The sequence below is a fragment of the Anoplopoma fimbria genome, chromosome 15 (assembly GCF_027596085.1).
Source record: "Anoplopoma fimbria isolate UVic2021 breed Golden Eagle Sablefish chromosome 15, Afim_UVic_2022, whole genome shotgun sequence".
NCBI lineage: Eukaryota > Metazoa > Chordata > Actinopteri > Perciformes > Anoplopomatidae > Anoplopoma > Anoplopoma fimbria.
Genome location: NC_072463.1, coordinates 7,496,501 through 7,567,633, shown reverse-complemented (window position 1 = coordinate 7,567,633; position 71,133 = coordinate 7,496,501). Strand labels below are relative to the sequence as shown.

The 71,133-nt window shown below is 40.9% G+C and overlaps 5 protein-coding genes across 6 annotated transcripts in view; 2 read left to right on the top strand and 3 right to left on the bottom strand.

Annotated features, from left to right (window-relative positions):
• cdan1 (codanin 1) overlaps position 1 on the bottom strand; it is a 12,020-nt gene extending 12,019 nt beyond the window's left edge. Inside the window, exon 1 of the mRNA XM_054613582.1 lies at position 1. This exon is cut by the window's left edge and continues 87 nt beyond it. The gene's annotated coding sequence lies outside the window, so the exon portion shown is untranslated.
• A 4,070-nt stretch (positions 2-4,071) lies between these two features.
• ttbk2a (tau tubulin kinase 2a) lies at positions 4,072-22,135 on the bottom strand. Its single transcript, XM_054614326.1, has 16 exons — positions 21,979-22,135; positions 16,545-16,707; positions 14,500-14,647; positions 12,915-12,988; positions 11,692-11,832; positions 11,249-11,353; positions 10,548-10,613; positions 10,331-10,423; positions 10,093-10,218; positions 9,704-9,861; positions 9,356-9,563; positions 9,045-9,262; positions 8,391-8,943; positions 7,224-7,562; positions 5,436-6,421; positions 4,072-4,821 (listed from the first exon to the last, which is right to left on the bottom strand). The coding sequence occupies exons 2-16, from the start codon at positions 16,611-16,613 to the stop codon at positions 4,374-4,376; spliced, it is 3,732 nt and encodes a 1,243-aa protein (XP_054470301.1). The 5' UTR covers positions 16,614-16,707; positions 21,979-22,135; the 3' UTR covers positions 4,072-4,373.
• A 4,040-nt stretch (positions 22,136-26,175) lies between these two features.
• tmem62 (transmembrane protein 62) lies at positions 26,176-35,621 on the top strand. The gene is made up of 13 exons (XM_054613541.1): positions 26,176-26,455; positions 26,711-26,822; positions 27,144-27,281; positions 27,759-27,804; positions 28,254-28,395; positions 28,762-28,886; positions 29,171-29,293; positions 30,033-30,188; positions 30,726-30,885; positions 31,099-31,297; positions 31,444-31,539; positions 31,768-31,886; positions 32,899-35,621. Exons 1-13 carry the CDS (start codon positions 26,228-26,230, stop codon positions 33,217-33,219), a joined length of 1,965 nt encoding a protein of 654 aa, XP_054469516.1. The 5' UTR covers positions 26,176-26,227; the 3' UTR covers positions 33,220-35,621.
• A 746-nt stretch (positions 35,622-36,367) lies between these two features.
• On the bottom strand, positions 36,368-39,718 carry ptgr2 (prostaglandin reductase 2). Of its 2 annotated transcripts, none has more exons than XM_054614129.1 (9): positions 39,543-39,718; positions 39,341-39,429; positions 39,125-39,243; positions 38,411-38,602; positions 38,073-38,243; positions 37,538-37,747; positions 37,133-37,342; positions 36,960-36,999; positions 36,368-36,864 (listed from the first exon to the last, which is right to left on the bottom strand). In XM_054614129.1, the coding sequence occupies exons 2-9, from the start codon at positions 39,375-39,377 to the stop codon at positions 36,800-36,802; spliced, it is 1,044 nt and encodes a 347-aa protein (XP_054470104.1). In that variant the 5' UTR covers positions 39,378-39,429; positions 39,543-39,718; the 3' UTR covers positions 36,368-36,799. The 2 variants fall into 2 exon arrangements, with proteins under 2 accessions (XP_054470104.1, XP_054470105.1); XM_054614130.1 differs by having other exon boundaries at positions 39,548-39,718.
• Positions 39,719-43,535: 3,817 nt separating this feature from the next.
• Positions 43,536-68,479, top strand: mideasb (mitotic deacetylase associated SANT domain protein b). The gene is given in 14 exon segments (XM_054613943.1): positions 43,536-43,706; positions 46,131-47,963; positions 49,741-50,013; positions 50,577-50,916; positions 51,187-51,253; positions 53,802-53,944; positions 54,629-54,732; positions 57,773-57,848; positions 59,090-59,178; positions 59,856-59,999; positions 61,245-61,367; positions 63,166-63,368; positions 65,091-65,267; positions 65,269-68,479. Coding segments are annotated over 13 exon segments (3,378 nt in total). The 5' UTR covers positions 43,536-43,706; positions 46,131-46,382; the 3' UTR covers positions 65,327-68,479.
• Positions 68,480-71,133: the final 2,654 nt, after the last annotated feature.

Here is a 71,133-nt window from a genome sequence, read left to right as displayed (position 1 = left end):
ATGAGGGACTGAGGGGAGGGGGGCGGGGCTAGCGCGTACGCATGCGCGAAATGCGTATGACGTATGACGTAGGCCAACCACGTCCGCAGCTAACGGGAGCTGATAGACGCTGTCATGTGTCTGTTTTTGTTTTTTGCCACTATTTTAAAATGGGTCAATCTATCACTGTTTTAAATATTATATTAAGCATTCTGGCAGATAACACAAATGTATTCTTGAAAAATGATTTACAGTAGAAACCTGCAATTAAAATTATTGAATTTTAACAGATTATTGTTATTTGCCTTCAAAAGCAGTGATTTTTTCCCTATTAAAGGTTTTCTTTGGGTGGTTTTTCCTGTCCCCTGAGGCAAATTTGTGTAAATGGGCCATATAAATAAAATTGACTTGACAAAAAAATTGAAATTAATCAAATGGTTAAAATCGTCCCTTAAATTTTAGACTATTTTTGTTGTTGTTTTGCTTTTCTGCCATGTTTTGTGGTATTTTGGTAGTATCTTTTGTATTCATTTTGAAACTTAATTTGATATTTAATTCCCCTACCTTTTGTTCAATCTGAGATGTCTACAGATGATTAACAAAACAGTCCAGTGAATTAATAAAAAAATAGACAATTGACTATTATTACCTTTATGTCCTGGTCCAGTGGCCAACATTTCAGGATCAAAAACAGAAACCTTTCACAACATTTTCTATCTGCATGCGGAATGAGTATTTTATTTATAACCAGTTTATAAAAATAAAATACAAAATAATTTTAAAACAAAAAAGAAAAAGAAACACTGTACAAGGCATTGATATGATACAAATGATAGAATAAACATAAATAATTACAGTTATATACAATGCAAAACTCCCACTTGTTACATTCTTTCCTTGAAACTGTACAGTTACATTTCAAAACCGTGACATACATTACAACACAAAATATCAACCATTAAAAAATCCTGACAATTAAAGTCAAAATGATGGATGGGCAAATTAGCAAATGTAACAATAAATACATTTCTGTCAAGTATGTATAAATTACTAACAAATCATCCAATGTTATGCCATGAGAACCAAAGCTTTCATTAGTTTCCATCCCACCTTTCAAAATAAAATAAAACAGCTGGGTTTGTTCTGTTGGCCTTTAGGTATCTGTAACTACAAATACCCGGCAAGCTACTATAGATATGACACTTTTCTAGGAGCAGGCCACTTAAAAAGTGACAAAGAAAATCTCCTCTGGAGGTTAACACTACTACAACTTCACACCATGTATGTGCAATAATGATTTAAAAAAAACAACATAGAAATCTGATTATCTTTTAGAACCAGCAGCACTGTTTAGTGTCTGTTCCTCCCTTTCACTGAAGCCTGTTAGCGTATAAGTTATGGTTTTACAATAGTTATTGTATTTAAATAATTACTTCATATTTTACAGGTATATATTAAAAGTCTGCACAACAGCGTTCTGAACTTTAAAAGCTTGAAATATCTTGAAATAGTGAGTTAAAAGAGGGGAGGATTCGAAGATTGATTGCTGGCAACATGTAGAAATTGCACGCCCCTATTTGAGAGCATACCGTTATCACACTTACAAACACACCTTGAATGCTGCACACTGAAAATGTTCCATTTCAACCTGTTGTTCGAATAATGGCCTCCACTCATTCTCACAGAAAAAACAGGCAGATCTCCGGCACAAGAGTCCGACAGCACTGGTTTCAGTGGTGATTTATATATTGACCACGCCAACACATGCCATTTACACACACAAGAGATGAGATACAGGAAGGCTTGGCTTGGCCCGAATAGTGGAATGATGTCCAACACAGACAAGGCTCAGTCATCCCTCGCTATGCACAGAGGGGCAGAGAGGAGACATTAAGGCGACTGACTGACTGAACGCTGTCTGCCTTCAGGATGAGTCATCATAGCTGCTCTGCGAGGCTAGCGTTGGTATCTGCAGGATCTGCATGAATCAGCACACTTTATGTATTTACAAAGCAACGTGCCCATTCGATCACCATACGCTTCCATTTTCATCACATCTCAAATTTTCACTTCTGCAAAATCTATCAAAATATTTGGCAATGTGCAGCCATGTCTTGTCCAAAGCTATAACTGCTATTAATCTTTCAACTGGTGTGTTTCCTACAATACAAGTGCTTTAAACATAGCAAAGACTTTTCCTCCTTTATAATTTTTTCTGGTTAATTATTTTGTGCATCATGTCAGTTAGATGCACTGATAAAAAATACAGTCTATCATATTCCAGCGACACACAATCAGTCCAGGGTCAGTGCAGAAAGCGCAGACAACTAGTCATACATCAGATGGGAAGAGGAATACTGAAATAATATTTAGGTGGGTAATAGAAAATATGTAGATTTTAAAAAGGTAATGAAGTCACTCCTGGGTTAAAATCTTCACAAGATATTTGACGTGTGACGGGAGGTGGTATGCAGCTTTTTACTCACTAGTTGATTCTGTGTTTTTTTCTGTTGTGCATGCAAATAGTAGCATTGGAAGGAAGCTGGAGTTATAATACAGTATCTTACAAGCAGAGGAGTGGGGGGAGGAGGTGGTGGAGGAGAGTTTCAGTGAGGAATCCTAACTAAATCAAACACAAACAATACTCTGATTCCTTTCCCTTGCGCACAAACATACTGCAAGTCATTATATAAAAGACATTCTGCAGGCGCAGGAGGACGAATAAGCAAAAAAATTCTTGCACATGGAAGCATGGACATAATTTTGGTGTGAGAAATATATATATATGTACATATGGCCTCTATTTTGTAGAGCGTTTGTCTTTTGAGGTCTGAAATTCACATTTTTTATCTCCAACACTGACCTGGTGTGTAATCACAGGACAGCTAAGACAGGTTGTACTTGAAATATTTCCTTTTTGTAATTACAAATAATAGCTACTCAAGTAAACTGTTGCTCAAATTGTGGTTGACTTACAAACATTTGTGTTGCTACCTCTTCTACATTGAAAGAATACTGGTGAAAAGGGTCGTCTTTGAAACGCTGGCACAAGTCTGTTTTTTGGCTCCTTTTTTTGTCTCATTACAAACAGTGAATCCTCAAGCTGCCCAAAGTGCCAAGGCACACGCTGAGACAAACATCTGTGTCTGAACATTACTCATCAGTAATGTACCTTGTGTTGCTTAGGCTTACTTCTGCTACTACTGAACAACTACCACCATTCTAACATGTAATCCCTTTAGTACGGGACATTTTGATTCCCTTTTAGCAACACAGTAGGCACAAAAAGGTGTGTGTCCTCACGTACTTGACACGATTGATTGTATAAAAGGGTCACTTTGGAGTAATCCCTTCGATTTTACACATTTAAAACTAATGTGAGTGACACAAATCCACACATCAACCATCACACAGAGGAGGCTAGGAGTCAAAAGCGTCGCTAAGCATCAAAATAAATATCTCAATAAATACAACTGTACATAAATTCTGGCTTTATGCATTCACATATAGCATAAAGTAAATATCATACCCTGCCTGCAATCTCCCGAATGCAGAGGAGATAACTGAGTCAACCCCAGGCCAATATTTAATTTAGATGTGATCAGCTATACTGATATTCCATCAGTATCATCCAAGTGCATCATTACTGGGGATAAATAAGTTATATTATAACGTGGTGCAAGATGCATGAAGATGAATAAACAGGAAACGGATGTATTTATGTGCCCACTGGCCCAACTAACTATTGATTTATATATAATAGTACTGGCTGTATTTAGTTTAGTTTTGCAGCTGTACTATTTCCCCTCTACAACATGATAATATAAATACAATGAGGACCCTGACATGTCGATATCGCTCATCTGATAAATTACCTTAAAGGGGCACTCCACTAAAGCATGAGGATCAGTTGATTCGTCATAAAGAGCACTTTTCAGTCTGTTAAAAAGTCTCAAACCGAGGCTGACATTCACAGAAAGCCTTCATTATAAACTGGAGGCGTTTGAAAGAAGTCAGCACATATGCTACTGAGTTGCATTATGGGAAATATAGGTACCAGCATTTTTGGAGTTGAAAAGACTAAAAGTGGGGATATCTCAGTTTCTGCCGCACAGATTTTGTTCATTTTATTTCAAATCTATCTTTCAGGCCACTAACTTTTTAGAAGTGCTTGACTAAATCATCAAAGTGCCCCTTTAAAGACGGGCACATAAATGAATGAACCTGTGTGCAAATAAAGTAGTGACAGGAACAGTGGGAAACAACGAGACGAGTGTAAAGTTCAGACTGACAGCGAAAAAGGGGTAAACTTATACATAAAGGACATTGCAGTCTACCCTATCATAAGAAGAGTCTTCCAATCCTCTGTTGTGGCCGCGCAACATGGAGGGCAACTATCTGCTCAGCTTGCTGGAGCACTTGCCCTCTCGGCTACAGCCTTTTCCCTTGGACAGGTGGAAGGGGCCGACGCGAGCCTGGCGGCTGCAGCATGTCTCCTGGTGGTGAGTGTAGAAGCGGCGGGGAGGCGGCGAGCCCGAGAAGCTGGGAGGCGGCGGCTGCGGCCCAAGCAGCCCCCTCCCCCCGCCGCCACGGTGCTCATGGCGGGAGGGCGAGGAGCTGACGGAGCGCTGCAGGGAGGAGGAGCTGCGCGGGGAGGCGCTAGAGCTGCGGTGGTGGTGCGGAGAGCTGGTCAGGCTGCAGATGCCCATCCTGGAGCCGCCGTGCTGGGCCGAGGAGCGATGGTGAAGTGGGGAGCCGCGGGAACCATGCATCAGCTGAGCAAGGCATGACAGGAGGTCGGAGTCACTGTTGCTGCCGGCTCGGATGCGGTAACGCCTGAGTCTGAGAGGGCACAAAATGCAGGGCAGGTTATGAATAACAGCCAAGTCATATATTTACAAGCAAACCAGAAAACAGAGTGATAAATCAGAGTTAGATAAGAGGGTCATTATCACTTTCTTAAGCTCAGCCAGCCAGTAGGTGGTTAGCTTAGCTTAGCATAAAGACTGGAAACAAGTGACTAAATTTAAAATCTGTACACAAACAGAAATCTTAAAAGAACTTTTAGGATGACTTTTTAAGGGATGACTTCAGTTAATGCTCCAAACCATTAAATAGTTCCATCATCGTAAAAAAAATTAGAATGGATATGGATAGAAGAATGGGTTTATTAGTAAAATGTAGAGTTGCAGGTAGTCTGATTTTGTTAAGCTTTGGACAGAGCCAGGTAGCTGCGTTCCCCTTCAGTCTTTATGCTAAGCTAGGCTAACAACATGCTTGCTCTTGCTTCATATTTAGCATACAGACATGAGAGCAGTATCAATCATCTCTCACTAAAATAAGCAAATATGCGAAAGAATTTCAACAATTTCTTTTATCTAAAGAATCAATCAGCAAAGTAAGTAAAGGTGTAATTGGTTTTCTTATGTTTTCAAAAGATGAAGATCAACAATTACCTGCCCTCCGCTGTGGGGCGGCCAGGTGGCTTTCCAGGCGGCGGGCGCGGCAGGAATTGGGCGGCCAGCTGCTCAGCAGAGGAAGCTGAATGAACGGGACGGGGGATCCTGCTCTTGCGGGACAGAGGGCTGGAGGAGGAGGAGAGGGAAGGACCATCGTCTCCCTGGCGGTCAGAACGGGAGCCCATGAGTGAGTCCTCGTCCTGAGAGCGGTCAGAGGTGGAGGACAGCGGGTCCCTAGCAAGGGACGCCACCATTGGGCCACGCCTATCGGAGAGCGATGGCGAGGCAGTGGGAGACGGGACCGGACCCTGGTGGTTAGCTTTCTTCTGCAGGAGTTTCTCCTTAGCAGACCCTGCAGGAGGGAGCTCCAGCAGGCTGGAGGGCTCCAGGACTGGGATGCGACTCAGCCTCCGGCTTGGGTCCTTACGGTGGGAAACCGGGGAGGAGACCGGCCCCCTGTTCTGATCTGGTGCATGGTTCACTTCTCTACTAACCTCCCCCCTTAGCTGAGGGCCAGAATCTTTCTCAGGGTCTTTCAGCCTGGGGAATGCTCCATTACTTGAATCCCTATGGCTGTTAACAGGAGGGGAGAGGTGGCCATTGGCAAACACAGGGCTGCAAGGAGAGCGAGGAGAGTGTGGAGAGTGTGGAGAGTGTGGAGAGTGTGGAGAGCGTGGAGAGGAGGGCGAGCGCAGAGGAGGGGAGTGAGGAGAGCGTGGGGAGCGAGGGGAAGACACACGGTTTGGAGCAGGGCTTTGAGCTTTGGTGTGGATGTCGCCATTGGACAGTATCTCAGCCAGGGGGTCTGTGGGTGTCCCTGGATGGGTGAGCACATGGTCCTGGGGGGAGCAGATGTCCGCTGTGTGCTCCTGGACCTGCTGAGCCTCAGCGTCAGCCTCACCACGCCTCTCCAGCAGGAGGCACTGTGGCGCACTGTCTGATCCTGACTGGGAGGAGAGCCCCGAGGGACGCTGAGCTGTCAACTGGAGGGGAAGGGGGGGGAGGTGGAGACATGGGAGGCAAGAGAAAGACACACGGGTGTTATTTAAAAGATCGACCATACTAAGAGTGGGAATAATATTCTAGTTGTCAAAGGGCCTGTTGCTGAAAGACTACAACATGTCGAGTTGTGCTGTAGTTCTGTAGCAAGAGCCTGATGCAGATGTGTGAAAAGAGAAGTTTTTTTTTTATAATGTGGGGTAATAAATGGTGATTAGTTTGGCAACAGCATGCAAATACCATAGCTACCATTATCAGACCGAAACACACAAGTGCTATGGCAGTGTCAGTCAAGCTGTGAGTACTAAACCAGCAAGTAGGACAGGAAACGTTCACGCAACTTCGCAGGGGGCTTCAGCGAAGAGAGGGTGAGGAACAAATACAGGGAGAGAGAGAGAAAGAGAAAGATAGAGAGGACAAAGACGATCTGAAACAAAAGAGACCATGCAACCTGTAGTCATGACTCGACATTCCAAACACACATGCCACAATCAGACAAACACACACCCCCTATTCAGATCACAAGGACACATGTCCAGACACAAGGACACATCTGACCCATGCTCTGCCTGGCCTGCACAATGCCCCTCATGGTTTCTGGAGAGAGCTGCCTGACAACAACAACAATAAGCAAGCCAACTGAACAAAGAAGCCAAAATAAGCAACTTAAACAAAAAAACAAAGGAAAATAGAAAGAACAAAAAAAATGGTGACAGCCGGAGTACCGCTACTGATGTAGAGGAAGCTGAATGGAGGTTTTTTAGGAGATTGTGATGGGCTCATCACCTGCTGAAGCTGGGCACGAGTGATGCGTATGACAGAGGGAAACTTGGCGTTGGCAGCGCCCGCCGGGATGGCCGGCAGTTTCCTGCGACTGGGTGAGCGGGTGCCGGGGGCGGGGTTTGGTGGCAGTGGTAGGGAGGCGTGGCAGGAGGAGGATGAGGAGGGGCGCTCCTGGTGCTGCGGGTCAACGGAGTGGCTGCGCCTGATGCCCGGCGGATGGCGCAGGTGCAACGGGTCCGACAGGGTGGTCAGGAGTGTGTGAGGGCTGGGAGAGCGCAGCGGGATGGGGCTGCACGTCCGGATCGCGACCTCCTCAGGCAGGGATGGAGGAGAGGTGGGGAGCTAAGAGAGGGAGAGGGGGAGGAGAGAAGTGGGAGATGGAGAGAGGAGGGGTTGTGAGACTGGTGAAGGAGTGAGAAGATGGAGAAGGTATGGAGGAAGGGCTTTGAGGCAGGACAAGCAGGTGGGGAGCACGATGTTGATTTGAACGGGTAAAGTGTCTGGGAGGGATTATAAATATAAGGGGTTGATTTTAGGCCAGAGGAGGAAGACAGAGACGAGGTGGGTAGATTTTGGGAAGGCCGTATACATTATCAACTTGGAGGCAGTTGTTCTGGTTGTAGGAGAGAATGAGGGGAAGGTTATTCCTCTGTAGTGTAAACAAGCTGTTCAAAAATCGTGTAAAGGCGTAGACTGAGCAGGATTTCGGTGGGCTGGCTGAAGGTTGTTAAAAATAAAAAGGAGCAAAAAAGTAATTTAAGCTAAGGAAACCAAATCATATTTTGGAAGCAAATTATTGAATTTGTGAAGTAAATAAAACCAACCAAACACATTGCAAATGTCTGCAAATAAGATAAAATTCTGCGTGAAATTTAATGCAAATCAATGTGCATTTCAAAGCAATAAGCTCTCTTTTCCCCCCATGCTGTGATCTGATAAAAAGCTCTGCAGTTGTGACACAAATATATTTCTACTAACAATAAACACAAGCGAAGCAGTAACATTTAGCTTTAAACAAGATGCAGTTGGTGGAACTATGACTGTATAAGCATCGAGGTCCTAAAACTGGAAATCTGACTTTGTACAGCTTTTTAACTTTGTAAAATGCTGACTTCAGTCAGTAACATGTATACCATGTTGTGAGATGGCCTTCAGATAAAAAGGGCTTACCTGAGTGAGGACTCCCTCAGCCAGAGCTTCAGCTGGGCTGGTTGGAGTGACGGGCGGCAGAGCCCCTACAGGACCCACGCTAAGCTCCAACTTGTCCACTTTTGCACTTCCCTTGGAGGAAGCCATGCTTTCTTGTTTAGCTTTGCCAGAGTGAGGGCTCGGGTTGCCCCTTTCCCATCCAGGAGACTGATCCCCTGGCTGGAGCACCTCTGGCTCCTCATCCTCCTCCGAGGGGCTGGTGGTCACCTTGGCTCCTGGAGAGCCAACGGGCCGCTCCACCATTACCCAGTCCCTTGAGTCAATGTCATGCCTCCCAGAGCTCAGATTGAGGGCCACAAAGCCCCCGCTGTTGGCTGCCCCCTCCCCCTGCTCCAGAGATCCACAGGATGCTGGCTTAGGAGAACCACCACCAGACATGAACTCCTCATCATAGTGCCAGACCCTATCAGGACGCTCCCCGGCAGGTTCAGCCTGACCCTTAGTTCCTGGGACGACTGCAGCACCGTCAGCCTCCCTCTCCTGGTGCTGGGAGCCAAGCTGCTGCTTCCCCGAGCTGAACAGACACAAGACAGATGCAAACAATCTAGTCTGATCTAACCTCAGGGATATGTAGAGAACTGATGTTAACACAGATCGGTTACTTGATAGACATACCAGGCCTCCAGGAAGCGCTCTGGACTGGGCTTGGCCTCCAGAGTGAGCCTCCTCTCCAGCTCAAAACTGTGGATGTTGCGGAGCTTCCTCAGCAGGGGGCCGTCGCGGTCCGAAGCCACCACATCACATTGCAGTTTGACTGGAGAACCCAGGCTTGGACCAGCATAGGGGCTCTGGTGTCCATGGTTGCCCTGGTTGTTGCTGTGTTCCTCCTCCGCCTTTGGAAAGAAGTTATTTTGTTAGTGAGTTACTGAAAAAACAAGTATATTTCAATTAAGGTATAAATTCTCTGTGGTGAAGGACTATCTTACCTTCCAGACTGCGCTCCTGATGCGGTTACGGTTGCGGTCCAGCTCCTCCCAGACATCAGCCTCCTGGTTGCGGTGCGGGTGGAGGGGAGAGCCCGGCAGGCGCTCCGGAGCCGGATTGTTCTCCACGTCGCTGAGCTGCTCGTCCTGCAGAACCTCGTCCGTGTTTTCCCTCATTAGGTCTCCAGGTATCAGGGAGGCATTTGCCATTCTGGGGCCACAAAAGAACATTGTTTTATGTTTGAGGCTGTTGAAGACTTTTAGAGGCAAGTGTGGAATTTCAGTCTATTCATTCCACATTTTCATGTAAAGATACAGAACATTTGTGGTTTTTATGTGAATCAAACTCACCCCATGTGTGCCGGAGTGAGGCGGGTGTGATGTTGCGGCGTTGTGGCAACGGCAATGATTGTCAGAGTGCCATCTGAGCTGGTCCGCTCCCAGTCATAAGGGTCGTTCTCCACAACGTTGTAGGTTTTCATGCTGTTGTCAAACACTGACATCAGCAGCTGTAACAACACACAAAAAAATATATTTATACATTTTTTGGCGAGGCTTTTATTCCACAGAAAATGGTTTTTGAACACTTATCAACTTGTGAAAACCTTTCTAGATCATATACTGCATTACTGACAATATCATCAAACTATATCAACACCTGATCAGACATGCTGCACTTGTTATATTCAGAAAAAAATCATTATGTATTACTGTTAATCCAAATTAAACCCCCGTGTCACCTGGTAGTCCGGCTTAGTGAAGTAGTCGAGGCTGGCGATGTGCTCCAGGAACACGCCGAACTCTGCCGGCAGGTGTTTGAGCATCAGACGGTGGTCATAAGTATCCTTCAGCTTCCCCACATGTTCCTGGGAATAAGCAAACACACACACACAGACACACACACCTGTCACATCTCATCACCTACTGGACAGGGCTGTTTAGTTTCCATGAAGGTCAGTGGTTATTGGTTGTCCTTACTTTGTCCTTGATCTTCCTCCACGGCAACTGACCGACCAGAAACTCCACCAGCATGTAGAAGAGCGACCACAGGTCATCATGACGGCCCATCTCCTGCAGAATTACAGCAGTGTTGAGTTATTTATTAGTCAATAATAATCAATCACGGACAAATCATGACAAAAAAAGAGAAGGTTGTGTAAGGCACATGAATAAACACGTGTGGATAGATACCGACCTTATTCTTGTGTGCATTGACAGATGCGTAGCGGACCGTTCCCCTGAACCCTGCTACTGGCCGGGGCTGACAAACAAAGACAGAAACAGGGGTAAATTCCATATGGATGTATTTAATTATAGATTTTTCAGCCAAATATAACTAGACACTACTTGTATTTTCATGCGATTGTTTCTCGGTGCGTGCCGGCAGCTTAACATGCAACAGAATTTTTACATATTATTACATTACATTGCACTAAGTTTCTGGTAATTCAAAAATAAATAAACCACATGACAAAGTAATTTTTGTTTCAATAAAAAAAAAAAGTACAAAGTATTTTCTATTTTTATTAAGAACTTTAGATCAAAGTGGTCAAAAAAGTTTCAAGTGAAATACTGAAAATAAATAAATAAATGTGTAAGTATACACTGTCTATGTTTACATGCATGCACATATATAAATATTAATCTGACTGAGGAAATAGTTTTGATTTAAGAGAGATTAATCAGATTTTCTGACAAATTTGAGTTTGTATGTGCTTGTTTTTATCAAATTAGACAACGTTATTGTGCATCACGATATCTCACTATAATCATGATACTATTCCACTGAAAGACGATAAATGATCATATTGAATTATCGACCAGCCCTAATGCATCAGTAATGATAAGTGCAGCGTTAAGCTCAGTATGTGCTCAGTAACAGAAGAGGACACTTACAGGTCGGACCTCCTGGCAAGAGTTGGTGAACTGACGAGCCAAACCAAAGTCCAGCATGTAGCAGGTTCGACAGGTGCTCGGGAAGCGGCCCATTGCGAAATTGGACTGAAGCACAAAAAGCAGGACACAATGGTTAAAGGAATAATAAATATAAATGTGATCCTATGCTAGAATATGATTTAATACAGCAGCTCAGAAGACAGAGGATATTTTACATTCAGCTAAATAATGGGCCAGCTTACTGTAAGTGCAACAAAATGCTGAATCAGCAACAATGCTAGCAGCCAGTAATAAAAAAGTGCGTCACACACACTGCCCAGACAGCAGAAATAAAAATATATTCTCATCTGTCGGGAATATATATATATAAAGTTGAAGCGAGGTGATGAAATAAGAACCGAGCATTACATATCCTCTGCTGCCTCCAGCTAACTGTGACTCACCGGTTTGATGTCACGGTGCAGGAAGCCCACAGAGTGGATGCTCTCTATGGCCTCCAGGATCTGCCGCCCCAGACGCAGGGTGGTGCTGATGCTGAAGGTTCCCCGGGTCATACTCCTCCTCAGGTCGGCAAGGTTACGACCCTGAGGGAGCACATGTACAAGATCAGTAAGTCTGATAAATTCCCCCTTCCAGAAACACAGCAGGACATCTGTGAGCCTTAACAAACATGTCATAAAAGGGTAAAAAACGTATTTATCTGGTTCTCTTTTGGAAGCAACACAGAGAAACGGGTATAAGAACAGAAATAGAATCACTATTAAAAGTTTTACTGGCTGAAATGTTTGACAGTGGCAGCCAAAAATGTTAAATGGACAGAAAACAAGCCAACAGTGAGAAAAAATATATAAATTCAGCTGCAACGATCATCTATAAATAAACACATGGTGCAGTCGGTGCAGTAAACCAAAATGTACCATTCCTCTGGGTATGTTGGTATAAATCAAAACCAGAACACATCAAAGCCCGGATAAAGTATTTGTGAATTTGAGATCATGACTTTGGTATTACAGCCTCGTGTGCTGGATGAAGTGGTTTAAACTGATTTAATGCCTCGATAGATCAAAGCAGATGATATAGTATGTTAACTGTCTGCAGTAGTGCAGCCTGAATCGTTACACTGAGAGTATTGTGATATAAATATAAATATTTTTAGCCGTGTAAACAGGATGGGAGTCAGTTTGGTCCACATTGAATTGTCTGAAAATTGTGAGAAATGTCTTTCTTTTAATTTGCTTGTTTTGTGTCTTAACTTCCCAAAACAAGATAATTAGGGTTGCAACTAATGATTATTTTTATTATCTTTATTAATCTGACATTTATTTTCCAGATTAATTAATTAATCGTTTGGTTAATAAATTGTCAGAAAATAGTGAAAAATGTCCATCCCAGTTTCTCAAAGTCCAAGATGATGTCTTTAGATGTCTTGTTTTGGCAGTCCAAAATCCAAATATATTCAGTTTAATAATAAATTTCCATTTTCTGCAATGTTTGCATGAGATGATTTTATTACTTTGGATTACTTTTGGATTGGCTAATCAATCATTTGCTTAATAAATTCCTTGTACAATTCATAAATGATCACATTTGTTTACAATGATACATTTGGGTGATAAGTCATAAGTTAGTGCTTATGAGGCACTAAGTCTTCTGCATTTAGACCAACCTGAAGCTCCATCACCACGTAGTTAAAGCGGTCGTTGCGGCCACATCCCACAAAGCGACACACGTGGTCTTTACCTGAGAAATAAAAGAAGGAAAGGAGAAGTTCAGGATGCTTTCGGAGGGAAAGATGATTTCACCCCACAGTCGCCTAACGTCAGCGGCATCATCTGATCGTAAGATGCGGCGTCATGCTGTGTGAATCACGATGACGTGCATGGTTCATATTTCCCTGCCCTCTACAGCTCACCGCCCTCCCATCACCAGCGTCCCTGTATGACTGACCCTGCTGATTTATAGCCTATGGCACACACAACACCCGGTCTAAACATGTGCATGAATATGCCTTGTGTGTTTTGTGCATACATGTGTGTGTGTGTGAGCAAATGTGCATGTGCTCCGAAAGGACACTGCTGCACTGGCAGCTGGACTGCGGCCACACCCCAAAACCCTTCAGCGCGCAGTGAATGCAAACAGTTAGTCTAACCAAACCTCCATGTTAAAAACACTACTTTTTAGAACGCCCACTTTCACCAAATTCCTACACAATGTTCCAAAATAGTCCAATTAAAAGAAAGTAAATAAAAAACAAGCTCGATATGACCCTCTAGACTTCTTATAAGGCCCTTGGTAGATGTTTACTCTTCACAGCTGGGCGGGGTCATCAATGTTTGGGGGGGGGGGGCTGGAGTTCAGTCCGTCTCAGATTACATGCTGGTTCCCTCAGGAAGCAACAAACGCATGATGCCCGAGGCCGCAGCCATTAGACAGCAAACATGATCCTAGCCCATTGATTTTTCTTTTTCTCAGAGGTTGAGAGAGAAAAAAGAGAAAAAAAAGGCGTAGTGGTCAAAAGGCAGGAAGGGAGAGGGGATGGGGGAAAAGAGGAGGTTAAAAAAAGAGACAGGAGTAAACTATACAACCCCCACTGAAGGAGCTCTCCTCTGTTTATCATGTGTCTCTGCTGTAAGACGTTGGGAGTGCCCAGACACACAATCATCTACTTCCTGTCGAACCAGCACTTGGAAATTTTACATTAAAACTCTGACTATTAAACCACGAGATGGAGAAAATGTGTAATGATTGATCTGCTGAATGACGGCGTGTTTTACACAGCAGAGAATAAAGCAAACTGAGCTGGACTGCGGGAAAATTGTACTTGCAAATGAGTCGGAAAATCTATAATATACTATCTTATAATGTCTCTCTGCCTTGTGTTTAAATTGTTATTGCTTTTACTGTTTCTGTCTTTACCGTGAAAAATGCCTTTGAGTACCATTTAAAGCGTTTTTCAAATCAAATGTATTATTATTATATATAATAGAGAGATTATTATACCCTGCTATTAGTACACAAATGCTATCCCTGTATGTTCTACATGCATAGCGTTTCCTGGATTGGTCTTTTTCTTTTGGATTTGTCTGTTTTCGTTTCTGTTTGTTTGATCAATACAGCAAAAGTCTCTTAAGAATAGTTTTTTCTGCCAACAGTGACTCACTCGCTGTCATGTTTTCAATAGGCCACCCTGCCAGGGAGGATCAATCAATTCCAGAAATGTAACCAAATCCACCGAATCCATTTGGACTCACCCTGGAGCTTCTTGAGCACGGCGACCTCCATCTTGAGCACCTGTTTGGGCTGCTGGGCCGACTCCACCTTCAGCGCCACGCTGACCCGCGTCAGCAGGTCCACCGCCTCGTAGATCTCCCCGAAGCCGCCGCCCCCGATCTTCTTCACCTAGAGGGGAAGATGATGAAACACTGCATTAGAACAAACCCCCACTTACAACCGGTGTGCAACGTGCATGGACAGTGAGATGTACATTAAAAATTAACATGTAGCTCTCTTCTCCGGAAGGTCTGGGGTCAAGGTCATCAACACAACATCCTCCATAAGGTTTGTATCTTGCTCAAAGACGCTTCAACAGGGGAGAAGGTAGTCATGTAAAGACCTGAAACTGTCCCGTTATGTTTGCCGTTTATTTCTATTTCCCCTTATCTAAATAGCAATATGAATATAAAATCAGATGGTCTCCTTTGGTGACAACACTATCACCATGACAATGTGGGCATGAAGGGGGAAACTGGAATCTAAACCATGTGATACCATAAATGTAGGCATCTTAGTGTGTATGTATTCATGCAATGTAAAACTACTTTTATTTGACTTTAAACCCCTTTAGAAGTTTATTTCAGTTTTATTTGTATTGCTTATAGTTATAATATGCTAAAAATAAAACATTTGGCAGTCCAACAGTGTAATAAACGCTTAAGATATTTACGTCCAAATTCCTTAGAAAGATCAAACAAACAAAAACAGCCGAGAAAATGAGACGCTCTCTGCACAGTTTGGTGGAGCGCCGGTCAAATGCAGGCAAAGCAAAAAACTTAAAAGAAGAAAGGGCTTGCTGTACAAAAAAAACTCTAAACAATATCTTCTTCCAGAAATGTTTTTTATAAATATCAAGATATTTTAAGTTGGTTGAGTTTTTTTATTTCTTTAGCAATTTCTTTTTCTTAGAAAAATTCTTGCACTTTCTCATTATGATTACAGCAAATGTTGTAAATGTTATAAGAGGCTCCTGCAAAATTACCTCATTACTGTTTATCAAGAGGGTTTGAATGAGAATATCCACATTGTATTTTTAGGAAACACAGAAAACTACCATGCTGTTTTGTTTTGACTACATTCAACAGTGACATTACTAATTATGAAACTTCCTTTTTTGGTAAACTAACAGTAGGGCTGGAACATCTTAATAATAACATCTTTGTTATTATGAATGGTTTGATCTGTTAAATGCCAACATTGCTAATCATTAACAGTCCAAAACCCCAAAACATTCAGGTAACCATCACAAAAAAGAAGAAATGCAAATCCTCACATTTAAGTAAAAGAAATGAAGGAGTGTCTGACATACTAGCTTGAAAGATTACTTCGAAGATTAAATATCAAATATATAAATTATCAGAGTAGTTGCTAATTATTTTTTAAAATTTCATCAGCGAAATATGACAGAGGGAACTGCATGTGATTCATTTCACTTCGCTTTGTTCTCCATTTAACTTCTAATTGCCCCCCATGAGTTCTACCTTTTCACTCTTGCCTCTCAGAACTATCAGAGCTTTAATTCCTCCCACGTGTCCTTCACTGTCCTCCATGCACAGAGACTTCTGTCGCACTAGGAGCTAAAGTCGTGGGATTAGCTGCAGCATTCTTATGTAACTCTGCTCGTTAAAAGACAGGAAGTGTTGCCGGGTTGCCAGTGAGGAATAGCAGCCTCACATGGCACCCAGGCTGGCACAGCAGTGAGAGACACTGGGCCCTCTGGGAGCACTGCTAGTCCTGCAGCCTATAGCACACTGCGTCGCCACAAATAGCTATACAGGCTATTTTTGGATCTCTTGTTCTGCAGCAGCCCTACCTGGACGGAGAGACACAACCCCAAACTGTCCAAGTCACAGGTTAGATACTTTAGAGGAAAGCTGGACTCATAGGCAGAGGGAAAGCATTGTTGCAGGAACAAAGAGTTGTTGTTGGTGGGACAGAGGGTGAGGAAGGGTGAGGAAGGGACAGTCAGCGATGGGGCTGGACAAACACAACGCCTATTGTCGCTGAATGCAACGTCACTTACCACTTTCCATCGTTCCTTGACCAGGGAGAGCACGCTTAGGATGTCTACTTGCTCCGCTCCAACGCTCATCCCGTCTGTGGACCAGGGACGCTGTCCTCACTGCTTCCCCCCCTCAACCAGCAGCCTCAGACTGGGCTGGGCATTTGGGCCTTGATGGAGAACCCTACGGAAAGACCAAGACACACAAAACAGTCAGAAATTATGGGACATATTTCAAGGAAATCAGTTCTTGGGTGTTAAACAAGGAGGTTTCATGAAGTTGAACATATGAAAGGCCCGTTTTTTAGGACAACATGTGAAAGTTTGAAAGTCTCCCTAGTCGAAAGACAAAGTTAAACCCGTGGCTTAATGGCTGCAGCTTTCTGATACTCGACTGTCGCTGCAGCTGTCACACCTGCTGCCAGCAGCTGTCTCTCAAGACAAACTCGCCCCAATAAATCGCAGACAAAAGTCCAGCGTCTTAAATTACAAAAAGGATTCATCTCAGTATCATTTTTCACAGCCATTTGTCTTCTGTGTCAACAACCAAGGAGCAGGTCCTATAAAGAGAAATTAGTCTTGTCGGATATAATGAGACTGTTTATTATAAATAATTTTGCATTAGCTCTGGTTGTGTATAGCAGAAAAAAAGTTAAGATCATGATAATCATTATTTTTAAATAAAAAAAGATAAAATACTGTACCATAAGTTTTGTCTAAATACACTGATGTCCATCATATTGAACTGTATTAAGTTTCAATAATTCGCTTCAGAAAGAATTTTGCAGCATTCAGTTTTACTTTTATTTTAAATTCAAGTTTACGGAAATGTGCATCACAAGAAATTGATATATATTTGATTAATATGAATATTTTAGGTAAGGTTAGATTGTAATACCAGATTTTGTGCAACCAAACTTAAAATTCTCACTACTCAAGATTCAAAAGTTCCCATCCAGGACCACCACTTTAACTTAATATGATGCCTAAAGATAAACTGGTACCACTTTCTGAAAAGTCTCCTGTTATAAAAGGTTTGGAAGTTGGTTAATGGTATTGTTAACGGTAATAAATAATTTACTCATGCTTTATAGACCTAAAAAACTAAAAGACAAAAAAACATCTAATAATAAAGTTCTTACATTAATAAATACTTATAAACTCCTCCAGTCGGCAGTTTTACATCTTAGTTAGTTGGTAATAAAATAATTTTGATCCAGTTTTTTTCCAGAAGGTGATTAACTTAAACAGCTAAAATGAGATCGGTCCTGCTGGAAGATTTTTTTATAGTACATGGCAAAACTATTTTTTTTCTTATTTATAAAAACATTAGTAAATTGTTATAATAAAGCTGTTAGTTACAACTTGCAAAACTTTTATAAATGGTGACTTATCAGACTTACTTTAAATAAATATAAATGTATAAATAAATGTATTGCAATGTGGATCAAGATGGCTGTCTGTACAGCGAGGATCAAATGGAGTTTCCACTGTAAAAGTTGTGTATTCTCCTGTATTATACAACATCCATGTCAGAGATAAGCGTTCCTCAGGAGAGCACACGCTGCTAACTTCCTCCAGTCTGGCTTCAAACGCTCAAAGCAAACCCAGCAAACCCGACTCCGATTCATCATTCTGCACACGGCGCGCCGTATCTACGGTTATGCAACCAGCCTTCAAAACACCATTTGGTTACGGGGCATGATCCCGACATCAAGGAGGCAATCAATCCCATCATGCATCAGGGCGAGGTTGGGGAGATGGAAGAGGGCAAAAGCGTGGTGAGACTAGATAACAGTGAAATGACGAGCATGAAATGTGACCCGGGGTTGAGAGTCGGGAGTGAGGTGGACTCTTAAACACGGATGAGACTGTTAGGCGAGATGTCTCAACATTATAAATCTCTTCTTAAGACATATTATTACTCTAATAGTCTTTAAAATGTATTGTTTTTAGTATGTAGTTACTATTTATTACCATTGCAATCCTAATGTCTAGATTTGTTTGAATTACTATGAACAGTGACACAGTCCATGATTAAGATATTTCTATTTAATTAAATGTATCTATTTATCTGTATAACATACAACCTATATTTATATTTTCATTTTAAGACATATCCTTACTCTAATAGTCTTTAAAATGTCATGTTTTTAGTATGTAGTTACTATTTATGACCATTGCCTGTCCTAATGTCTGGATTTGTGTTACTATGAACTGTGACACATGTATAACATACAACCTATATATATATATTTTACTTAAATAATAGAATGTTCCCTTTTGAGGGTACAAAAAAAAGCACTCTATGGTTGAATTCATGTTATCCTAGAGGAGATTCAGATGAGACCTTGAGAACAGTGAGCCTTTTATTAACCAGGATCACATTAAGAGAGTTACACATAAAAAAAAAGCACAACATTTGTAATTTGCTTCAGAAAATAATGAAGATTGTCTTCTTAAAATACTTAAGAGTCTATGTCCATGCTGGTAGCTCTGCTACTGAGCAACACTGGTGCTTTGAACTAAATGCTAACGTCAGCATGACGCTCAAAATAACAATGCTAACATGCTAATGTTTAGCAGGCCATGTGTACCATGGAAACTGTTTATCGTCTTAGTATGCTATCCTTTGCTAATTATTATTAACAGAACAGTTGAGGCTGAATGGGATGTCATTAGTTTTGTAGATATTGGCAGATAAACCATAGCACAATTATGACCTGATAACACTAAGTGAAAAGGTCAGGGGGGCCACCAAAGTGTGTACAGTTCATCCTATAGAGAACATGGAGGTGTGCACCAAATCTCAAAGCAATCCATACAATATATGTCCAAATATTCTACTCAAAATCACACGGCGGTGTTAGAGGAAATAAGCTAAGAGATAAGATAATCCTTCATTAGTCCCACAGCGGGGAAATTTGCAGGATTACAGCAGCATAGTGGAACGTGTCAACAAGAGACATAAATAAAAAAACAAGAAATTCAAAACAAGTATAATAAATAAGTAAAAAACGTTATAAAACAACAACAATAACTACAATGTCTGTAAATATAATATTTCAGTTATTGTTGATTTTCTACTGTTTTTTATTGCTTATTTATAATACTTGTTTTTTTTATTTTCATTTTTTATTTTTATCTTGTCTTTCTTCTACTATGTCTCTTGTGTGCACTTTACTCTATGCTGCTGTAAGCCTGCAAATTTCCCCGCTGCGGGACTAATAAAGGATTATCTTATTTTATCTTATCTTATCTTATAATATAAACAGACGATTGTTAATATTGCACGGTGGGGGATCATTAGGATTCGTCCTCTGGGGATCATGAATAGCTGAAGAAACTGTCATGGTAATCCTTTAAACTGCCAATTAAAACATTTCACTGTGGACCAAAGTGTTGGAACGAACGACAGACATTCCAAGAGGAAACAGGAGGAACAGTAGTTTAATTAAATCAATCTTTTTTTTAGGGAAAACTGAACCAAACTTCTATAAAAGTCTCTTTCTGGTAACAATTTATGTCAAGCGCTATAACCTTGTATTTTTTCCTCATGTGTAACTCTTTCAAGACACAGATAAACCAAGTGAGCGCTGTCTTGTAAAAACAGCGGTGGAATTCTTGATATTATGCCAAACAGTGAAAACGCAAACATATGGAGTACGCCATCAAAACCAGAGAAGAAACATGATGTACAAAACCCTTTAAACCTCAGAGGGATGAGAGAGACTCACTGTAAACACTGATTAAATAACCTCTGCTGTGACCCTGCTGTCCGAACTTCAAGGTCACCCCACGTTCCAGTGTTTTCCTTCTTTTATGGGCACTAAAAATATAGTTGTATAATAATAGTTGTCACATCTGAGCTATCGTACATGATGAGACATTTCTTCCCTTTTTTAGAGGTTGAGTGAGTCATTTGGGAGAGACGGCTGACATTCAACCTCAAAGCCTTAGTGTGTGAATGTGATAAACACATTCTGACAGAAAAGTGGCAGATGTAGAAAGAAAGGTCTCTGCTGCCTTCTTTCAGGGTCAAAAGTCTGGATAAGTCGAAGCCATCAAAGTCCAAGTGTGTCCGAATAGCAGGAGATATTAGCTGTCAATCAGACCCCGTACAGAATGCATATAAAAAGCCACTTCTCTAACACACATGCACTCAAACACAAGCTTGAACACACATTGCATGAGTGCACACACACACACACACACACACACCAATGCACAAGCCAGGCTGCCACCCGCTGTGACTAATGTCACACCTCACAGAGAGGCTGTTCTTCCTCCTCCTCCTCCTCCTCCTCCTCCTACTACTCCATACGAACCACCATCAATGAATAAATAAATTAAAAAAACAGACTTCAGACCAGAAATTAAACTGTTCTATGACAGCCTGCTCCCGTCTCATCACAATGAATCACACTTCCTGACCCCCCACGCTTCTCCACGCCGACCATGCTGCAGTGCCTTTTTTTTTTTTATTTGCTGACTGCAGCTTGTCGTCGCCTCTGCCCTTTTTTGCTCTGCTGGAAGTTTTCACAGCTTCAAAAAGGCATCATGAAATGTCAATGTGTGATCCCACCCACATACACACTGCTCCTGCTCCTGGAGATGTTTGGTCTGTCAATATTGACAAAAAAGGGCCAATGAGCACTGACCTTAAAATGCAAATCTATGCAACAACACATGGCTGGAGTGAGAATAACTTGACTGTTGAATCAAATGTCTGCTTAATTGTCCTGTCTGATCCCAGTGTGGTTTGGCTCAGTAGAAAGACAGGGAGACTTTTTTGGGGGGCTGCTTCTGGAGGAAATAAGTGTCTGATCTGACAAATCCTTGTGCAAGACGAGCCCTGGAGAGGAGCCAGCATGGGGAGGCCCTCTAAACCGAAGTCACAGCAAGGATGAAACTGATCCTGTCTGAATAAATTGTGAAGGACAAGTGTGTGTCTATAGCAAATAGGCTACTATGAAGGATGCACTCACCTAAAGTGTGCAGAGCCTCAAATCCTTTAATTTAGAAGCCATTTGTGCAAAAAATAAATGTGAAAAAACAAAGAGATGCAAAATGGGATGCAAGCTGCAGCAATATTATGTCCAAATATATTTGTGCAACCAGCTGTCATGCAAAACAAACAAACAAATGAACCCGTTGTCTCCTCCCTGCAGTGGTCGGACTGGTTGTCTTTGCTGTGGAGAGCTGTTGCATAGCGGGGCTGGTTACCACAGCAGATTTACTCAGGCGCGTCCACGCACATCGGCCGGCCACGCACAGGCCACGCAACAACCCTCGTGTGCGTGTGTGTGCGTGTGTGGGAGGTCATTCACTGTAAGCACTGACAACACGCAGGAAAACACAAAAACTCAACGCATGCATGCAGCAGCTGCACGGATCTGCTGGTGGTTAGTGTGCGGGGGGGTCGTCGGCCCTCTCCCCGGAGCTGGAGCCTCACCTCGGGTCTTTGCTGCCAGAAGAGCCGGGTGTGGTTACAGACAATCCTGCAGGTTTGACGACACCGAGCGGGATCCCGCAGCGAGAGAGCCGTCCATGGAAGAAGGGAGAGAAAGAAAGGTGGAAGAAGAAGAAAATAAAAAATGTCTGAGCGTGATCGTCCGTCCCTGTTTCTCTCCTCCTGCTGTCACCTCAGCATCTCCGTCGGTCGCTGCGGATCCGTGACGTGACGCTGTGATGATCGCCGAGCGAATCTTCCTGCGCGCGCGTGCCCGATTCGATCGCCCCTCGCAACAAGCCGCGGGCGCGCGCACCGGGGTCTTTAAAAAGCTCGTTCACGATCAAAGATTTTTTTTTTTTTTTTTTTTTTTTACAGCTTTAACATTTTGTCGAATATTGTACTAAATAGACAAATAAATAACCATTAGAGAGCCATCAGGAGATGTTCCCTTAAGGTCCTTTGAAGGTTGTTGTTTTTTTAATCTTTTAATTTTTGTTAAGAGCTTTATAATATGTTTGGAATGCGGCCACAGAAAAAAAAAAAGACAATTTTCACAAAGACCACTAGGGGGCGACATTAAGCCAAAGATGGCGCATGTAACTGATGGCGTAGTCTTCACAGCATATATATATATATATATATATAGACAAAAATAGACAAATTACACTACATAAACATGTTTGTAAATCTGTGTAAGATATTTCATTTGATAGTAATATTAATTACTTAATAATTAATAATGTGTAAAATAAACAATAGACAAAAAGATAAACATTACACTACATAAACATGTTTGTAAATCTATGTAAGATATTTCATTTGATAGCAATATTAATGACTTAATAATTAATAATGTATAAATATAAACAATAGACAAAAAGACAAACATTACACTACATAAACATGTTTGTAAATCTGTGTAAGATATTTCATTTGATAGCCATATTAATGGCTTAATAATGAACAATATAAAGTCTTCACAGTGATAAAAATCAAAACAATAATCCCCTTTGCAATGTGTTCATTTTCTACTCATCAGTCAATTTTAACATTTTCTTTGTTTGTTTTTTTTGTTCTGTTGTTGTTGTTTTTTATGCATTAAAAACTTTACACAAAAAATATCAATTTTACTTCTGGGTGTTGAAAAAGTAACATATTCCCAATCTCCACTACTTTCTCATGACCTTTGACATTAATGGCTGAAATATATTCAAGAACACAAATGTGGTTTAGCAACTAATGTTTTTCACTTAGTCAAAAACAATAGAACATGGAGACATTTTAAGGCTCAATTTGACCTCAAGAATCTTCAACACAGCTTCAACACACTCAAGGAAATTGTTTGTGGTTTTCCATTGCACACAGAAATAGACATATTGTTGAAAAACAAGAACAACAAAGATGGAAAGGGAAAAAATACACATTTGACCACTATGTATGTTTATATATATATATACTTTTGATTGATATTTATTTATATATTCTTTGCTGTGGTGTGCTGGGGTGATGGCATCAGGACTGGAGATGCCAACAAACTCAACAATCTGGACAGAAAAGCCAGCTCTGTGGTGAGTCTGGAGCTGGACAGTCTGGAGTCAGTGGGTGAGAGGAGGATGAAGGTCAAACCATCCTGGACAATCCCTCTCACCCTCTCCATGAGGAACTGTGGCAGCTGGGCAGCTCACTGCCATCAGACTGTACAACAACAGCGGAGACCACAGTCTGTCATCATGCTGACCAGCCCGCCCCCCATGTGGATATACTGTACATTTTTATTTTTGTACATTTTTATTTTTATTGTATAATATGTTTTATTTATTATCTGTTTATCTGTAGTTGAGCTGCTGCAACACCCAAATTTCTATATATATATATATTTATTTATATTTATGCAAAGGGTGCTGGAAAAGATATGGTATGATTATATACATATATATGTATATATATATATATATATATATATATATATATATATATATATATATACATATATACATATATATACACATATACTGTATATATATATATATATATATATAATAAGTAATGTATATGGAAATACTCTTCACACTTACTTCCTGTAAGTCGACTTTGGATAAAAGCGTCTGATAGCTAAATGACTGTAATGTAATGTAATGTAATGAAAGATAGATATGTTTGCAGGTTATGTGATGATAAACAATAGAAAAAAATAGACAAATTACACTACATAAACGTGTTTGTAAATCTATGGAAGATATTTCATTTGATAGCAATATTAATTACTTAATAATTAATAATATATAAATATAAACAATAGACAAAAAGACAAACATTACACTACATAAACATGTTTGTAAATCTATGTAAGACATTTCATTTGATAGCAATATTAATGATTAATAATGTATAAATATAAACAATAGACAAAAAGACAAACATTACACTACATAAACATGTTTGTAAATCTATGTAAGATATTTCATTTGATAGCAATATTAATAATTAATAATATATAAATATTAACAATAGACAAAAAGACAAACATTACACTACATAAACATGTTTCTAAATCTATGTAAGACATTTCATTTGATAGCAATATTAATAATTAATAACATATAAATATAAACAATAGACAAACATTACACTACATAAACATGTTTGTAAATCTATGTAAGATATTTCACTTGATAGCAATATTAATAATTAATAATATATAAATATTAACAATAGACAAACATTACACTAAATAAACATGTTTCTAAATCTATGTAAGATATTTCACTTGATAGCAATATTAATAATTAATAATTAATAATGTATAAATATAAACTATAGACAAAAAGACAAACATTACACTACATAAACATGTTTGTAAATCTATGGAAGATATTTCACTTGATAGCAATATTAATAATTAATAACATATAAATATAAACAATAAACAAAATACAAACATTACACTAAATAAACGTGTTTGTAAATCTATGTAAGATATTTCATTTGATAGCAATATTAATAATTAATAACATATAAATATAAACAATAGACAAAAAGACAAACATTACACTAAATAAACATGTTTGTAAATCTATGGAAGATATTTCATTTGATAGCAATATTAATGACTTAATAATTAATAACATATAAATATAAACAATAGACAAAAAGACAAACATTACACTAAATAAACATGTTTATAAATCTATGTAAGATATTTCACTTGATAGCAATATTAATAATTAATAACATATAAATATAAACAATAGACAAAAAGACAAACATTACACTAAATAAACATGTTTCTAAATCTATGTAAGATATTTCACTTGATATTAATAATTAATAACATATAAATATAAACAATAGACAAACATTACACTACATAAACATGTTTATAAATCTATGTAAGATATTTCACTTGATAGCAATATTAATAATTAATAATATATAAATATAAACAATAGACAAAAAGACAAACATTACACTAAATAAACATGTAAGATATTTCACTTGATATTAATAATTAATAACATATAAATATAAACAATAGACAAACATTTATAAATCTATGTAAGATATTTCACTTGATATTAATAATTAATAACATATAAATATAAACAATAGTGATTTAAAACTAAACTACCATTTTAATAAACTACCATTTTAATAAACTAAACTACCATTTTAATAAACTAAACTACCATTTTAATAAACTAAACTACCATTTTAATAAACTACATTTTAATAAACTACATTTTAATAAACTACCATTCCCATCCTCCCCTGGATTCGTGACTGTTTTGTTAAATCTCGTAAATTCTCGCGATGACAGGCCGTTCTCGTTACCCGGAAAACCCTGTCAGCGTGAGAGCTCACACACACACACACACACACACACACACACACACACACACACACACACACACTCTCTCCGGGTGACGTTCCAGTTTCCAGCCGGTCGCTGTGCAGCCGCTGGTCGCTGCTCGGTGAACCAGCCGCTTCCCGACCCTCCTCCTTCCTCCTCTCCGCCTCCAGAGCGCAGCCGAGCGGATGAACCCCCGCGCCTCGATGCGTCTCCCGTGGCCGCGATGGCAGCGACAGAAGCGGTCTGAGTGTGAGCTCTTAGCGATGTAGCTCGGTGGTTCACCTGTAGTTAGTGTTGGTGTGATTCGTGCCCGGAGCTATTTTAGCAACCCCCACTCTCCCCCCCTTTTTCCCCCCATCCCCCCTGTACGGGACAGACGGCTCTCGTCACTGCAGGAGGATGCTGAAGCTGTTCGGCGCGCTGGTTATCCTCGGGCTGGCCCTGGCGTGCATCACCTCCTGGGTGCTGGAGAGCTATGACACGGCTTGGCACCCCAAACGGAGCGTGCAACACCCGACTGTGGGTGATGGAGACGGAGATAAAGGGAGGTCTGCACCACCACCACCACCACCAGCACCACCACCATTCCCCGGAGACGAGCTGAGCAACATCTTCTGGTTTATACAGGTGGGCTGTAATCTGTGACGTCATAGGAGGCTGTTCTGTGGTCACTCACCTGCTGAACTCTGTGAATGATTGACAGACAGGGGTCACTGACCACAGAAGTGTGTTATTGTCACAACCCAAAAAGGTCATTTGTAGACTTTGTACCTTTTATGTGTTACAACTCTGGGTAGACAAAACCCAGATTTAAGAGCTTCTTTTTTTATCTTATTTGTATTATTTATTAATCCTTAATTCTGTTGTTTTTTTTATGCCAAGGTTTCTGACATTCACATAAGCCGATTTCATGACCCCAGACGCATACCAGATTTTGAAAAGTTCTGCACTGACACAATTGAAGTGATCAAGCCGGATCTAGTGCTCGCAACAGGTAAAGTAACCTCCTAAAATAAGATAAGATAAGATAAGATAATCCTTTATTAGTCCCGCAGCGGGGAAATTTACAGGATTACAGCAGCATAGAGGATAGTGCAAGACAAGAGACATAGTAAAAGAAAAACAAGATAAAATAAAATGAAATAAAAAACAAGTATTATAAATAAGCAATAAAAAAACAGTAAAAGAAATCCACAATAACTGAAATATTATATGTACAGACACCCCGATCCACCCCGATCTTTAAGTCAAGCAACTTGGGTGTGGCCATGTTTTGTTTTTTCTTCGCTCAGATGAATGTTTTCCCACTCCACAGGGGATCTGACAGATGCCAAAACAGAGAGTAAGGTGGGGTCCCTCCAGCATGAGGTGGAGTGGCAGGCCTACCACAACATCCTGAAGAGGTCGCGGGTGATGGAGCGCACCAGGTGGATAGACATCCGAGGAAATCATGGTGATTAACCGCAGCACTTTGTTATCGTTATGTGGTCTCTAATAGAAACATCCCAGAGCAGAATTAAGATTTTCTGAAGAATCCATTAACTGGTGGTGCTCATCCCCACCCCTCCTCTTCTGATGCCTCCACCCCTGTTATTGGATCTCAAGCTATTAGATTAGATTAGATGTGAAAGGAGATATCTTTACTTTGAAACTGTCAGGGGGAAAAAAAGCTAGTTACTAGATCTGGATCTGATAGCCATTCTGCTCTTATCGATCGCGGTCGTTGATGTCAGTTTATCTGTTTGTGGTTTCTATGGTAACAACAGATTTTGTTCGATATCTTCCGGTAACATGAGGAAATCTGATTCCTGGATTAAATATTTATCCTTCCATTGGGAATTTTCATCATTAGACATTCAGTCATCTCTTATATCAGTTTATATTCTGCTCTATCTCACCATTTGTTTTGTTTTTTTATTTCTTCTGACAGATGCCTTCAATATTATGTCTCTGGACAGCGTCAACAATTATTACCGGTCAGTATGAATAGATGAACACTACAGTAAATGCATGTCTTATAGCAGCAGTGTGAAGTCGATCAGAGCGCATAGTAACTTCAATGCCTCTGAAACATGAGAAGTTGCAGACCTATTTATTGACAATAATCCGAGCTGTCTGAGCTTCCTGAGGACTAAAATAGAAGCAGAATCTGCATGAACAGAGACTGACTCGCTTTTTCTTCTGACACAAATTATGTTTTATGTGACACTGCTGCTTCTGTTAATGCTGATTGATCTTTTACCTCCTTAATATTCTTAATGTTGTGGTCATCCTCTGCCAGACAAGATCTGTCTTCCGTGCAAGCATAATTTATTTATTTGAAATGCATTGAATTATCTCTGGACCCTATTAGAGCTGCTGGCTGCAGCCCAGGCCGCCGTATCTTGTTTCTCACATCGACTTTTTTTTCTCCAATTTTCTCAAGGAAATACTCGGCGAATCAGAAAGTAGGCTCCTTCCACTATGTTCACCAAACTCCCTTCGGCAACTATTCCTTTGTCTGTGCGGATGCCACTCTGACTCCAGGACCCAAGAGGCCGTACAATTTCTTTGGTATTCTCAACCAGGTACAACAGTCTAGCACATTCTCTTGACAGAACATAAACATTCACTGAATTTGTGTGTAACTTAATAAAGCAAAGAAGCTTTGAATACTCTCTTGTTCTTAAATGACACTCAAAGGTTAGGGGAGACTTAAATGATATAAGGTCATATTAATCTAGAAGGAAAACTAATGTTAAATTAAGAAATAGTCAAATAGAAGGTCGTACTAACACATATAACATCACAAAACACACAGTATCCTCATACTTTAAATGATAAACAGCTGTAAATGTATCTTTAGAGGAAAAATTAAAGCACTCATACACTGTAGAAAATGAATAAACTAGAACAGATCGTTACTATTACGTTTTTTACTCAATATGTGACAGACTCAAATGGACCTGCTGGACACGTTCAGAGTTGAGAGTCTGAAGAGCAACCAGTCGATCTGGTTTGGCCACTACACCACTTCTACTGTCGTCTCCCCGTCTCCGGGAGTTCGGGACGTGATGAGGTAAGAAAACGCTGGAGGTTAAACCAGTTTGTGTAAAGAGGGTGTGTGAATGCATATTGTCTCTGTGACATTCCATGGGTTCAACGTTTGACACGCAAACTAGTTTTTTATCACACAAATATTCATCCTGTTAAATATTTTTAAATCCGAGTGATAGGACATTTCTTTTTTTAGATTAATTTCTTTTGTATTTTCAGGGACACTCAAAAGTATTTTCAAGCAGTTGTTGAGATATTATGACAGTGTTATCACAGTTCTCTGACATTTGGACTTCTTGTGTTTAGATCTGCGGTTGCATATCTGTGTGGCCACCTGCACACTCTGGGCGGCCTGATGCCCGTCCTCCACAGCCGACATCCTCAAGGCACACTGGAGCTGGAGCTGGGCGACTGGATGGACAACCGCAGGTACAGAAAACAACAGGATTGCAAAATATTTCGCACACACACACACACACACACACACACACACACATGTTCACAGATGTTCACTCATCTCACAGGGCATCTGCAGAACTTAAAAATCTTAAAAAGCAGTTTCCTCAAAAAAGAGCCTTAGAAGGTAAGGTAATGGTCTTTTTCTAATTTTATGAGATTTTCATGACAAGATAACTTTCTCAAAAATTATCAGTTTCTTGGTATTACACTATAATAATAATAAAAAAATAATTATTATTATTATAACAACAACAGCTACAACTAAAACAACTATGATTATATAATTAGATTTATAATAATATACAAAATTATAAACCTAATATACATTTTTTCATATATTTTCATATTTATATAGAAATATATAAAAACCTATTTATTAGGTTTATAATTCTGCTATATACAGTATATATATGTACTACTACTGTTAGCTCCAGTAGCTTTTAAGCTCATCGAGTAAAACATTTGATTAAGCTTAAATTAATTGATAAATTTTTGATTAAGCCATTCATTTGGTAATGCCTTGATTTGATTAATTGTATCATTAATAATTATTGTTATAAAAGGCTGGGAAGTACCATAATTATAGGCATATCGTCCCCTCCTTTTCTATTGGATTTTCATACTGTGAAAAAGTAATTTAATTGCATTCTATGTGGTATTAAAAAGGTCTTAAAAACCTGCAGCAACCCCGTCTCACTTCTGTCTCCAGGTACAGGGTTCTGGCCTTAGACCACGACCTGCTGAGTTTCTCTGACCTGAAGTTTGAGCAGTGGCCTGCGGTGCTCATCACCAACCCCAAGGACGCACAGTACCTTCATCCAGGAGTGGAGCCGCTGGGTCGGATACGGAGATCTACACACATCAGGTATCTGTTCAGTTTGTGTTGACTGTTTGTTCAACCATAAACCCCTCTACTACACATGATACCACAACACTTATTTAACAGAACACCTGCCAATGATTTTGATATATGATATTCCCAGCTTCCAATGTTTATTATTACAAAACCGTTACGTTGGCCTAGGAGTTTATGTTTTTTGTTTTAATTGTATGTTTGATTGCTACTAGCAGTACTATATATGTAAAAATTTGATGACAGATTTTGATGCCATTTGTTAGAAAGGGATGTTGAAAGTAAGATACAATTGAGTTATTTTTTAGTAAGGTAGTTAATCCTTTAGGGACTTTTATTAGCTATTTCTCACAAACTAGTGCACATATTTAAATCAAAATAACATCTGTTACTGCAGATTTTTCTAAGCACCAAATGTTTGCAATCCTGGCAGAAGTTCATGATAATAAAGTGTTTTTAGGACGGATTATTAGGAGCCTTATAAGCACAATAACAGTGCCTCAATCTAATTTTCAAAATGAAAACATTAATTTCCGTGGTTCTCGATAGGATCTTGGCGTTCTCAGAGGCCCCGATCACAGTGGTGCATGTGAGCGTGGACGGGGAACCTCTGGGGAACTGCCACTCTGCTGGAGGTCCTCTCTACGTTCTACTGTGGGATCCGTCTCTCTACCTCACTGGACTGCACACCATCAGAGTTAAAGTGGAGGTCAGTGCAGCATCCATTTATCTTCCACCTAATGTGTTCTGAGACTGTTAGATATTTCATAGGTCATAATTAAATTTGGTTGGTTTGTTTACTGGAATTCAATTATGATTCAGTTAATAAATCTGCTGTCGGTGAACTCACTGATGCTGTCAATGTGCTCCTTCTTATACTTATGGTATTAAAAAAATCTTCGTGTGTCTGTGTGTGGGTCAGGACTCGGCAGGCCGGTCGTCAGTGCGTGAGCAGCACTTCACTCTGGAGGACGACCTGACTCCCAGCTTTGGTTTCGTGCAGTCCTTCGTCCTCCTCACAGACCACTACGTCCTGGCCCGACTGGCCTTCATTTTGATGATTCTGCTGAACGTTGGCGTGCTGCTGGCCTTCAGGTTCATGCAGGTTCCTTCTGGCAGAGGTGGGCGGTCACTGCAGTGCAAAAAATCAGACTCTTGATTTTCACATCAGATTTAGAAACCATGCATGTTAAAAAATATGGATATTTAAATAACCACAATTGTTCGTCATATATTCATGCATTTTTGTTTTGTTTATCGTCTACAGGATTGACCTCTCAAGCATGTATGTCGCTCCATCTGGTCAGCACAATGGACTCCTTCTACTACTCTCTGCTGTTGTTTAACCTGTGCACAGCCTTTGGTGGGTCAATGTTTTTTCCTTCCTCTCTTTGTGCTTCAGGCTAAACATCCCTCTACTTTTAGAATAATGTTGTTCTAGAAAATCTGCACGATTTCTCTAAATTGAAGACTCAAATCTAATACGTGACATAGTTAAAATACTGGTTTGCCTTGCAAGATTTTCCTTGTAATCTTGCATCTGTTCCTGTATAAATGACTCTTGTGTTGTTTCCGCCTCTCTTCCCTTCAGGTCCGTGGTTTATGGGAGAGCTGATCGACGGCCATAGTGGTGCCTGCTTCGCCTTTGGGGTGTTCGTCGATGGACACTTCCTGGAGGGCAGCCTCACTTATGTTGTTGGAGTCGTTCAAGTAAGAAAATACATTTTATTTAGCACATCTACATGACAGTTGTGTGTGCATGAGGAAGACCTTCTTCAGAAATGCTTTGTGTATATTGATGTTTTTTTATTAGCAAAAGGCCACATGACTAGTTGTATGTGAAAGGGTTCACTCATAGCCATAAACCAACAGAGAATTATTACTATTGTTTAGCAGCTAAAACGCTGGATATTTTCCCTCAAGAGACCAAAAGCTAAAAGGGAGTGCATATTGGATTTATGTTCATCAGGTGAAACACAACCCCAAAATAGTGTAAATGTTGCTTCATATTTGTTTAGTTAGGCAACTGTTTCTAGTTGGCTCTCAACTAAAAAAGTTGGTAATAAGTCAGTGTTCACAGCTTGTTCCCGCTGCCCCCAAGTGTCCAAAAAAGGATTTATTGGAGGTTTAACTTTAACTTTGTATTTTTTTGTGATTTTTTTTTTATTTTTATATATATATATGTTCCACTGACATACTAGTCCATTATTTTTTGCACCTGTACATTATTTATACCTTAAAGGAACTTTGTGTAGGATTAAGGTAGATTTATTGACAGGAATAAAATGTAATATTTAAATTGTTTTATTTAGTTTTTATTCACCTGGAAACTAAGAATCGTTGCGTTTTTGTTACGTTAGAATAAGCCGTTTATACCTAGATAGGGAGAGGGTCCTCTTCATGGACTCTGCCGTGTTGCAACACAGTGTTTCTACGGTGGCCTAGAACAGACCAACCAAACACTGGCTCTAGAGAGAGCCTTTCATTACTATATTTTTTCAAATTTTAGCTTCTTTGTTCGTGTAAAATACTGAATACTTTGAACTCTTCAGCCTTTGAAAATCCCTGTTTGTTTGAGTATGTTCACTCCAACCTGTGATTTGGGTTCACAGGTAAATATTTCTTTCCTTTAAAGGGTTAACAAACCAAACAGGTTGCGAACCACTGCCTTATACTTCCATTCATAAACTTGTCATTAACGTGGTTATTTCCTCTCTGCCAGATGCTGTTCTTCAACATGCCCCTCACCTGTTATCTCTGCTGGAGCCTCCACCACCGTTGCCGCGGCAACACCTTCCGATCCCACTTCCTGCGGCCGGGCTGCCGCTGGCGGACTCTGGCGGTTCACCTCCTCATGCTGCTGTTGCTCACCTGGCAGGCCCACTCCTGCTACTTTCTCCTGGAGACCTACGGCCTAATAGCCTTTTTCCTGTCTCCAGTCCGCACGTGGGCGCTAGGGCTCAGTCTGCTATTGGTCTACCGCGCCTGGACAGGCCCCGCCCCTAAGGTCCGTGACAACAGCAAGAGCGTCTCTCCCTCTTGACAGTAGATCCACTGTGCCACCACGACTCCTCTCGAGCCTGACTCACAGATATATTTTGCTGTCGCTATCCACGTTGAAAGCCTCAATTCCCCCAGACAGCACCCCTCCTTTCTTTCTCTTCTCCTTCAAAAAGCCACTTCACATCACTCACTATCCTGTTTATAGATTGTATTGTTTACTTAATATGCATGTTATTGTAAAACACCGGTGAGCACATTTCTGGCCATATTCATAGCAATGTGTACAGTGTAAAAAGAAACGACACCTTGGGTACATTGGGGGTGAAATAGCCTATTTGAGCTCTGTGAAATAGTCCAATGTATGCCACAGTTAACGGTATATCCTGGTGTGGTTTAAGCTAACTCGTTTACATGAGCTATAGCAATTTTTGGAAGTGTTGCCTCAGCCGAATGCCACCTCACCACTGCCAAAGGATGAATAAGAAAGATACCATCTTTTATTCTTCCCTCTGAACATCATTTTCAGTCACTAATGAAGGCTTGACGTGCCAAACCGAACCTCGTGTTAACCTTCCGACACACAAGCTGTGTAGATGAGAAGACGTCATTTTTGTACACTGTAAGCTTTCCTAACTCCCCATGGCTGACAGAGCGTGGTAATTACAGCAACTGTGGTGAAGATGACACGGGTAATGCAACCTAGATGATTATATTTTAAATAAAATTATGCTACACGTGATTAACGGAAATCAAATGAAGGAAAAAACAAATCAATCAAATACTGTAGTCGACGTGTGTACAAGTATTAATGACTGAAAGTATTTTAAATTAAATGAATCCGTTGCACACAACTGCCACTTAAAAACACTAAAAAAGTATATAAAGCATAAATATTTGCATTGAATAGTCATGTTTTAATGCCGGTTTTCACCGAAACACAACAAGCCAACGGGACTCTTCGTGCTCCTTTCAAACGTGACTACAGAAAGCAGCTGTTTGTTTCTCAGGAATGCGAGCACTTCAACAATAGGCTGGTCCCAGTAGTATTTCAGGACAATGTTTTTATACTCCATAGTAGCTCAGTGAACTAAAAATCCATGTTATACAATCAAGATGTGTGATGGCTTAAAAAAAACAAAAACAAAATGAATGTGTTATGTGGTGAAATGAAATAAGATTATTTATTCTTTATGATTGTATTGAGTGGTTTCTTTTTACCCCCCTTTATGTTATGTATCTGCAATGGACAAGGGCATCCCCTGTGTTGGAAGTTAATTTGACAGCTCTGTATATGATGTTTTTCTGTATTTTTTCCATTTACTTTTTTTTATGAAGGTGTGAGAGAAGTAATCTGTGTTTGTTGCACTCTAATTTAATCCTTTCTAGTCAGAGGTAGCAGGGGCCTGGATTCTGGAGTAATCAATGTTCCAATGGAGTTAGATCCTGGCTGATGTTTTTCAAACCATACCCAGCACGAGTGCAGAATAATTACTCTGTGCTGCGATATGACACGCTGTTTAATATTAAAACAGCTGCTAGACAATGAGAAAATTAAATTATGTGCACTCTTGCTGGCAATGGTTTAATAACTTCCCCCCTCTCTGCATAGCCAAATCTTTTGTAAGGGAGCACTACAAGTATAATTCCAGCATAAAGACGGATAATAAAAATTGATGGATTTCTGTTAGTGCAGAGTTATTCTCTTAAGGATTCTCAGTACCTCTCACTAGCTATGTAATCTGTCCACAGGGAGGTGGTGTTGTGTTGCATTTCACTTCCACTCTCCAAATTATGCATGGAACTGTTTTTTTTATTTTTGCAGGGAAAGCACCGAAATCACATCTGGATGAGATCATTTTGAAAGTGTGGAAATTCTAACTCATTATGTTAAACTGTGAATCTGGTTGTGATTGTTCTGTACTGTGCACTAATTTGACTGACAGACATCGACCCCACCACCACTACGTCTCTGAGAGGAGAAGTGATGTACTAATGTTCACTTATTGACTTATTCTGCATCCCCTCCTGTGTTCAAACACTTAAGTATATGAATGATGATTTTACACCTGCCACATGTTTTTTCTGGTGAAAACTGAAATTAGAGCCAATCACATTTCTTTATTATTTTATTAATGGTTTATAGTGCTGTGGAATAAAATGTTCATTACAGTAAATCATATACTTTGTGTTTGTCACATGATGTAACAAAAGGGAGTGAACAAGAATATGTTACCCAGAAATGACGGGAACAAAAATATATCTGATATTAATAATGTAATAAAACTATAAGTGAAATAACTAAAATGGAGAGTAATAAAAAGGAGGCTTAATATTTCAGCTGCACTATTCTTTATTCTTTTTTCTGTTTAATCTTGGTGCACATTTAATGAGTATGCTATTGGTATGTACCTTAACTGAAAACTGGTAGAAAATAAACACACTACGTAGCCTTTTCTGCTACTTAAAGCTCTTCGTAAACAGTGTTTATCATCTTTACTGCTGAAGCTTCACTCTTGTTGTCTTTGTAGCTTTTGCTGGACAGCTAATGCAAACAGTATTTGTTAGCTAATGCTACTTTAAAATCTCTAGTTTAACAGTATGAGAAAGGAAACATCAAATCACATCTGAATAACAACAGGGAATAAACAAAGTCCAGTTTTCTTCATAAAACTAGGCCACCTTTTAATGTTAATTGTGTTCATTCTGTTGGCGTCATTGTATGAACTCTTAAAGCACTTTAGCCAGCAAGCTAGTGTACACAAAGTTATTTAGCTAAGTGTCTTAAAGATCTTTTTATTTAGTGTAGAAAATTAAATCACATCTACACAGTAAAGTCCAAAGTATTATTTCCATTGTTGTAAAAGTGAAATGTGAAGTTACTTAAAGATGACAATGATGTTTTAAAGATAGAAGCTTCTTCAAGGTAGTGTTAGCTAGCTAACTATTATTATTATTATTATTTATATATATTGCTACATGTAAAGACAGTGATGCTAAAGCAATATGAAGTACAGCATCTGCATGATTAACACTACATGCACTAGCTGTGGATTTATGAGGACAGTTAGCTTCGGCTAGGTAGCTAGCTGAGGATGCTGGTAATATGTCTGCTAAGCTTTTTTTTCAACTGATTGGAGGTAAAAAAAGAAAAAATTAAAACACTATATTTCTTTTACACAAGATTTTTATTACACTAAACAGTATTTTGTCGTTGACATGTTTAATAACCTTTGTTGCTAGTTTCGGGGCTCCATACAAGAAGAAATATGCTGATGTCTTATTATGGCAGTATTATTTTTTTGTGAAAGATTTTAAAACAATGAAATACTGTTGCAATGTAGAAGGAGGTGAATATCATGAGGTAGTATTACGATATTGTACTCTAAATTAATAAACTGCTGCACCAATATCCAATAACTATTAACGTCCAAGCACTCTTTTCAAAATTTCAAAGAACATTGTGTGATTTTTCATTCATGGTTCATAACCCTGTACTATTCTGGTATCAGCTAATTAATGCAATATCTCATTTGAGTTCATTAAGTTAGTGTTAATAGCAGTGATAGGAACTGTAGGTTAATTTCCCCAGGTGTCTGCCAGGTGAGAGCAGCTGATTTTCTTCACTCTGATATCTTTATAATTTGCTTGCCAATGTTTCCCCCTGTCATCATAGAGCAAAATGCATCTGCAAGGAAATGAAAAAGAATGATTTAACACCTGCCAAATTAACAAAAAAAAGTCATACAATAAAGAAACATGCAATAATGATATCTCACATACCTCCCATATTTTCAATGCCATTCACCACAGTTTCCAGCACCTGCAGAGCAAAAGCAAAATTACAACTAAATGGTGCAGGGAGACAGAGGGAGAAGAGGTATGCATTTTGCAAAACAAACAATGACACCGATATACTCAACCACACACATCATCATCATCCATTTCCTCCTTACATTGATTTGTCCTGATTTAACTCGCTGGCTGAGTTCACAGAGGGTAGCTTCCGCTTTGTTCATGTAGTTAAGCACTGTGAATCGCTCCCGTGTGATGTTCTTCCTTCGCAGGGTTTCCTTAATCTCATCGCTCAGTGGCGGAGGATACGGCACATCCTTGTTGTACTGTGAGATCTGCCCACACAGGATCACATGGCTGTCGTTGTTCATCTGGAGGTAAAGAGAAGGAGGAAGAATCACTTCAGAATCCACAGCCACTTCTAATTCTGCATATACAATTAGGTAGAGAAAAAAAACAACCCACACCTCAAAATTCACATATTTTCAAGCCTCATAAACCGCAAATGAACACAACGTACAAGTACAACATCCACTACATTATGTTCTGCACAACTCAAGCAGTACCTGTGTGATTACAGTATCACTGATGGCACCTCCCACGTTGTCAAAGTAAACATCTATCCCATCAGGGCAGCACTCCTTGAGCCTTGTAGGGATGTCCTCTCGGCGGTAGTTGATGGCTGCAGAAAAGCCCAGGTCATCCACTAAAGCTTTGCACTTCTCATCAGAACCGCAAATCCCAACCACTCTCACACAGCCATCCAGCCTGCCAATCTGGAAGAATATAAAAGCAGGGTGAAGTGATACAATCAGGGTTCACATCCTCTTCTTTGTAATCTAATCTCCATGTTATGGTTAGCCAGTTTAGAGTGTGGTTTTCGAAAAATAGCGTTAGAGTTATCACAAACCATCTTGCCTTTAACTTTTTTTTACATTTAAACCCATTAAAGAATAAAAATATGCTAATTCACTCCAAGAAAACTAGAAATAAAGCAATTTTAAGAATGCTGTTTTCTCTGCATTTTGTTTCTCAGATAGCTATAACTGTGTATACTACAATACTACAGAGGGACCCAAAGCTGAATTGTGCTGTAGTTACCTGTCCAGCTATGGAGCCACAGGCCCCAGCCGCACCACTCACCACCATGGTCTGATTGGCCCCTTTGGTCACATTACCCTTCTCCCTTACGCCCAACAGAGCAGTGAGGCCCGTTATGCCAACTGCACCCAAAAAGTAGGACAAGTGCCCGTCAACCAACTGTGGATCAATCTGCAATAAACAGAAGGTATTATCACATTAGGTATTTACGTGTCATGGCAGGCTTGCTTGTCACATGCAGGTCACTTTTGGTGCATGCGTGCATTTTAAAAACGCATTCTCCAAATTCTGCAAGAGCAAAAATATGGACTATATCCCAATGTAGCAATATGCCACACCTTCTGTAAGACGCTTCCTTTCATAACAGCATAGGTCTGCCAAGGCCAGTTGAATGAAGTGACCATATCCCCCTCGCTGCAAGTACTGCAGCGGCTGGACTCAACCACGCCGACGCCTCCACCATCCACACACTCCGACGGTTGCCATGGAGTCACATAATCAACGCCGGTGTCTTCATTCATTCTGCATCGCTGAGAAGCAAAAACAGGAAGATAAGTACGAGTGATGGAAATGGTTTTATGCTCAACTCTTGGTTTAAACATTTATATACAGTACCAGTCAAAAGTTTGTTCACACCTTCTCATTCAACTACTTTGAAGAATCTAAAATATAAAACATATTCTGGTTTGTTGAGCATTTGTTTGTTTACCACATAATTCCATATGTGTTGCTTCATAGTTTGGATGTCTTCAATATTAATCTACAATGTAGAAAAAAACAAAAATAAAAATAAAGAAAAACCATTGAATGAGAAGGTGTGTCCAAACTTTTGACTGGTACTGTAGATAACACAGATTAGTTGACTGTATATTATCACTTTGGCAGTCTGATTGCAGGAACAAGAAGAAGCTTGAGTACTTGTCACTTCACTGAAAACATTTTTCTTTTGCAACACTTACTAAGTTATGAATCTTTTAATGCATGAGCAGATTCAATAACTTAACATGAATGTCCTTTCTGACTGTACTAATAGCACAGACTATGATTAATACCATGTAAGGGTCGACTGATAGGCAAAGCGTCCTAACAAGGACCTCCCCATCTTTCAGGTCAGGTGCCAAAGTCGTCTCCTCAATACGGAAGTTTTCCGGAACTGGCACCCCGTTATTACCTGCATGCATAAATAAGTAGTTTCATTAAACATACGCCCCACGTGTGCAGACATGTTGCAGCACAAGACACAATAAAAATGTATTCTTCTGTTCTACCTGGTCTTGAGTTGAGGACGACTCTCTGCACATGCATCCTTGAAAAGTAAGGTCAGCCTTAGTGTCCACGCTCTCTGGTACAACCGGACCTGGCAACAAACATCAATATTTTATATGCACTAATGTCACAGTGTTAAAAGGTGTTAAGATCTGTGTGCACCACATGCAAATTGCATACAACTTAAAAAAACACCGTGTTTACTTCACCGGATAGATTCTTTTTGAGCTTGCAGAAAGTCAACAGACCACTGCAAAGGTCTCACTCAGAGATAGTTCCCTGTTACCAACTTCCGTCTTCGTTAAAATCCCGTCAGACAGTTAAACCGATCTTCTTTAACTGTAGTCAATAAGCATCTCATATTTTATTGCGTATATATTTTTTTTAAACATATTTAATTAAGATAGTGTGACATCCACTATCGATATGTCTTCAATTTAATTTAATTTAATTTAATTTAATCCGTTATATTTACTGCATTCATAATACAACACCCGTTTAATTAACGTATTAACCACATTTAGTTAATTATCTGTTAAAAAAAAAAATCTAAAAATGCAAATGTGAGGTATTATACGCAGATGCGACAGTATTTCCCTCGCAGTTCCGGTATAGCGGGGGTGAACTATCTTGCCGTTCGTCTTTGGGTGCCCCGTTGAGCCGCTACAGAAACGGAGCGCAGCCCTCGGCAGCGTTAATCCTGCTCATCATCAGCGCTGCGTGCAGATAACAGCCGCACTGGACGGTGAGTTCACCCACAGATACAGTCGGTGCTGACAATGCAACCCGTTCGTTTCTGATCAAAGAGTGGAAACGCGTGCATGCCCCTGCGGATGGGTGTGCAGCATCAAAGTTAGGAAGTGACGCTCTGTGGAGGAATCTGAAGAGGAAAAAGTTGACGGGGGTTGCATTAGTTTACGGGCAACTTTTAGCTGCAACTACGACCTCGTCAACACGGAGGGGGGGCATGAAGGAGGGACGGAGCCCGGTGTGAGGACAGCTGCTGCGGGGACTGAACACACAACGTTGTGCATGACACCTCGACGCTAACGGTGAGTAGTTGGTGTGTGACGTGTTAGTGACGTCACGCTGTCATGAGCCATTGGTGTGTGTGTGTGTGTGTGTGTGTGTGTGTGTGTGTGTGTGTGTGTGTGTGTGTGTGTGTGTGTGTGTGTGTGTGTGTGTGTGTGTGTGTGTGTGTGTGTGTGTGTGTGTGTGTGTGTGTGTGTGGACAGATGTCTCTGGATGGCATTCAGATGGTTAGTTAGTGTCACCTGATCTGATCTGAACCATTAAATGACAACATTTGTAGAATGACACGTGTGATTCATGTCCTGCATGTTACTTAAGTAATATGTTTTTTATTTGTTGTGCAGAAAAAACTACAAAAACTGTGTCAATACAGTCAGATGAATATATAATAATGACAGTGCAAGTCAGTGGTAACAGTGACCTTTCATTTCCTCAATATTGGCCTGTTGTGGCCACTTTATGCATTTATTTATTTTTTTTCATGCATTTCAGTTTGAGTGAGGATAAAATACAGGATATTGATTTCTAGGGCTGCAGCTATTGATTCTTATCATTTAATCTGCCAGTTCAAATCTTGATTACAGGTTTGAACTATAACATCTCGTAAAATACAGATAAGTGCCCTAGGGGGATAAATCAAACACATTTACTTCACAATGAAATAAAACAGAGAATTGTAGCAAATCTTCACTTTTTGAGGAGCTGCAACCATTAAATACGTGACTTTTTTCCCGATTAATCAATAATCCAATCAGTCACTACTCTTCTGTCAGTCAACTAAGATCTAAGAAACTATTGATCAAGTAATCCTTCCAGCACTACTGGTATTGGCTTCAAAGAAACATACTGGTGCAGCAGAAAAAAAATGACTGTTTTACAGACACAAACACACCCACAAACAGTCACACCACAATTCCCAGTGCAATGTCATCAGTGGCAGACATTTCAGTCTGACTCGACTCCTTGTCATCGGCATCTGTGAAAGTTTTCAGTCTGTGCAAGTTATTTTAAGGGTCAGACAGAATAGAAAGAGAGACCGAGTCAGACTGCAGAGCCTGGCACATGCCAAGTCATGTCTAATATATTGCAACATTTCTAACATCTTCCCATTATAGCTCTCTTTGCAGACATTTTGTTTTGTCATGGTAGGGAAAGCACAAGTGTCACCAACAACAATATCAATGGTTTGGAACCCTGACACTGAAACAGCTAAAGTAAATCAGCCATCATTGATTTTATTAGTTACCTTCCTTATGTGACACATCAAAATGCCTGCTGGGAAAAAGGCCGATTCAGTATTCTGTCATTCATTCATCATTTTATTTGTTTGACATTACATCACTGAGTAGTCCACAGATCACCTTGCAACACTTGGGCCTGGTTAAGGATTCACTAGGCATTATTTCAATCTTAAACTCTCATGAACTTAAGTTAAGGTCAGTTCAGGCTAAGATAATGCCGTTTGTAACTAAAATAAGGGACACATTGTGTGTTTATTTAACAATATCTTGTATTTTGATATTCAATTTAAACTATTTTTTTATGCAAAAATGGCAGATATTATCTGGGTCAGTGTGAGACTTTGCTGTTTATCTCAGTTTTCTTTCATTTTTAAGTTGAATATCTGTTAAAGATCAGTGTGGTAATGTGTAAAACCCTCTTGTTAAAGGTCCAGAGGGAACCTTAGTGTGATCATTAAAATTGTGATGCTGAGCAAGAGCAGTGTGCGGGATGATCTTTTATCAAAACGCAGGTGACACTTTCCAACGTACCTGCATCTAGGATGGTTGGAGAGAATACCTTCTTTGTAATATTAAATTAATTTATTTTAAATTTCAGAATACCAGATCAACATAATTAGACATTTGAAGATATCACTGTGAGCATTTTTCACTATTTTCTGACACATTTGAGACCAAATGATACATTGAGAAAATAATCAGCAGATTAATCAATAATTAAAATAATAGTTTATTGCATATTCATTTATGAAGTAACATTGCCAAACTGGATCCATCCTTTTCTCTGTTTGTCCGTCTAAATTTAAATTGATTATAATAATTTATTTTACTAAAAAAGTTCAAATTTTACATAAATTCGAGATCTGTTAATGTGCTATGATAGATGTATTTTCATGTTTCAGACTTTTATAAAAAAATATTTGGAAATCAGATCTCCTGCTGTAAATACCACCACCAGAATAAACAAAAATGTGTTCCCCTGATATATATATATATATACCAGTCAAAAGTTTGGACACACCTTCTCATTCAATGGTTTTTCTAATATTGAAGACATCCAAACTATGAAGGAACACATATGGAATTATGTGGTAAACAAACAAATGCTCAACAAACCAGAGTATGTTTTATATTTTAGATTCTTTAAAGTAATTGAATGAGGCGTGTCCAAACTTTTGACTGGTGTGTGTGTATATATATATATATATATATATATATATATATATATATATATATATATATATATATATATATATATATATAGTACCAGTCAAAAGTTTGGACACACCTCATTCAATGGTGTTTCTTTTTCTACATTGTAGATTCATATTGAAGACATCCAAACTATGAAGCAACACATATGGAATTATGTGGTAAACAAACAAATGCTCAACAAACCAGAATATATTTTAGATTCTTCAAAGTATATATATATATATATATATATATATATATATATATATATATATATATATATATATATATATATATATAGTACCAGTCAAAAGTTTGGACACACCTCATTCAATGGTTTTTCTTTATTTTTATTTTTTTCTACATTGTAGATTAATATTGAAGACATCCAAACTATGAAGGAACACATATGGAATTATGTGGTAAACAAACAAATGCTCAACAAACCAGAATATGTTTTATATTTTAGATTCTTCAAATATATATATATATATTCCCTTATGGGACCTTTCTGGAGCTCTATTTGCTGTGTCACGTACCATAACCACGCATGCATTTAAAGAGGAATTTCCTCAGAAATAAGAAGTGTGTGTGACTCTGAATGAAAAGTGAGTGTAAAACGGAAAGTCCTCTCCATTCTAATCCCTGCGGTCCTCCCGTGTGTGTGTGTGTGTGTGTGTGTGTGTGTGTGTGTGTGTCGGAATTTCCCGCATGGACAGAGAGGGATCTTGACCCGTAAATTACAGCAGCCTTGCGTGTCAGCGGAAAGCCTTTATATGGGCATGGAAGTGGGTGTGGCCACGGAGCTGGTGGCGGAGAATCACAAGACGAGCAGAGACGCACAGACACAGTCGATGCACAGCAAAGCAACAAAAAAACAAAAAAAGGCCGCATTGCCAGAGTGAGTTTTTTTTGTGTGCAACCCCGATGCAATAATGTGCAACAGACGATGCGCACGCGTTTCTGCACATTAGCGCTGCGCTTCCGACCGGGAAGGACTCTGGTTTTTTACGCAGCGACCCTCTCTGTTCCTCCCGACTTTAAAGCGATGAGGACGGGTAAAGGAGGGGGTAAAGTCCCAGAGAGTGAGGTCAGCAGCACACAGTGAGTCAACCTTGGGGATCTATGCAGTCATCACCGCATGTCTGTGTTGTGCGGGCCTCCTGCCGCCGCCGCTGCTGCTGGCCGCACAAAGCCGAGCAGTGTGCCATCCTGCGGGGCTGTAGCCGCCGCTTGTAGCAGCTTTCACGGCCAAACACAGTGAGTATGGAGGGGGACGGACAGGGGAGCTGGAGCCGCGGGGTCGATGCTGCTGCTGCTGCTGTTGTTGTTGTTGTTGTGGTGGTCGACAGCTTGGGTTGCTGACAAAAGTTTTGTTTACCTCTGTGTCGGGATGTTGTTGTTGTTGTTTAATGTCGCAACTCGTCTGCACAGAGACGTGTTGACAAGGTGTGTGTGTGTGTGTGTGTGTGTGTGTGTGTGTGTGTGTGTGTGTGTGTGTGTGTGTGTGTGTGTGTGTGTGTGTGTGTGTGTGTGTGTGTGTGTGTGTGTGGGGTCACACTTCTGCCCGTGCATGCTGCACCTTTTGGCAGCTTGTTGCAACGGGACAGGGCATTAGTGACTGGATAATCCGTGTTCTGCAACAAAGGGGGTTTCTCGTAAATAGCTGAGCTGAGCTGAGCTGGCAACAGAAAGTGATGTGAAGAGAGAGAGAGAGGAGGAAGAGGAAGAGGAAGAGTCCTCCTGATATTTGTCTGTTTGTCGTTTCTTGCACGCTGCAGGCCTCGCATGCATCATGGTGTGCTGGCTGTGCCACACGGGGCTGCTTTAAATTAGGAACCAGAGGTGCATTAGGGTGGCTAATGGCCCTTGAGGTGTATTTTAAGCCAATTAAACGTGTTGCTTTTGTTTATTGGGCTTAATAAAAGGCTGGTGTAAAAGGTTGCACTTGTGATGCGTCACGATGATCCCTCACCTCAGGTGGAGTCTGTGGTTGGAGCACAGGGGACTGCTCACAGCATGGTCGCTCACTTTGTGTTTCTGCTCTTTCTGCAAAGGAGAAATGTGATTTATTTATGTGCACCTTTTTTTTTTTTTTTTTTTTTTTTTCATAGAGGATGCCTCATAGGTTTTGACAACATAGCTTTTGGCATGTGTGCCGTTACGCATGGCATCGCTGGTGCACACACATGCACACAGTTTTTGCCAAATAGCATGGTCATCCAGCTTCCTCAGTCAGTGATGCCCCTGAGCCAGTGCAGGATCTGAACAGCTGCAGCAGTCTATTTTAAGCAGCCTGTGTTTTACTAGGCCGCCAGAGTAAAGGGTGACAATTACCATTCACTTCCTAGGTTGTCAAAGATGTCCACGTTGTAGAAATTCTAATATTCATTTATGTTATCGCCATGACAGTTTTTGAAACATTTGTCCTGCAGGTTGTGGGGATTTTAGCAGCAATAAGAAGTCAGAATGTTTTGTTGTTTGACTGCTGCCCAAGAGTTCAACGGTTTTTATCTTATACAGATGGAGCGCGGACTGAAATTTTAACAGAAACAGTCGGGATCTGTGTGCTTCTTGAAATTTGGCAGGCTGCACCGTGTCAAATCTGCTCCAAAACCTTGCCATCAGAAAGTAGTTTCGATATTCACCACGGGGGTTACCATGGCAATTGTCAAGAAGCAAGCTATCAAAGCCGGCAAGGCCATTTTAACTTTTTCCCCCTCGCAGAGACCGTTTCATCATGAGTCACACTTGCTCACTTTCAGTTGCCCTTCCTTTTTCGAAGCTGCAGCCGCGGTTCAAAGGGCACATGTTCCCCTTTCTTCTCCTCTTATGAGTCACACCGTTGTAAAAAAAGAAGTATTCATCACGTTCAACATGCTGTCTGTTCTGTCGTTTGGCGGGAAAAATAGCTTATGTTACAGGTCAGATGAGCAGACCTTCAAAATGTTTTCAGTGCCTGTTTGTCATCCATGCTGATGTCATTGTGCATCATTAAATGGGTGCATAAATGACATTTCCAGGAACTATTGATTCAGCTATCTCCACCAACTACCTTCCAATAGTATATGCAGGTCCGGTATACGTGTCTGCATGCATGCAGGACCTTATCCCCGTCATGTGAGCTTAGTGAATAATGACACAGTTTAGACCTCCCCTCCCTCTGTTCTCACACCCGATACCTTTCAGTGGAGGTCTATTGTTTAAAAAGCAAACAGCAGGTTTTTACATGGCTGAGGCGGGAGTGATAATGAGACGCCCCTGTGGGGACCTCTTTTAGTCTGGTGGCTCAGTGCTTGACCCCTCTCTCATTTTCTCTATACAGGGTGTTGTCCATGAATGAGAAACCCACACGGACTTCTTTAGATGTGCTCACCCCAGGCCCGCGACCTCTGAGTGGGCCACGAAGAACTCCAGAGGGGAAGAGAAGATTATCTTACCACTGCTCACTCTGATGTCGGTGTAGTTTTACAGCTTTACTTTGCAAACATTTTTTGGATTGATATATATTCACGTGATCCAGCGGAGCATTTAGAAGCTGGTTCGGTTGGGAACATTCACCTGGCTCGGCTTCTTCATGCCCGTCATGAGCGTACCAGCCCAGCAGAAACCCAGCGCCAAAAGAACAGGCAAACGCATCACGTTTTTCAACGAGCAAAGCATAGCAATGAAGGAGACTTCTCAACACCCTGATGGGTCCTACTATGTCCCGGGTGGACCTGCCTCAGACCCCGGACAGAGCGAAGCTGCAAGTACCGTGACCTCCAATCCAGAGGCCCCTCACATGTACCTGAACTCTGTCATCTTTAGCCCGGACAAGGGTGACCAGAGCAGGGGTCATTATCAGCAGACTGTGCCGATGAAATGGGCCCACCAGGAGCCCAGTCAGCATCAGCCATCTCTGTCCCAGCAGCAGAGAGCTGCCTCCTGGAATACCATGAATAACTGGGGACAAAACTTTGCTAGTTACATCGGGGGAATCAACGTAACGGACTCGAGGACCCAGAATGCGTTTGCAAAGACGATGCACGAGACTTCTGTCTTACAGCCACATCAACAGCCGCCAAACAGAGCTGCAGACAAGCAACCGTTGGGGCCAAACCCTGCAGTTGATACTTACAGGGATGCTGTTAAAGCTCGGGGACTGGATTGGGAGCAGCAGCATCAGCAACAACAGTCCCAGGCCTTTCAGGAGACTTTGAAACCCGGGGCACTAAACACCCAGCAGCACAGCACATCCAACCAAGGAGGAAGCTCAGTATTGCAGCCCTTCCAGTTGGCCTTTGGTCAGCCCAAGCAGCACCTGCCAGCATACTACCAGGCCTTCCAAGGCAACAGGACAACCCTACCTAACCCACCTAACTACCCAACGCAAGCAAAGCCCCCACACCAGTTGCAGCAGCTGCAGAAGCAAGAGCAAATACAGCGCCAGCAACAGCAACATCACATACTCCAGCAGCAGATTCAGCAGCAGCAGCAGCAGCAGCAGCAGCATCATCATCATCATCATCGTCAACAAATGCAGCAGCAACAAATCATTCAGCATCAACAGCATGTTCAGCAGCAGCAGCAGCTTCAGCAGCAGCAACAGATCCAGCACGAGCAGCAGCAACAAAAGATACAGCGGCAGCAACAGCTTCAAATTCAGCAGCAAATGCAGCATCAGCAGTTGCAACAACAAAACCCTCATGTGCTTGACTATTACCCCGTTGCACAAAATGCACACCCGCATCCGCAGCCCGTGGTGGTGCACTCCCAGGAGTCCTCGGCTCTGGATCCCCCAAATATCCAGGAACCAATAATCCAGGACATCACCCCAGAACCCCAGCAGCCCACGGATCCGCTGCCTCCCATTCTCCATGCCGAGACCCTGACCCAGACACAACCCCAAACACAATCCCAAACGCATCTTCGCAGATCACGGCGGCTCTCAAAGGAAGGCGGGGCGCCGTCGGACAACCCTTTTCTCTCCGTCTCTTCGGACCCGGCAGCCCCGGGGCCGCAGGGCTCCCAGAACGGGGCCCGAGACGTCCAGGCAGCACCGACGGGCGTCATCCAGAGCACGCGGAGGAAACGCAGGGTGTCCCAGGAGGTCAACCTGGAGACTCTTGCTCAGAAGGCCTCGGAAATGGAGTCTCTACCATCACATATTGTAAAGGTATGTACTCCGTTTGATTTTCAGAACCATTCTACTTTCTTGGTTTTCCTTTTTTTCCTTTTCGGTCTTTCTTGTTTACTTGTTCTTTAGCTCAGCCATGTGTTTCTCATCTTGTTTCCTCTCAAAATAACCTTTCAACATAAAAGGACTGAGTGTTCCGAATCCCTATAATTGCATATCAGCTCATATCTAAACTCATCGCTGCAAGCTGTAAGCCTTAATTTTGATTATCTCAGCGAGAGCAAAAAAAAAAATCAATTTTTCTAGCGTTATCCTAGGGTATAATTGCAGTGGGACTGTAGCTCCCTGAACAGGAGCGGGAACTAGAACAAACTGCCAGGAAAAAAACTGTGCCATAACTTGTGTTGTTTGTGATTAACGTGTTGCTGGAAGAGAGGCTGAATGTAATCAACGCCCTACGAAGTTTACACCACAGAACGGGGCTGCTCAGCTCTGCCTTGTGAGGAAAGTCTGTTGCTAAAACAAGACCTTGCATTGTGAATACTGTCACAAGGTAAATATGCGCTCCACAAATATGTGCTTTTCAGCTCTCGCGAGATGAATCGGTGAACAAACCTGATGAAATACCCCGGCTGTACTTATCTATGTTAAAGGTGCTGAATGTCTTGATTGTGCAACACGCTCTGTTGCCAAACAGCACTGAGTCAGTATGTCTGTAGTTCAGCATGGCCGTGCCCTGGATTCGCCTCACGGGTAGCCGATCATACAGACGCTGTGTTTGGTTACATGCCTGCACACACCTCCCCCCCCCATTCCATCAAAGGAGAGAAACTCCAGCCTGGCCTCGACCGCCCTCCCCCCCTCCATACAGGGAGGGGTGCAGGGTTGCCCTGCTTGCAGTGCTCAGCAGAATATCTCTGGTGGAGGGACTGGAGTTTTCCACCAGCGATAATGAGCAGAGATCCAGCGTAGCCACACTGCTGCATGCCTCCCTGCCCATGACGATGCAGCGTGCACTGACAGAATGCATCTGTCTTCAATGATGTGGTGGTTTAGAAGGCTTTGAAGTTAACCCCAGAGTTGCTCAAATGCACACAGGCTGCTCGCTCCCACTCATTATGGTTTCTCAAAGACAAAAATGTGGAGAATGCTTTTGGGGACGGTATGTTTGGTCTGTCACTTGAGTGCTGCTTCTAACAGTGCTGTATCAAGGTGCGGACGTGCAAAATGCTTTCTCTGAAACATCTGAGAAATGGACACCTCAGTCTTGTTTCATACTGTATTGACTATCTGTCAACACTGTAAACATTTTAGTATTGACATCCTTTTTCTTCAATCTGTGTTTTTGTGTGAGGCAAAGAACAAAGTTTTTAGGGTTCCCCATTTTCTCTATCGATTATAATTCTTTAAGTAACAGACATCTACCCACACAGGTCCATTTTAGTTAAGATTTATCGTGCTGGTGTGAGCTAAGGTGGCAAGCTAAGCTACGGTAACTGAAGTTGTTAAAGGATGTGATTTTTGTTTTTGTTGCACCTGTTGCTTGGTTCACTATATCCATTACACGAGTTGATGTATTTGTAAATGTGTCACCTGATGAGCTTGTGAGTAAGTGTTGCAAACAGCAACAGATGAAAGTGTCTTTGATAAATGCTTCAAGTCTTTTAACCATCACAGCAGCCCAGCTTGAGGACCATAACCCCCCACATCATATGCAGTTTGCAAGCAATGCATCCGCGTGTCCTCTTAAAGTTTTATAATAAGGAAAATCTTTTCATCAGACGCATTGTAACACCTCACCCTCCGTATTTATCAGGAGCCCCACAGGCCGTGGAGTCCCTCTGAAACAAGGAGTCTGAACGCCAAGCGGCATCGAGACGACAGCCTCCTGCCGCTCGTCATCCCCGTGTCTGTTCCAGTCCGGAGGCGGGAGCCCTCCTCTCCCAACAGAGATGAAGGAGCCCTGGCCTCCAACTGGCCCCCGAGGCATTCGAACCCCCAGGACCTCGGCCGGGCCGACCACAAGCCCTCGGTCATCGTCACCCGGAGACGCTCGCTCAGGAACTCGTTGTCGGACAGCTCAGAGCAGGTAGCTACATATTCATGCGTTGATGATTTAGTTTTCTCCTTCTTTTGCAGTTGGGGCCATTATTTAATTGGTAGACTTCCATACTTTTACAAACATTATTTGTTAAACTGTTTGAAGGAATTTACAAAGAATGGGAAGGTAGTAGGTTGGCGTCAATTGTCTTACTCATTCTGTTTTCATTCTGTCTAAACTCCAGCTATTAAGCCCTTGTATTTGTGCCACATCGCCCCCACATCCCTTCCCCCCATCGTGCTGTGTCTCCCCTGCCCCCATTTCAGTCCTCCACACTTTTCTCCCTTTCCCTGTTTCATTTGGGGGGGATTTGGTGAACTGGTTGCCCTTTCCCAGATCAGGCAGATTATCAGGGTTTAGCACTGCCATACTGTACATTATGTACCGTACAGTAGAGTACAGTGGGCCTTGTTTTTTCGGGATCTATCTAGATAAATGCACAAAAAGATAACTGCATTGGCATGCATATGTATTGTTGAGTTCTTTGTAGGTGCTTATATCACATTGCACTCTGATTAATCAACCTCTTAATATCATTTTTTCCCCACCAGAATGGTAGAACTGAAGGGGAGAAAGACGATGACGGCAAAAAGTCTAAACGGCGTCCGCGGCCCGAACCCCTCTTCATCCCGCCACCCAAACCTGGTCTATTCATCGTCCCTCCCGTCTACTCCAGCATCACATCCTACCAGAGCCACCTACGATCCCCGGTCCGGCTCACCGAAAACCCTCTCTCCATTCCCCCTTACACGCCACCGCCAATCCTCAGCCCCGTCCGCGAGGGCTCTGGCCTCTACTTTTCCACTTTCCTGTCCTCCGCCGCAGCCAGCAGCCAGGGCCTGCCACCTCCCGTTACACCCAAGTCGGCAACACGCAGCCTGTTGCGCTCCAGTAAGTCAGACAAACCCATAAGGCCTCCCTGAATTGTCCACAGGACATCCAAACTGCGGGAATTCAAATATGAAGCTCTGCACACTTTTTTTTATTTTATATGGGGTTTCAAACTATATGTTTGATTTGCAAGTGTATAAGGGTAGTTTCTTTCTGAATATTATAATTAAGCCTGACTGATTTGTGTGTTAGATATTCTTGTTTCTTAGCTTTTATTATATATATATTTGATAATGTCACTGAGTGGATTTTGTGTTGCTTCTCTTTTAGACAGCTGCGACATCACACCACCAGTTCTGTCTGCTATGAGCGAGGCTACTCCAGTCAGCATAGAGCCGTGAGTATTTTCCTATCAACATCCCCCAAACTATCTTATTTTTATTGTGGAAAGGTTTTCGGGTTTGGTGGTGTGATGGGGGGGGGCTGTTTGAGTTGACACTCAAAGCAGAGCATGCATTACCGAAGCCAGAGTAGCAACTCTGCAATCATTTGTTCAAACCATAACACTGGGCTGAATCATGAAATATCTCAAAAGAGAACTCAGACTTCTTGAAATACTAAACCTGTCCTCTCCGCCACTGTTACCGCTGGAATCTTCTGCCCCGTCATCCAGCACTCGCCTTCTGATCTAACTATGCAGTCTAATGTCTCTCTCTCTCTCAATAGAAGTGCATCCTGTCATAACTGCTCCATATTAACTGTCAAGTGAAAGCCTTAAAACCTTTTGAAAAGCTAATGGCAGTGAGTGCATCAGAGGCCGGTTGTCTTTAATGTCGTTCATACTGAAGAGGATGTAGTTTTGGTTATAGTAGTTATAAGTTGTGTGACACATTGTTTAAATAAAGAAGTCAGCCAATCGGATTCCAGCAACCTTGCTGAGGAGGAAATTAAAAAAGGTTCAAAATGCTAATCATTGTTGACGCATTCTTGTTCATCCTGGTAAAAACATTCTGCATTCACATTTAGGCCACAGGACAAGACTTTGGTGTTGGAAGTGTTTTGGTTTTGGTCTCAAGTCCCAGTTGTACTGACCAATCACGCTCGAGCAGGCTGAGGTTGAATGCAGGCAAAAAGTCTGTGTGGAGGGCCAACGAGGCGGAACACTTTGGCCAATATGTAAACTCGGTACCCTGCGGCTATCGTCTAACCATGATTCTGCTTTTTATTGGTTTAAAAAACACGCTTGTTATCTGGCTATTGTGAAACAATCCAGTCATACACGTCGTCTCCCAACTCGTATCTTGAATCTCAAGTTGATAATCAGACTTTTAACCATAAACAGTGCACTGAGAAGGAAGTCTTGGCCCGGATATCTGCAGAAATATGGCCCCTCTCCCCCAGAGGCTGATCCATAGTCAAACAAATAGCCGATGGGTTCTAAGATTGCATTTTTGATAACTGATCGTGGTTAACCCTTATGACAAATAAAACAATATTTCCTGTGGCTGCTTCACAATTAAAGCAATCTTGTCTTTTAATGTGAAGCAGCAGCAGTAACTTAACACAGCTCTGACAGTGTAAACAGTGATGCTGAAATCAGTGACGCTGGATGACACGCTGCATCGTCTCTTGAGTACGTGGGTAGATAGGCAATCTGACAATAACAATAATAATGAGAGGCAGTAATAACTGAACTTAAATACATATGACAAAAAAAACTGACCATTATCAAAAATGTGGTTTGATTTTTATTTTTTTATTTTTTATTTTATGGATTATAACTTTAAACTTCCTGGTATCAAAGCTCCATGTAAACAACTTGAATCAAACAAGACCTTCAGTACAACACGACCAAGTTGTTCCATAAATGTAAACACAGCCACTGATACCTTGTGTGTTTAGGAAAATGAGAGCAGCAGAGAAAGGTGAGCTTTAAGGACACCGAGACTCCATTCAGTTTAACCCTTAAAGTAACAGTCAGTTTTTTGGAGTTGCATCAACAGTGGGGTTGCAGTTTATGGGGGTTACATTGTGCAAGCTGTCGTTCTCTCCCCCCCCCCCCCCCCACTGGTGCCAGCTGTTCAGCAGTTAGTCCGGGACGAGCCAGCGAGGCTTCCCATAAATCATGCTTTCAGCTGGGCCTGCTGTACTCCCAAACACACTAGAGCCGCAGCGGTTCAAGTTTTAGCAGCCCACCTTCCCTGATGGAGGCTGCCAGAACACACGCACACAGCACACACCTTCCACACACACATGGAGGCTGCACACACACACACACACACACACACACACACACACACACACACACACACACACACACACACACACACACACACTCAGCTGGAAATACTGCAGGCCTACTGGAAATGCAGGGGTGGGAGGGGGCATGCTGGAACAGAGTTGGCTGTTAATGTTACACAGCATGATTTTCACAACTATAACACTGAGGTATCTGGTTTCAGTTGACATTTAGGCCCACAGAGATGCATCCATTTGTTGAATTTCAAGCCTATCTTCCTACTTGAACGCGACCTTTGTCCCGCAGCCAGATGAGGAGCCATTTGCTTTCGGTTCAGTGAATTCAAGAAGTACACTCTGAAAAAAAAAAAAATTTGAGAAGGAATTTGCATTTTGTTCATTATGCTGAGAGGACAAAAGAGAGCTGTGTAACCGGCTGCAAATCAAAACAGTGCAAGGATTGTGGTGCTCAGAGCCAGAGAGCGCCTCAACAATCTTCCTGTTGCTATTTAAAGATCACAGCAGAAAGAAAAGCCAAGTAATCAAAATGTGATCTCAGAAATATAACAAGAGGTTTGCTTTTGAATAAAATCTGGTATGAATATATATATATATATATATATATATATATTGTCTTGACTCAAATATTTAAGAGAGAATAAATGCGTCTTAACAGCCGTGTTGCTCACTGATGTCCTGTTCCCCAGACGGATAAATATTGGGTCGAGGTACCAGGCCGAGGTGCCAGAACTGAGGCAGCGGTCAGCTGTTGAACTGGATCATCATCGAGCGGAGCTGGTCTGGGCTCCATTGAACAAGCTGGAGGAAAAACCTGACTTCCAGCAGAGAGGTACCAAACGCAGTATTTCACAGCTGTTACATCACCTTAAACCGAAAGTATAAATACTGGCACACAGACTGTTGTTGCAGGAGAAGGATTTGTTGACGTACATGTGAGCTGATTATTTTTATTCTTTTTACCGTGGAGCTAACCTTCTGTTCCTAGGATTCATTTTTTATTACCTTTTTGTTTATAAATCAGGAAGACTTTTTTTCTTTTTTTCTCAAAGCTTACTAGTTTAGCATTTTGTAGTTTGTGGAGTGATTTCCTGATATACCTTTTGAATAAGAGTGTGTTCTATAATTCACTATCCAGCTGTTGCAATTAAGGATGTCTCCAGCAGCAAATTACTATATTTCTATATTTCATGAGTTTCAATGAGGAGATGCAGGCAATTTTAATTTTCCAGGGATAAAATGCAATTTAATATGGTAAAATAGACTTAATTGTCACTGTGGGGTGGTTTTGTTTTGGATTCAGCGGCCTGCTGATCGCATTATTAAAAATAAATGTTTCTCTTTTTTAAATAAATAAAACTGCATGCGGGAGGCTGTTTCACAATTAAATCAATTATCTTTTAATTTGGTGTTCATTCTCTCCCATTAAAGTTTTTTACTACTGAATGACAAATAATAACAATAAAAATATATTTTTTCTTTCAGTGCTCACAATCACCGTCTTTTTGTCTTACAGTGGAAGACCTCATGCACCTGGCCTGCTCCAGTGTTTTGTTTGGAGGAGGTACAAACCAGGAGTTAGCCCACCATTGTCTGTACGAGTGCAAAGGGGACATAATGGTGAGCGCAACAGAACAATCCATATTGATTGACAAGGCGAAAAAACGACATCCAAACACCAACCTGTTTTCCACGTAAAGATTACCTTGACACATAGAAATTGGAAAAACCTGCATCCCTACTAAAACATTTAGTGTCACAGATTTTTTTTTCAATATTTTAACTGATTACCATAACCATTTTAAAATACAGCAGAGCTGCATATTTAATTTTCCCTTTTTCCAAATATTTTTTGATATTTTGCATGAAAGAAACTCCTGAATCTGTGTTTTTCTCTTTGCTCTTCTTGCTGGTTTGAAGTAAGCAGGGCTCGGTTGGTAAAAAAAGAAGATGTCAAGTACTACTGTGCACCCATCAGGATTTAGCAACACGCCTTGTTTGGACACTGTCAATCAAATCTGATGAAATCAAAATGCACACTGCTGATAAAACAGCTTAACTCAGTTTTTGAGTGGTCAAATTCTCAATACATAATGCATAAATATGGTTTATATAGTGACTAATATTTAATGTTATAAAGACTTATTAGTTTTCAGGGGCTTTTAAAGAATGATTGAAGTTATAAAGGAATATAGTAGTTTTTAAAGGATTGCGAGTGTTTTAGTACTACTAATAAGTAATACTTATACTCGTAAATCATTTTGAAATTAAATAATGAATCATTCTTTCAAAACTGTTCCTGTCTTGAATGACAGGAAATGCAAAGCCTTGTGAACATAATTATATTCCTTATTTCCATGGTAGCATTAATAGAATTCGAGCCTTTGTTAGAGCACAGAAGCAGATTACAGCATTCACATGATTGTTTATCTGCACTTAAGTAACTGGGTCATTTCTAACCTTATTTCTTATTTCTCCATGTGTCATATAAAGGAGATTCTTAGTTTTCTTAATCAGGCTCAGGGATTTATAAAATCTCAGTAACTTTCTTGATCTTGTGAAGTAAATCCCTTAATGTTTTTCTAACTGGGTTTTTGTTTACGTGCAAATGCTCAAAGATGGTGGTGTTGAAAGAAAAATCATTATTCATAGCGGTGCATCCTTTTATCCATAATATTTAAATCCAAAAACCCAACCCAGACAAAAACATGTCATAGTGTAGCTTCATATCTCACTCACACACTAAAAGAATGCCAGCTTTATTTTAAAAAACCATTGATTACTGACCAGCAGCATGTGGACGTAACGTTTAAAGTAGTCAGGTTGTTGCAGTGCAAGTACACGTGTCCTCCGACTTCCTGCCTAAACTTGATATCTTCCACTAAGCGGGTTTCTCGCGTGCATGTAAATGAAATGATTGAAAGACTTCATCTGAGCTGTCAATGATCACTGAACGGAAGTGAGTGATCTGCAGACATTCAGTATGCTTTGTACTGAAACTGGTGTGGTGGCCTGAGATGAGTGAGATAGTGACACGTTGGTTATTTAGTGTGAGGAGCTGCACATGCTGTCAGTGAGGTGTGATGCTCAGGGTGAACTGTGGCGCTGAGACAAATAGGCAATTAAACAGTAGGCAGAAAATTAAATAACAACTCTTCTTGAAGTCTATTTAATAGTTTGTCAAGCAAAAACTTTCTACTCCCCGATGTCAGTTCTGCTTTTCTTTTGTCTTATGTGATAATAAACCGAATATTTGGGGTTTGGGGTGGATTGTCAGACAAAACAAGACCTTGGAAGATGTTTTAGGAAACTACGATGGTGCTAAAACCTCACACCTATTGCATCTCTGTCAGACCACTAATAACAACAGGGCCTTCTGTATGAAACGGCTATTTAAAGCACGTTGCCATGCTGTGGTAAAACACACCTTACGATTATAAATCTGCCGCAGGAACAACGGGCTCCGTGATGTTTGTGGTCATGAGGCCGAATGGCGGGCACTCTGAAACATTATGAGGCAGCATCTCGAGTGGCTCTTTTCTGGTCACGTCAAAAATACCTGTCGCATTTCTGGAGAGTACCAGGAGATCAAATATCTTGGTTTGTCTGATCGAAAGTCCAAACCAAAACTTATTCAACTTATTATAATGTTAAGACACAAAAAAGCAGCAAATTTACACACTGGAAAAGCTGGAACTATCAAATGCACGACATCTTTGCTTTCAAGAAATGACAAACGATAATTAATTTATGTAATTTATTGCTTTAATGATAATTATAATAAGAAACTTTATTGATAGATCACTTTTCTAAACAAAGCTTACAAAGTGTTTTACCACATAAAGGCAAATATCAATATCAAGCAATGTTGAAACAAAATCACAAAGTGCTTTTACAAATGCAAACACATGCTTATATATTTATGTTTGCTAATCTACCCTGAATATTAAGTTTTAAAAAATGAAGTCACACTTTTAACCCATTTTTTCTCATATAAAGAACACCTGTCCTACAACAATAAGTTATATTTCTGCAACAATGTGCATTACTTTGTGTTGACAGTGATTTAAACGGTGATCCATAATCAATACTAGGTTATTGAAGATGCGCACGCTGGAGTTGACTCGCAGATTAACAGCAGAGCTGTCAGAGTGCTTTGTGGTGCTGCTGCTGGAGATTTCAGGCCCTAGCGACCAACACTGGTCCAACGTTGTCAAGGAAACCACTAGAAGGGGTTTGGGGGGGGGGGTTGTCAAAGCGCCCACTCTCTGCAGCAGTCTGGCTCAAACTGCTGTCTTTCAACATTCACGCACAGTCAAGACTTTTTTTTTCTTCTCAAAGAGCACAGTTCTCATTCACTTCAATAACAGCCTGAGTGTAATCCTGATGTGATGCACTCTGATATCTGATATACATGCAGGAGAAATGAGAGCGATGCTTATCCCTCTCCCTGGTTACCTGTAAGCAAGCGGTGCATTGTTTGGCTCTGTGGTTTTTTTAAGGGTTTATAAAGCACAATTGGAGCGGCTGATGGAGCCAAGAGTCGGCTCGCTTTGCAGGAGTGACCTGGTGTATAAAGGCTCACAACAAACACTGCTGTGCTGCTAATGTTTGTTTACTTTGAAGCATTGTTAAAGTGTTGTTTTTATTTATTTCTCAGGCTGCTCTGTCCCTCCTGATGCTGAGGAATCCAGTTTTCACCAAGTCTCGTAATCTGGCAAAGTACCACTACTCAGGTAAGCCATTAACAAAGAGCGTTTCTCTCTGTTTTTATATATAATCATTATTTTGTTTTACCTGTAATAATAAATAGATGTGATTAACTGAGGTATGAAACAATTATTTCATTAGTCGATCAACAGAAAGTCAACTATTTCGATCAATTGTTTTAGTCATTTTTCAAGCCCAAATTCTAGCTTCTCAGTTGTCAGTTTTTTTGAAACGTGTTTATAATACAAATATTATAATAATGTCTAAATAATTCAGCGCATCTTAAATCATTTGTGATGGTTACAGGCTCTCTGTACATCCCAACACTAATATTTTGAGTGTAATTCAATTGCCAAAAAAGAGTCAAAACACACAATGAACATAGTGAAAGATTAATTTGACTGATAGGATTATTATTATTAATAATTTCAAATCCTCTAAAGATTGCAATAATATTCTAAGGCCAGGATAATCCAGTAACGCTGGATTTTGAAAGCCCTATAGTCAGTTGATTAATGAACATAATCTTTAATACAATCGTAGATTTACTGGACTAACATGTTGACGAGTAACGAGGAAATGATCACAGAAAGTTGACTGAACTCTTAAATAATCATCATAATATTCTGGGGTCCAGAAAATGTTTTTCCTTATCTAATAATAAACCCCCACCCAGATGGTATACAGACGCCCAAAACAAACCCCCATAATATGTTGAAAATCCTGATTTCAGCCTTTAGGAATTCTGACTATGTTTGTGTTTTGGCTCCAAAATAACGGATGTGTCAACAACCCTTTTACTCCCTTATTTTATTTCAACCATCTCACAGTGACTTTGCCTCAGAGCCACGGCAGCTGCAGCAGTGAGAGTGTCAGGGCTGTGGTGTGTGGGGGGTAGTGGGAGACTGTGGAGGATTGTGAGGGTCAACGCCATGAGGAAAGGGGGGGGTTACAGCATGTGGTTAATCCCAGGCAGAAGACAGGAGTGCCATTGTTTAGTGTGTGTGTGTGTGTGTGTGTGTGTGTGTGTGTGTGTGTGTGTGTGTGTGTGTGTGTGTGTGTGTGTGTGTGTGTGTGTGTGTGTGTGTGTGTGTGTGTGTGTGTGTGTGTGTGTGTGTGTGTGTGTGTGTGTGTGTGTGTGTGTGTGTGGTTTTAAGGGTGGGGGTTTGGGATTGAACTTGTCTCCACACATTCAGGATCAAGTCTGCAAGCAGATACTTGAGTGTTTTTTAAAGGGCTGCGTCTTTTTAAACGTCTCTCCCTTCAGGATCAGACAGCTGGACCGCAGCTGAGAGACGGCAGTTCAACAAAGGCATCACCGCCTACAAGAAGGACTTCTTCATGGTGCAGAAACAGGTATGTTGTGGGTTTTCAAACACAAGATGAGGAATAATAAAGAGCTCTCCGTTCTAGTGAAGGCCACATTGTAGCAGTGGGCTGATAAACAGACCCAAAGATAAAAGATGGAAACGTTTGCACAATGTTTTCCCCGACAATGGGCGGGCTGAGAAGGGAAGTCCAGTCACTCTGGAACAATGTTTCCTTCTTGTTTAATTATTTGCAGTCTCGCAGTCAATTATTGTTTTTCCAGTATGCAGATCAATTTGATTTTCTTGCATTCACCACTTCATTAATCAAGAGGGAGACCAAAGTATATCAATTTTAGAGTTTTTCAGTTTCCACCAGATTAAAGGGGCTTTTAAAATTTGATTTGTGACTGAGCTTCAGGCTTTTATTGTGCTTGGCCCTGTCTGTGCTGTAGCAGGAAGCCACAGTGAAGCTTCTCAAAACAAATCTTATTTTATTGTATTATCTGTAGGACATTTGATATACGGAATAAAAACAGCTGCGCATCATTTGAGATTGCTCTGTTTTCTCTCCACAACAGCACAGGCAGCTTCAAAAATGCCCTAAAAAAGACCTTATGGGCTCAATAACATGCACTGACATTTAAAAATAAAAGAGAAGAGAGAGAAAACAAGACTCCATTAAAAGGGAATCTGTGTGTGTGTGTGTGTGTGTGTGGTTCACAGGTGACCACTAAGTCGGTGGCGCAGTGTGTGGAGTTTTACTACACGTACAAGAAACATGTCAAGATGGGCCGCAGCGGGTTGCTGGTCTATGGCGAGGTGGAGCCTCTTGAGAGCAAGACCGCCGAGGAGGAGACGGACCACAAGGTCAGTGACGTGCTGATGTTTAGTGTCTGTACTGCAGATACAGGTGTGTGTGTGTGTGTGTCAATGTTGTGTCCCGTTTTTTTAGCACCCTCAAGTCTGTTGCTGTCAATGTAGCCGTGCAGAAGGGTCAGATGCGTAAAATCAGTCCAAGTTATGGAACGCTGCAGCGCGCACCGCATGTCATGTGATGAGGAACAACCAATCACAGCCGGCATTTATCTTTTCTTTCCTCCATGAATGTATAGAGGATAAGTTAGTCATTTTAGTGCAGTGCTACCCAGAGCTGACAATCACTTGCTTCACCTTTTCAGTCCAAGAACGTCACAAACTCCGGTCAGCCAAAGATCAGCCAATCTGAAGATGACAAATCGAGCAGTAAAAGCTACTTTGAGCGATTTACGGTGCAGGAGATCGATTCACCTTTGTATTGATTTGTATTGATCTTTGTTTAATTTATAGGTAGTGAAACCAACTGCTAATTATCTTCATCGTCATTGTATTTGCGCAGGTTTTGGTTGCTTAGTAACGGCAGGAGAGCAACCTTCCAAGCACATTGGATAAAAAAATGTCCTCGCTTACGTTTTCCACATGCTTTTAACGCAACATGTCAATGCCCCCTAAAACACAAGCCAACACGTGATTTAAACAAACAAGAAGCAGAACCAACCTTTTTATTTAAAACAACAGGACACTAGAATTTAGGTTTTGAAATGAAATTTTTGCTGAGAAGAGTTTACAAGATCTTCTGGAGCATTTTCTCAAGTAGACAAGTGGACCGATCTGAATGAGTGTAGGGTGATCTGATTAAATTTGAAACAGCAGAGATTTATTTAGATGTGAAACTAAATATCAAGTGTCTGTTCAGAAATAACGCCGCTAAGAATATCATTATTGACCCCCCCACCGAGTCTTAAAATGAACTGTGTTAACGGCTGCAGATCACTCCGGCTTTGCCACCATATTGTCCTCAGCGTTAATAGTAGATAAATATAATTATTCTATCAACGGAAACTATGCAGGAACAGTTATGGTGGTTGTTATAGCGACTGTGCAAAGCATCTCGCATGTATAGTTGTCAGTGTTGACTGTTCGTCACTCAGTCACATAGAAATACCTCAAAACTAATGTTCAAGAGATGCTGTTTGATAGTTACATTATGTATAAAAACTCATCACAGATATCTAAACCAGCATCTAGCTGTACTTTTTCTCTCCGTGTGTCTAACACTCTCCTTCCTTGGGTCAGGAGAGCTATCACAGTTTGGAGCCACAGAGGGAGGAGGACAGCAGGAAGTGGGAAGGGTCAGCTGACAGGAAACAGGATGTCGGCCCCACCAGGGCGACACACACGCTGCAGTCTGCTGAGAACGTGAGTGTGACTGTAATTAATCAGCACCGCATGGGAATGGAGGGGAAGTAAAATAAGATGGTCATCCCACATGAAGAGCGTGTCTTTGCACTCACAGATGACACGACAACATTAACTAACCGATGTCATGAGAAGAGACCTCCATGTTATGTTGGTTGTTTTGTCTGTGATCAGATTGCTTCTTGAATTTATACTATGGTAGTGTTTTATGAAGTTGTTTTTAATATAATTTCTATAGTGATAAACTATCCTTGTCTCCATGTTTGCTTGTTACTCTATAAAATGACAAAGAAAGGAAACACTTTCAGACTTGTCCTGTTGGGAAAGTTTTCCTGAGATGCTTTCAGGATAACCAGTCCTCACGCTTGAAGCCTTTTCTCTCGTAAAAGTGAAACATAAAATGCTGTGTGTTTGTCAGGTGCAGTTAATGCCTCATCTTCTTTGTGAGTCACACACTCTCACACACACTCTTTTCTTCTTTGAGCTCCTCACCATGAATGTCAGCAGTTCCTTTTGGCAGCTTGACAGATTATTCGGTTCCTCGTCTGTTTCTGCAGTAAAGAGTGAAGTAAAGTTAATAGGTATTTACTCTGTGGCAGAAAAACATTTTACTTTTGCCATCACAATCTCTCAAAGCTTTAACTTTGCTTATTGAACACTTTTAGGTCTGACAAATTGTTAGCCAACTCCTTTATGGCTACAGACAACCCATACAGTAAGATTAGATAAGATCTTTATTCCTCCCGAAGGAATTTCTTGTTCCAGGTATTGTTCAAAGATTAAACAGAGGAATAAGAAATATATGTGAACAATAGGGCATTAAATGTATAAAAAGTATTACTGACACAGTGCAAAATAAATAAATATATTAAAAGAAATTCAACTAAAATAGAAAAAGTAAATGTAAAAATGCGACACTCTCTGTAGGAGCCAGTTTAAAATAATTATGAATACCTCACTCTGAATATAATAGAAAATGTAATAATAATGGTATTGAAAAGAATAACCATGCAAAATCCTGAAGTAGGTCAGTATTCCAGAGGGATTACTCTTTGTTGTATGTGTTAATTAATACTGTGGTGCTTATATATTCTATTTACCGTACTGTGTGCATTGTATTTCTGCAAAATGTGTCATTTCTCAAAGCCATGAAAGTCCTTTGATCATAGGAGTTATCAGTCTTTTCATTTGTTTATATTATTTGTTTGTTTTCACTCTTGCATTTACTCAGACATGCATGCATTTAAAGTAAACAAAAGCCTTTGCAGGGGAGGTAAGAAGCTAAAGGCTAACACAAGAACATCCTGTGCATGTTGCTGCTTAAAATCCTCATTTGACCTCATGAGGCTTCGACTCATTTGACCTTTTGAACTCCTCCTGTCTTGTCCCGGAGGCTGTGTGATGGATTTGCCGCCCCCTGCTGGATCATTTTAGAGAAGATAAATTGGCTGACATCCACCTCCCTGGATTGTGTAACCCCATTATGTCTGTCAGCAAAACAATGACTCGACTAGAAACCTTTATCCTCGTTAAATACATTGCATTTTGCAGTTAAGCCCATATAATTAGTGGTTGTTAAAAGTGCCAGGCTATGTTTATTTTTTGTTTTCTTAGACTCTGTGTCCATATGTGTGTACACTCCCACATGTGTGCATTCCATTGTAATACAATCCTACATAAAAGGTGCTCATAAAGTAGCTTCAGGCTCATGATTTTCTTTGCTAATTGCTCACAGCGACGGTTTCTTTTATGTTTTAAACTTAACCTCTCACTTTTTATTGTGTGTGTGTGTGTGCAGCCGGGGACGGTCCTGATCATGAAAGGCCAGGAGGACGTCGGGAAGGACCAGCTGCCGTCCCGGGTCATCCACCCCCCTCAGCCTCCGCCCCCTCCCACCTCCAAATCCCGCCAGGACGGAAACTCGCGCAAGACCAGCCCGTCAACGGTCAACAAAGGCTCAGCTGCTCCGGAGGGCGAGTTCCCCTGCAAGAAATGTGGCAGGTCAGTGATCAGAAATATCCCATCAGCTACCGCTGCCGCGTTGGAGGCGCTGCCGTGGCTCTGTTTACTTATGCAAAGCCGACAGGCAGCAGTTACATAAGTGGCCTTTGACATGAACGCAACATTTCTGCAGGGAAATATTGCCATCGCTATTGCCCACTTGGATTTCTGTATCGGTAAACAGAGGCAAGTGTCTCGTAGTGTTTGAAAGAATCGAATCCGTCCTCTCATGCTTTGATTAAATAACAGCGCGTCCTCTAGCAACACCGGGCCTGTTATTGCCAACTGTGTCCTAGCAACTGAAACACAAAGTAGATGCGGCACATCGCGCCTCTCGTCAATGCAGCTCTACTCAGTGACTTGACAAGAGCTTCCCTCCCCCTCTGAGTACTCACCCTGCTCAAACGTGTACTCATTATAGATTACCCACCTCTTCAGAGTCTGATAATGTATGTTTACAGGAAATCCAACCAGGCTTATGAGTCGTTTTGCAGCCATCGTATCACCTGGCTGCACTAAAGACCCATTGCTGTGTCACATGCTGTTCATTGTCTTGTTATCACTCAGTCTTTATTTCCATACATCATACTGAACTTTGACTGCATTCTTTATGGAGGGAAAGATAACTATTATTATAAAAGTGCTGACCTTAGACACACATCTAGTATTATAGCGATATATTAAAAATAAGAGTGATGAGAGGACTTCCAGTTAATGTGTTCCAGTCATTTATTAGTCATTTTTGTGCTTTCTATCCGTCTTATGGAATATTAAATTAGACACGCAGACAAGCACTTTTTTTCATTTGCATGCGCTGTTCCACTTCAGGCTCTGGCTGATGGATGATGTTAAGTAACGCCTTGGTGTTCTGGGAATTTACAGAAGGTCAAAAAACTGAAGTGAACTAACAAGAATGATTAGCATTTTGTTCCTTAAGTGCAGTTGCTTTTTTTTGCCTTTTCTTCCCAACACTGATATTTCTCCTCTCAGACATGCGCCTCTTTACATAAATGAAATGAAGATTTTACATGTCGGCCTTGTGTCTCCAAGTATCACAGCGCAAAGCTGAATTGAATGCTGTCAGATTTAACGTCCGCAGCAGCACAAAGGTTGAATATATACAGAGATTAAGAGCTCTGTAGTAAATGTATATATCAGTTGTCATCTTCTTTGACTGACTGTGGACAAGTCATCTTTAAAGTTGTGGGGGGAAAAAAAGAATCAGACCTGCTATCTGCTGTTTCCCTCTTTCATATATATTTCATTTTTATCCACGCCAACCATATTGAAATAAAGTAATGAAATGCTTGATGAATTAATAAAAATGATGTGAGAGTCCCAACTTAAGAACATGTCCTTTTATGCTTTAGCAATATCAAATAGGCAGCATGATTACCCATCTAAGACATTATTGAACTGATGAAAAGGGTTTAAAAGGTTATTCAGCAGGGGAAAGTAAGGAAAGCTTCCTCTGCGCCCTCAGTGGACATTAATTAATTAATCATTTTCCCACCGGCTTTAAAACATCAACGTTGTTTCTTTACAACTCGGCAGCGTTGCCTCTTCCTCTGGCTCACCAGGTTGCAAATATAGTGCGAGCATTGTGTCTCAGTGTCTAAATGACAAGAAGCCACGACTTAACCAGCTCCATGAAGCCGGCGTTGTTACAGATGTCTTCAAAAAGGGCTTTAGCAATAAGCTCCTCCCTTTTTTCTCCTGTAGGATTTTCTCCAAGGTGAAGAGCCGAAGCGCTCACATGAAGAGCCACGCCGAGCAGGAGAAGAAGGCCGCGGCGCTGAGACTGAAGGAGGCCGAGGAGCGAGCGGCGGCAAAGGCAGCCGCCGAGGCCGCGGCAGACCTCGCCGCGGCAGCAGAACGGGACGCGACAAATGGGCGGGGACAGCACCAACGAAGAGTCGTCGGAAGGGGAGGACGAAGATGATGCAGACTGGCCCTAAGAGGAAGACCGCTCACAATGACTGCAGCGTGGCTTCACTCTCTGAGACGGGAGGAAGGAGATTTAAAAAAAGAAGAAGAATCCCTCCTGTGAACTCTGTGAATATTTTTGTGGAACAAGAGGACTTCCGTTGCTTGGCACATTCAGGGACAGATTTACTCCTGTGTGTGTGTGTTTGTGAATGCATTGACTGAGTGTGTGTGTGTTTGTGAATGAGTTGACTGAGTGTGAGTGTGTGTGTGTGTGTGCAACAATGAGTTTGTATGCGCTTTCTCAAAACGCCCCCCTTTACTCAAGCGTTACCTCCCTTGCTTAAAGGGCTCGGTCAAATCAAAGCCATGCCGCCTCTCTTCGGCGCTCTCCTGCTCTCCACGCCAGGCCGCCGTGGCCTTCCTCAGCACTTGGAGTCTCGTCCGGTTTCGTTCAACGGGATTGGAAAAACTTTGTTGGAACCCCCTTTTTTTATTCTCTCCCCCTCCCTCTCTGGATGAGCCACAGTACGTGCTTGCTTAAGCTGCATCCAAGTTGGATGTTTTTTGGGCGATATGAACACGTGATATCTGACAGCAGGGGGAGTGCGGCGAGGCGAACAAACGGCGGGTCGTGCTGTTAGCTGCTCTGCTCTAAGAGAACAGATGGAAGGATGGACGGATTGGTGGCGTGTACAAACGGTTGCCTTTTGTTTCGCCGCTCTTCTGCACTCGACGCTGCCAAAAGCTTTCTCAGACGCATGATGTGCACCAAATGAGTCGTCCCCCCCTCTCTCTCTGTGAGCGTTGTTCATTTGGGCTTTAGTTCTGTGAATCCCCCCCCCCGGCCCTCGTCACTTTTTCTAGTTCACAGTTTGTTCCTCACTGTTGATGCCTTGGATGTTTTGATGCTTTTTATCTTGAAATGACAATCAATTTTACACTGTGTTGTTGTTGTTGTTATTTTTTTTTTTTATAAATATATATAGAGGTAAATGTTACTTTTACTGCCTGTGTCGCTCTGTATGGTTATTGTTGTTGTTTTTGTGAATATTCTTGTTGATTATTATTATTATTATTATTATTATTATTATTATTATCATATCATCCTGGTTTTGGCTGCAATATAATTGAGCGCTTTTACCTACTTGTCCATTGCATATTATTTTCCTCCTTTTTTTTTATTTAAACAAAAAAACTAAAATAATGCTACTTGCTGCCTGTTTATAACTGTGACTTTTTTTTTTTTTTTTTTGGAAGCCAGATATGAAGAAAAGGCAGAAACGTATGTGCAATAGAACAATTAAAATCGCCCTGTTACCGGAGCCTCAAAGCCCCCCCCATGCTTACGACTGGCTTCTCTGGATGCCTTGTTGTCAACCCTGTAACTGATAGGAGGCACCGACTCAGACTGTTGAAAACCGCAGGTCTCTATAGATACAACAAACGGCACAAACAAATTCAAGACATATTTTGGAAATGGATATCATGTGTAAAGACATGCTTACTACCCTGAAACCTGAGCTAGAGTAAACAATTTGCTGGTACAAACATGCACTAAGAGAAGCAGAACGCATTCTCTGCTGTAAACCAAACCCAGATTTTTGAGGTTTTAACAGATTTTGAATGCAGACATAAGACTTAAAATTTTCTTTTCTTTTTAGAACCATACATCAAATGTCACTAATGTATTAGCTGACTTCAACAAGCAGTCATTAAGAGAAACAGAAGCATTATTTACTGTAAACCCAACTTAACCTAGATTTCGAAGGTTTTAACAGAAGATTTTAAAGGCAGACAAAATATTTCCTTTCCTTTTTTTAGAACAAGACATCTTTCAAATATGTTCCCAACTCAGACATTTCAGCTTGACTTTTTTTCCACTTTACCACAGACTGTTTATAATTCGACGAACACTCATTAAGAGAGAGAGAATCATCATTTTCTGCAAACCATACTTGACTGAAATTTTGCAGGTTTTAACAGGGTATTCTGAGTGCTGTTATGAGACCTGTATATTCTCTCTTTAATCCCAGTTTGCTGATATTTGGTGACTCTACATTGAGAAATGTTAGGCCAGAAAATATTGGAGAGTGGATTCTGTCTTGTGTCTCAAACTGTTTAGTCATCGTTGTGACACTAACGCACTCTGTTGAAACCTTGACTATGTGGGTCAGCAGTTTACTGAAGGGCAGAGTGACATAGCTTACAAACTGAAAAGAATTTGCAACTATAGTAAACGTTTAAATGCAGTAAGTGGTGGTTTGGAAAAAATTCACAACATCTGAAGTGGACAAACTGCCGTAAACTGCTGTAAATATCTTGTGTGTCTCTATGGTTGACTTTGTTTCTGTTTACCTTGCTGATAGGACTGATTTTGACTATGAGAAAGACATGTTTTGATCTGCCTCTCTATGTTTCTCTTCATTAAGCCCTTCGGCCCAGAGCCAGCTTCTGTTGCCGTAGCAACAAATGGGTTAAAGGGTGATTTTCCTTTAAAGGACAAACCACAGTGGGGAAGTTGGGAGGGGGAACCGGCTCCAATTACCAGTTACTCCGCAAGTTTAACCGGGGTCTATGCACAGACTGTGTGTGTGTGAGCGTGTATGTGTGTGTGTGTGTGTGTGTGTGTGTGGACATACTGTTAAGTGTGTGTGTGTGAGAGCGCTTCATGAGGGGTCAAAAAACTGTAAGCCAGTCAATTTAAAAAAAAAAAAAAAAAAAGAAAGTTTTGCAGACTGTTCATGTTTGGTATGTTAATTTATATTTCCTTTTTATTTGGGCTTGTCTTGAGGTTCTCACGGGGGGGAAGTTGTCGCCACGAAAAAGTTTTTTTTTAAGCTGTTTTTCAAACAAAAGCAGAATTACGGATGAAATCAAGGCTGTCGACAGAAACACACAGCTGTAAACTTTCCTCATTTCATCCGGTTGGTTAAGGGAATTTTAAGGGGACAAAAAGGTTTATTTAGCTAAAAATTAGAAAAATATATATGAATGAAATTCTATGTTTGCATACTTTCTATGCTATTTTCATATATTGGGGTTCACACTAATGAGGAAACATGGAAAGGAATCTCAAGTGCTTTTTACTACAGTGTAACTTATTTGTTTCGATTTGATTTTTACCACCTGTGTTTTTAGTAATGATTTACGAAGCACTGTATATTAAAGTTTTAAAATATTCATGAAGCTTTTAAATGTGTTTTTTTATTCCTTTACATTATCTGACATATGAGGTCCCACCTTAAAATCAGAGTAATGGTGGAGTTGATGATATTTGAGAGGTGGCAGCATTGTTGCAGCGATTCAAGCATGCAGATACCTGCAATGAACAGAGGAGGGCGCTGTTGTAACAGCAGCAGAGGCATCCAGGTTGTGCTGTGTTTGTTTGTGTTTAGCCTTTTGGTTGCCTGATGGCTTAAAGGTGTCAAGTAAAATGTATTAATGCAGCTAAAAATATCACTATTGTCTCGTTAGGCTTTTAAATCTGCAAAACAAACAGTGCGTCACTTTGTTGCTGCACCCCTGATCCCTACTGGTATTTTAAATTCACAAAGCTAATTTGGGGTCAAAATATATATTTTTTCTGTTAATTTAGGTTGCAAATGAAACTGCCAATATGCAAAAAAAAAAAGAAAATGATGCTGCCTTCTTACTGTAAGATTACTCAGTTTATTTTGTCCATTTTCTTTAATTTATACCTGTCGCCATTTCTTTTCTGGAGAGTTTTTACCTCCTTGATGAATCATACTGTGTAGAAAATGTTAAATATCTGCCATGTCTGTCTGTGCATATCACTGCAATCGTTTAGGATGGTTAGGAGATCACTGTTGCGCAGTAGTGTCTGACAATGGATATAAAACGATGAGGGGAACTGACAACTCCCACCAGCACCAGGGCCAGCAGCAGTGCAATCTGGGAAAGGCAAACAAGAACAGCATGCGGCTCAGATGTGTCCTTGCGTACTCTTTTTGCTTGTTCCAAACCGTGGGAGGAGGAGGAGGAGGAGGAAGGTAGTAGGAAGAGGAGGGAGACAAAAATGAGGGATGGGAGTTGAAGGGAGGAGAGGAATCTGGAGTGCAAGAACACAACTTCATCTGACTATCGTACAGCTGGAGAACATTAGAGATCAGAGCAAGACTTCAATGGAAAACAGTGAATCACAAAATTGCGTTAAAGCTCATTCGCATCCGTCTCTCAATGTCGTTTTAGTTTGTAAAATTGCACTCGTCTTTTTAAATCTGGAAACACACTTCTGAGAAATTCCTCCAACTTAATGATAAATTATATTTGCAGTGGTTTTGCTGAGCATCCGTCACACGGACGCACAGAGAAGACCACAGGTAATTTATCACAGCTTGAGTCTACTAATCCCCTCGGGGCTCAGACAACATGTCGAGAGAAAACCCGGCCAGCCTGGCCAGGTGCTGTTAGAACAAGAGTGTGTGTAGGAGGTGGAGAGAGGAAATGAATGGGGTTTTTTTCATACCCCTTTCACACATGCAAGAACACTCATCAACCCGTCATTATGCTCAACCTCGATATGATTCTGTTTAATCCTGGACATCAGATCTGAGACCATCAGGAGTTGTGATATGAGTACTCTCAAGATCCTGCCAAGACAAGGAGGTGGTATCTGCCACAAAGCGGTTTAGTATATCAAATGTAAAAAAAAAAAAAAAAGAAAAGGGAACAACAGCTATTTCAATTTCCCAGACCCCAAAGTTTTTGTTTTGTCCGACTAACAGTCAAAGAAATAAAAGGTATTAAATAAAAAATGATATGAAACAGAGAAAGAATTGCATTTTTTTCAATCTTTGGTCAAGATTGAAATAATTCAACGGCTATTTTAATACAATTAGATTGTATACACATTCGTATTCCCCAGAGGATTCATTGTAATAACTTTGGTGATGACTTCATTAGACATTTTACGTACCGCCACCTTCTGGTCAAAGTTTACATGTTTCCAATACTTTGATTAATGACAAAATACCTGCATTAGCACATGTTAGCATGCTGCTAAAATAATGAACATGGTACATATTTTACCTGCATAGCATCTGCATGTTAACATTGTTATTGTGACAAGTAAGCATGCTGCTGTTAGCATTTAGCTCAAAGCACAACGTAGCCTAGTACAACCTCGGAGAGACACAAGTACGTCTGTAGTCTCTTCAAGCCACGAGACAGAATGAAACAATTAAACCGTTCACAAAGTTTATTCAATCTTAAAATAGGTTTCTGTCGATGCTCAAATTATTTCAGTGCCATTTCACGTACTCATTTGTTAATCATAGACACAGGGAGATGAGGGTGCAAAGTGTCACAACCGACTAATTATAATGTTTAATTGCACTGTAATAGGGAGACCCTTCTTATTGAAGCTGTTGGAAGACTAATTGAAGGAGAAGAGAACCAGACTCTTACTCTTTGGCTTAAACAGGAAAAAAAAACATGATTGATTTACCAAGATAGTTTCTGTAGATCCAGGCCCAGGCTCAGAGGCCTGGGCTTCTCATTATCTACCCCAGCACAGAGGCTTCCTCCTTGGCTTGGAGTTCGTCGATGAATACAAATGCTTATGGCAGCAGCTCTTTACCTTTTTTTTCTTCTGCTCACACACTGGATCCTTATTAGCAATTACAACACAAGAGGGCCTATTTATACACATGTGCAAAGACGGGGCGCCGCCGTGGAAACAGACACATCCAGCTGCACTAATCAACAGCAGCCCGGTAATGGTAAATGAGATAGGAGGGAGGATTGAAGGAAGGAGGGAAAGGAAGGATAGGGGGAGGGATTGTGAACAGAGGGAGTATCGGAGACAGCCGTGCAC

What these genes read in the sequence shown, in the direction of transcription:
- ptgr2 (XM_054614129.1), bottom strand. Translation starts at nt 39,377, where the DNA reads ATGCATGTGCAGAGAGTCGTCCTCAACTCAAGACCAG. An exon ending in CGTCCTCAACTCAAGACCAG is followed by an intron (nt 39,244 to 39,340) that starts GTAGAACAGAAG and finishes TTATGCATGCAG; the next exon opens with GTAATAACGGGGTGCCAGTT. An exon ending in AAGGAAGCGTCTTACAGAAG is followed by an intron (nt 38,244 to 38,410) that starts GTGTGGCATATT and finishes TGTTTATTGCAG; the next exon opens with ATTGATCCACAGTTGGTTGA.
- tmem62 (XM_054613541.1), top strand. Translation starts at nt 26,228, where the DNA reads ATGCTGAAGCTGTTCGGCGCGCTGGTTATCCTCGGGCTGGCCCTGGCG. An exon ending in AGCGTCAACAATTATTACCG is followed by an intron (nt 27,805 to 28,253) that starts GTCAGTATGAAT and finishes AATTTTCTCAAG; the next exon opens with GAAATACTCGGCGAATCAGA. An exon ending in TAACCTGTGCACAGCCTTTG is followed by an intron (nt 31,540 to 31,767) that starts GTGGGTCAATGT and finishes TCTTCCCTTCAG; the next exon opens with GTCCGTGGTTTATGGGAGAG.
- ttbk2a (XM_054614326.1), bottom strand. Translation starts at nt 16,613, where the DNA reads ATGAGCGTTGGAGCGGAGCAAGTAGACATCCTAAGCGTGCTCTCCCTG. An exon ending in CTCACTCCGGCACACATGGG is followed by an intron (nt 9,564 to 9,703) that starts GTGAGTTTGATT and finishes TTGTGGCCCCAG; the next exon opens with AATGGCAAATGCCTCCCTGA. An exon ending in CTCGTGCCCAGCTTCAGCAG is followed by an intron (nt 6,422 to 7,223) that starts GTGATGAGCCCA and finishes CTTCCCCTCCAG; the next exon opens with TTGACAGCTCAGCGTCCCTC.